Source organism: Ruditapes philippinarum, unplaced genomic scaffold (assembly GCF_026571515.1).
Source record: "Ruditapes philippinarum isolate M1 unplaced genomic scaffold, ASM2657151v2 ctg3259_1_1_1_1, whole genome shotgun sequence".
Taxonomy (NCBI): Eukaryota; Metazoa; Mollusca; class Bivalvia; order Venerida; family Veneridae; genus Ruditapes; species Ruditapes philippinarum.
Window position 1 is genome coordinate 69,168 of NW_026867373.1, and position 72,089 is coordinate 141,256.

A 72,089-nucleotide genomic window follows, 5' to 3' on the forward strand; every position below is an offset into this window, starting at 1 on the left:
TCTCGTAAAACTACCAGACTAACTTCGTATTTCATCATGAAAAAAGACATAAATTTTCAATTGCTTTTCGTGACATGATAAGCGATGATATGATATGAGGAGAAAAGCTACATGTGTTGCAGATATATCAATGTATGTACATTAAAAACTATTTCCCTGTACATATACCAAAACACTTATGATTATATCACACTATTAAGTGGTCAAAGTCCTTGCAAAGAGAGCAAAGACCTTCGACCGAGTTTTTTTCGAGTGTGTCTTGTGGAATAAGGTCAGGTAGTTTAACTACTTATCTTTTTTATCAGGCCTGTTCACTTACGTGGGTCCAAAATATCTATATATAAAACCAACCTATGATAACAATAGAATGTTTTATTGATATCTAGATATTGGATAATGGTTCATGTTAGGTCGGTTTACATGACTTTCTTCCGGTGATGGCGCATTGAAATTAATGTATAGGATGTTCCCGGGTTGTTGAGTTGAAGAATACTAAATGCTGTTATCGGTAGATGCAAAAATAGTGTGCATAAATGTCAATTATCCATTGTACAAACAATATTGCGTTGTACATATATCTAATGAAATTATACGTGTATATTGAGTATACGAGTATGCCGGCCATCCATAAAGTGTAAGACATCTTAAACCACAGCCATGCGCCACTGCAAATGCTTGCAAAGCATAAACTCCCAGCTTAACCATTCGGAAATTTTCCATAACATGTTTTATGTGTAATAGTTTTAATAAATGTCAGTTATGGCATTTTCAATAATAACCTTTTTCATTCAACACAAGTGTTTGCTTATATTTTCCTCATGCCAAACAAGTACGATCTAGACTGCTCTTTCCCTGATCTAGACAATGCATAAATGCTTGGAAAGTAACGGACAATGCCAAATATTCTTGCTAGTAGTAAGAACCGCAGTCATAATTATCTAATTAGCTCATAATTAGACAGTAAATCGTGTAGACAGTAAATACAATTAAATCGATTGCCGGCCAGTAATCTGCTTTTGCCCGCTTGACCAGTTACTTTCGTACGATTGCATTATAATTGGTCGGTGATTTATTTAGACGTTTATGACCTACAAAGATCTCGGGGAAAGAGGTCACGTGCTGGTCAGCTAATATTCGCCCTCTTCACCTACCTATGTCACCTGAGGTGAACTTGAAATATAAATAATGTACGACTAACATTGTGCAGGCGTTGATTTTCGAATAGTGCCAAAAACGAGAGTGCAGTGTGATAAGAAAGGGTCAAGGAAATGATAACCCGCTCGCTGTCGATTTTCAGTTAAATTACCAATACCTTATTTCTTGCTTGTTAATCGTATATTTATTTCATCGCTATCAAAACTTAATGCTTCCTCTTTAATGATTATGCAATACATTTTGACGGGCCAGATATTTTCAATATTTTGAGGTTAAGTATTCTATATTTAAAGATCCTGCAACACAATATTTTTATGGTTTTAAATCATAAATATAATGCTCAAATTAAGATTTATCAATATTATAGGTTCCAAAAAGCAGTATTTATAAAGATATTACCGAATTTAACATAAAGGGAGGTCATTAGAAATTGATTTTCTATAAAGTTTGAGTCAAATTTTCCAATAAGAAATGAATGCATATATTTTAATGATTACATATAATATGCACAAATATTTCCAGTACACATTTTACGTATTCTTTGATGTTTGAAAATTGTTTTATTAGCACACACACACGCTACATCGCACACATGCACCCACCCACACACCCACACACCCACACAATTAATTATATACATATATTTATAATTTCACTGAGTGTGGTTAACTTCTTTAGTCACAACATACAGGATCAAACAAATGAAATAATAAAAAAATAAAAAACAACAAAAACATAATGATGAATTTTAATAAGTCTGTAAAACAGAAAAACATATTACTTTAACAAAACTGAATCTATTTTCAACTTACTACAATAATTGCATTACAAAATAAGATGCATAAGACTAACGGACCATGAATGTGCGTGCGTGCGTGTGTGTGATTACGTCGAAAAACGCTTGTTTTACTTGCAATTGAAACAATAATATATTGTTTTTATTCTACTTTACTTGTTTTTGTTTTTTTTTTCTTAGAAGATTTCTTTACTCTGTTTTTCCAAACCAATATTCAATATAAGTATCTCTGATTTTACCAAAAAATACATCAAAACAGTCATGTATAACGCTTTAAAAAAATCAATTAATTATCTTTATCTGTATTACATTATGTTGTTTTGAAATATCTCTTTTAAGGTAAATATGTACATGTATATGTACATGTATACAGAATCTGGGTTCCCACGTCACTGTCTGTGTCACCTGGGACAGAATATATTATTATTCCGTGCATATTAATCGTAGTACTAAACGCATATTTTAAATTTTAATATTGAATTTAGGAAGATTCTGTGAATATATATAGAATATATTATTTTTTGTCCCAGTCTGAACAATTGTTTTTTTATGTCTTTTTTTAATTTTTGAAAAATTTTCATAAATTTGGCATAATTTGTTTATTTATTTTAATCACGGTCTTTCAAATAGACCAAACACAGGCACGAGTATCCGACCTCGGAAGGAAAAAAATGACCAGATTGATAAAAAAAAACTTTGTATTCATCTTAAATGTGTCAAAACCCAAAAAAATGTGAATTATGAATCCCCTTTAAATATACTATTTAAGTTAACTTATAGCATATGCGTATATTTTTAACATTTTTTTTTTGTCCGTGTGACCAAAGGGAAGTAAACCCCCTAAGAGCCGTAAGAAATTCAAGCGTCTGTTGATCGTGCATGAGAACAAGTGCTTGGTTAATTGTTTGGTTCTCAAATTTATCTGCGTATGGTGATAGTTGCGGGACCAGATTATATAGTTTCACTATCCCCAAAGCGGAAATTCGCGCGAAGGGCAATCAGAAACTGTGCTTCACAACAACATAAACAATATTAAACAAAATGGCCGAAACCGTAAATTTATCTTAAAAACTTTTAAATTATCGGCCAAAACAAGACATTTGTGAACTGTTTTCCGTGGCTTGACCCCAGAAATTTCGAGCAATTTGAGTTTAAAACGGTATGTCTAAGAAATTTTGAAAAATGGTAAATCAAATGATAAAAATACCCGGCGAAAATGCTAAAACTGTGCATGAACATGTCTTCGAGTTTGACAAAATCTATAAATTTTATTATTTCTTCATAATTAGAATCGTGAATATTCACAGTTATAGCGTTGAACTTTAATTATTTAAAAGTTATGAATAACATGTTGTAATCTGTAAACTCAGAATTTCAGATTCAAGAATTGGAGGAAGACGGACACTTGGGGTGTGGACCTCAAAACGCCTTTAAAATCCAAATATAATGTGTATTTGTCAATCCCAGCACATGTACTAATCATATACATAAAAAACTTAACATAAGCCGTTTTGAAAAATTACATATTTCAACGTCTATAATAATACACAAGATAAAAATGTACGCTTGAAAAAAAATCAGCACACCTACCGTCAATTTCACCATGTATTATTCCATATCCAATTTTTTTCACATTATTATCCCTATGTTCATCAACACAGACGATGGTCAATTTTAAACTTTAGCATCAATATCGACAACGCAACAACACAGCACAGGCGAAATTAACATCAAGATTATCGCCGTTTTACTCCATTTACAAAATCTTTTGACAAAATTAATACATGATGGCTCCCCTCCTTTGCCGTATTCAAATGTGCCGCGCTTTGAATATGGGAATTAACATGTTACCGAAAGGCTCAGACTACAGCCTGAAATCTCATAAGAATGTCAATTTACAGAATTACAAGTATTAAATTTCACTATATTGCTTAATACAAATGTATTTCAAAAGTTTATTTATAAAGGCTACTTTAAAATTTTCAACCTGAATGTTGTAAGTGCATATAACTTTTTAGTTATAATATGCATTCTATTTGTTTGTGCTAAGAGCTTTTTTAATAAACCTAAAACTTTTAAAAAGATTATTCTTGACAAAGAAATAAATCAATAATGACATAGATTGTTGTATTATATTTTTCAGATTAAACCAGGATGAGTTATTTGTATGATCTGTGCCTGCCTGTTGAAGTCATTAGAGAGGTGGAAGAGTTCACAATTGATAAAGGATGGATTGCAGGTGCCTTCTTTCTGGGGTTGTTTATCGGTGGAGGCCTTGCAGCTTGTCTCATACCAACATGCCTCAAAGACTGGGAAAAGAAAAAGGTACTGTCTGATAGGCCTAAAATGTAAAGCATTAATTAGCAAATCAAGCAGCTTTCTATTGTTTGTAATGTTGAAATTTGCAATTTACTTGTTTGATTTAAAAAGTGTTGGAATCAGGATCACTCATCATCAGTAAGCTGTTTATTTCAGAAATTCTAAAGTTTTAACTGATGTGAAGGAAACCACAGTGTCATCTCCTTGGTTTCATAATGTAAGGATCTTACACCGGCTGCTGGTACAGACCAGAATATCTAGCTTGAGGGTAACTGTTTAGAGTGGTAACGAGGCTCTGCAGAGTTTCGGCTGAAAATTTACCCGAGAGCTAGATATTTTATTTTTAGTGTTTGTATTGACAACTGGTGTTCGATTCTTTTTCTTGCATATGACATATTAATCTTAATATTTTCATTTAGCACTTTTTTCTTATATTCATTCATAATGACAAAATGACGTCATTATAAGAAGGCAATTCATTCATAAGCACGAGAATGACATCATTTAAAGATGTGACTTGTCTTACATGGGGGTGTAAGACAGGTTTTTCTAGCTCTGGTGGTAACAGTAGATAATGCTGTCTTGTATGCAAGGAAATATCTGATAGACCTAATCTTTGATTTTCCTAAACAGTTTCTACAGAATAGTTCAATTTCCAGCTTTATGGTTAATAACATTGAAAATAACTTTGCTGCAGTGAACTTCTTTGAATTTCAAATGCAGGGAAAGAAATTTGCATGTGAACCCAGTTTCATGAACATTACCCTGTCTGATATCATTTGTATATAATACATTGTTATGTAATTCCTTATTGTTTACAGTATGAATGTTTCAGAAAGGTAGAGTGTTTGTATTTTAGTATCATATTTTACGTATGCAATACTTAAATTCTTATTCAGTGTCTTTCTCTTTCTTTTCACCCATTTTCTAGTATTTAAAGTATTTTAGTTTAAACTTTACTTTGAACATATACATTTTGTTCTCTGTCGTGAATGTTTGATCTTTTAAGGTTAAAGGTGGGATGGTTACTTGTTCGCTACTGTGACTCATAAAAACAGTCCTTTCCCAGAAAATTGGCTGATGAAATGGCTCAGTGTTTAAAATTTAGCTCTATAAAAAAAATTACTTCTTCCTTACATACATGTACATGACAGAAAATGTACAATGTTATATTATATGATACAATTTTAAAGGATTTTTTTATGAAATGTTTATATTTTTCTCTTGTATCATGTGTTATACAGTGTATTTTGAATTTGAAGTCAATTTTATAAATTGTATGTGTTAGACAAAGAATTGCATATTAATAAGTCTTCTATGCCTTAGATTGTCTTAGAAATCAGGTTTCTGAACAATGAATGTCTTGAAGATGATTTGCCCAGACAAATGTTTTAATAAATCATACATTATGTTTAAACATCCATTTTAAAGTCAATTGATATAAAACTTTAAAAAAAAAAGCTGTCTTGAGAGTGAACAATATTTTCTGTCTAAAAAAGATTTTCATGGAAATATATAGAAATTTAAATGGTTTTAAGTTTCAGTTTGTCTTTGCATGATAAATGTATACATTTATTTGCCCTTCTTTTGTCAGAATTGTATCTTATTTTATGTTTAATTTGATTGTTGTTGTATTACTAGCTCTTTAATTGGGGAAATGTGGAAGATTATTGTTCTCAATAGGTTATGATGAAAAGGTACAAAAATAGGTGATAGGGTAAAAATCTACTCAGATTAATAATCTGTCACATTTCCCCTCAATAAATGTATATTGTATTTTGTTTTTATGGTTTACTTAAAGGAACTCCACTGAGGTCCAATAGCTTAAAATGATAAATTTTGAAATTCTTTTTTAAATAAACTGGTACACATAAATTTGAAGCCAAGCAATAGATAATATATAAATATACACGGTATAAAATTGATTGAGTGAAAAGCGTTGCAACGGCTTTCATTTTTTGGGCCAATCTGCACAATTAAATTTATTATTTTTGGGAAACGGAGTGAGAGAATGATATAAAAATTTGTACATGAGTTATTGGTCTAGACATACATCTATTTATACAAAAATCTTGGAAAATATTTTTGGTCCCTTCACCTCAAAAAACCTCAGTGGAGTTTCTTTAAGATACATTTTCTATGTAACTGTTAGCTAAAAATTTTATTATAGCAAGTTGAAATACAGAAATATTATAATCTTATTATTGAACTGCAGATAATTAAACCTTATTTACTGTATTTTTCTGTAAAATTTGCATTTGAACACTTTCTAAAAGCATGTTATGATGAAGAGAATATGGACTGTGTATATGTTGTTTTTAACTCATACCCTCCTAAGCTTGTTAAATGGGCTTGCTCTTCTTTAAATTAGGCAATATGTTGTTTACGCTAGGCAATACAGTGTTAGTTAAATGTAGTCAAATTCTCACTTGTAACCTACACAAAATGAAAAAAAATAGCAATTATTTTTATTTTTTATCAGGTAGTCAGTCAAATTCTCACATTTAACCTGCACTGAATGTATCTTTTTCTACCATTCTAGAGACAAGATGAAGAAGAGCTTATAGAGAATGACACTGCTGATGCAGTATACACTCCTGAAAAGGTATAGATCTGTCATGATAATTTGACATTTCATGAAGTAAATTTGTATAAATATGATTTAAACATCACTAGAAAAGTACAGTGCACTCTCGATCCAACGAGACCATGGGGACTTCTCATGATTCCTTGTTATAACCGGGTCTCGTTGTAACTGGGACAGAATAAATTAAGAAATCTGACACCAACTGATGCAAACGAAGTGCCAATGAAGTGACCTAGCTAAAATTGTGAAAAATACGCATGGAACGGTGAATATATGTACGTTGTTATCGACATCTCCCTAAAACCAATCTCGTTATAAGCAATATAAAATGAAAGGAAAATAGAAGGAAAAAGGCTGGGACACAGTAGAATGTACGTTATAAGCAGTACCTCGTTAAAACCGATCTGGTTACTAGTGGAGTGCACTGTATAGATGTGACATGACAATATGACATTTGCATAATAATCTACACCATACCATTTTATTCACCTTTCCATCTTTTTTCCTTACATTGTAGCAAAAATTGAATGAAGATGAAGAATTTGGTGGACCGAAAAAGTCTAGATTTGCTGCGGCAACGGCTTTCTTCAAGCGCAAAAAGAATACTGGCAACCAGAACACAGAAACTAAGGAAAACAAAGGCTGGGTTCAACCAGAGAGTAAAGATGAGGGTAAAACTCCAAACACTAACTCAGTTGGTATAGTAACTATACTGACAAAACCAAACAGGTAAGAACTGATTTTTTATATATGTTCATGGATTCATTCTTGTTGAATTATAGTATATGTAATTATTAGTCCCCTACCGGTTTACCGGAGGGGACTTTAGGTTTACCCTTCGTCCGTCTGTCCGTCAGTCAGTCCGTCTGTCCGTCCGTCAGTCCGTCCGTCCACAAAACTGGATCCCGCGATAACGCAAAAAGTACTGAAAATATTTTAATGAAACTTGATATATGGATAGATGGCGGTATGGAGATTATGCACGTCTTTTTCTTTTCTTCCTATGTTGAAAATTCTGGTTGCTATGGCAACAAATAGACTGAAAATATGGCAAATTTTACACATAACCTGGATCCCGCGATACCGCAAAAAGTACTGAAAATATTTTTATGAAACTTGATATATGGATAGATGGCGGTATGGAGATTGTGCACGTCTTTTTCTTTACTTCCTATGTTGAAAATTCTGGTTGCTATGGCAACAAATAGACTGAAAATATGGCAAATTTTACACATAACCTGGATCCCACGATAACGCAAAAAGTACTGAAAATATTTTTATGAAACTTGATATATGGATAGATGGCAGTATGGAGATCATGCACGTCTTTTTCTTTACTTCCTATGTTGAAAATTCTGGTTGCTATGGCAACAAATAGACTGAAAATATGGCAAATTTTACACATAACCTGGATCCAGTGATAACACAAAAAGTACTGAAAATATGTTTATGAAACTTGACATATGGGTAGATGGCAGTATGGAAATTATGCACATCCTTTTTTTATCTTCCTATGTTGAAAATTTCTGGTTGCTATGGCAACAAATAGACTGAATTTCAAGATTTCTGATTCTAGTTTTTTCGCTATAAGTTCTTTATTTCTTAAGGTATTTTCTTCAAACTTTAAATATAAGTTGCTTGTCATCAACCACATCATATGTGACAAGGTTTACAACTCTAGCACAAAATTTATCAGAATTACCTCCCTTGAACTTAAAATTTGTGAAAAACCATTGTTTTTTTTTAATAACTTCTTTTTCTGAATGTATCTACTTCAAACTTCATATAAATGTTTCTTATTGTCACTCAACATTTGTGAGTGTTCAATACTCTAGCAAGACTATTTCTAGAATTATGCCCCTTTTGAACTTAGACTTTTTTTTTGAGAAATTGGTAATTTTTACTCCAACTTCTTCAATCATGAAAGGATTTTAAAAATGTTATATTTTGATAACAGGGATGTTTAAAAAATAACATTAGAGTGTCCTTCAGTCCGTCTGTCTGTACATAAAAACTGTTTCCTGTGATCACTTTTAAAGAACTTTTTTAACAAATTTACATAAAATAGGAACCTAGGTGAATGGCCAATGGCCCTTCAGAATGTTGCTTGGGCCCTTACCGGTAGGGGACTTATGGATTGCTTGCAATACTATGATAATTGCTTGTTATTTTAGGGTTGATAAAAAGAATAAGGGAAAGGAAACACACAAAACAAAGCGGGTCAGGTTTCAGTAATTTTATTAAAGACCAACATTTCGGCTTTTCAATAGTCATCATTAAGGGGTGTGAGATATATAGAGGATATTTGTTTGTTTTGCAAGTAAGATTGAAAAATATTTTCACTGAGTTAACACCAGATGCAATATTTTCATGAGTGGCATAGCCAGTAGTGAAAATAAAACAGCTGGTGTTCACGAATGAAATATATTTCAATCTTGTATGTAAAACAAATAAATTTTCTTTTTATTATATGCTTTTTTGAGTGAATTTAAGTATTTTTTACTGATTTTGCCGTGTAACGACACACATTCTCCTTTATGACATCATCACCTCATGATGTCACATCATGATGTCACATCATCAATTTTGAAATATAGTTCTGTTAACATTTCTCTAATTTTGTTACATTTTAAACATGATGTATGATTTCATCGACTTTCTTTTCCTAAAGAAGCAAAATTTACGTATGAAGGCATTTATTTTTGCCTGTAATTCCATTTAGTTATGATATTCTTTTCATTCGCATTCAGATGTAGTCTGGCTACAGTGAAAATTACATTTTATAAATTCACTAGTGGTTTATCAGAATATAATCATCTGTTATGTTAAAGTAAAACAGTGGAATGCATGAAATAAATCGCAATATATTGGATATTGCAGTTTTATATCTGGCAATATTATATTGTAAAATATGTTCAGATATCGCAATGTATTGTATATTGAAGCTATTAACTAAAGACTAAAAAGTCTATTAAAGATAAAAGTGTAGCCATCTTGTATTGGCTTGACATCAAATGGCATTTACATTAAAGTGTTAAGAACTTCATTTACAATGCCATTATTATGAAATCTTTCATTAAAGGGCCTCTAACATACCATTTATTGGGATATAATATTGAATGATAATCAAAGTCAAGGTAATGTAGGATACCCTTGATTATCGAGCATTTTATATAATTCACAGTATATTGCAATATATTGCAATATGTCTGTAAATATGCAATATTTCACAATATGATTTTTCTTTGCAATATCCACCCTTAATTAGTTAATACTATGTTATTACTTAAGATTAAATTTTATAATATCCTGTTGTTTTATGTTATTGTATTTACATATCCTGTTGTTTTATGTTATTGTATTTATATATCCTATTGTTTTATTTTATTGTATTTATATATCCTGTTGTTTTATGTTATTGTATTTATATATCCTGCTGTTTTTATTATTGTATTTATTATATCATGATGTTTTATGTTATTGTATTTATTTATCCTGTTCTTCTATGTTATTGTATTTATTATATCCTGTTGTTTTATGTTATTGTATTTATATATCCTGTTGTTTTATTTTATTGTATTTATATATCCTGTTGTTTTATGTTATTGTATTTATTATATCATGATGTTTTATGTTATTGTATTTATATATCCTGTTGTTTTATGTTATTGTATTTATTATATCATGATGTTTTATGTTATTGTATTTATATATCCTGTTGTTTTATATAATTTCAGTGGTGAAGCAGACGCAGAGTTGACAAAACAGGATATTGATGAAATGGACAGATTGGATAACAACCAGAAAGATGACAAAAATGATGTAAGAACTACTTAAATTTTCTATGGTCCGATAAACATTAGAAATGCTAAAATTGTAATAATGATAAAATGCTTAAAGCAGAAATGGAAAACCATTGTCATTATAATCATAGCATAAAGTTAAGCATGTATGGAAGGCTTTTTTCACAATAATTAGACTAAGCCAAACATTTGAGCAATTTGTAAACAATATGCTCGACTGCGAAATGTTAGTAGAGTTATGATCCAGACATCCCTGAAATAAAAAATGGAAATACTAATTATGAAACAGTACAATACTAATTCTGAAAAAAGAAAGAGTCCATTATATGAAAAAAAGGGATATCCATGTCAATGCTAAGTTTAAAAGAGTGAGTCCATAATATAAAATAGGGATAAAGTATCGCAATTCATTATTCAAAAGGAAGAGTTCATTGCATGAAAAAAGGGCAAATGGGGTGGAATGTTTGTAATCATGACCAAAGACAAAGATGTAAATTATAGTTTTGGTAACGTCTTTTTTAGATGATGCTTAAAATGTTAAAAATGAAGTTACGAAAGATGAAGGGTAAAGGTCAAATCGGTGACCCGTATCTTGCTGACTTCACCCAGAAAATCATCGACACGCGCAAGAGTAATGATGAAATCATCGCCATGGACAGGCAAGAAGGAGAGGATGTAAGTAAACTTAGAAAGTCAATAATATAAAGATTTACTTTACTTAGAATGGTCTGTTTTACTGCTTATCGTTATCATTCTTTGAGTTTCTTTGGATGTTTAAGTTAAGCCTATATCTATATATCTATACAAATCTAATAAATTCACCTCTATGTAAGATGATTTTTTTATGTAAAATTCTAACACGACCCTCATTATAATATATCATAATATATCGAAGTCGGTGATTTTATTGCTTGAAAAAATCACTGTTTGTCGTTCAGATGCGCACTATTATAACATAGGGCCACACCCTCGTAAATAATTCCTCGAATCCGAACTCCAAACAGTCATTTAATTGAGCGATAAAAACAGTTTGGGATATATTATTTCTGAATTGAATAATATTTAACCATTATTTTCATTCAAACTTGGGCTGTGACAAAAAGTGCTTTTGTCACTGGTATAGGCCTATACCAGTGTGCACATTCATGTCTGCTGGCCGACTTCAGTTCTGTTTTTGTATTTATAAATAAAAGAATATTTAGCATGAGATTTATGTTTTTTGTCTAAGGCTGAACATTGTCAATTGTTTACAGGAATTAAGAAAGAAACATGGAAAGAACAAAGCAGCACTAGAAAATGAAATAGACAACTTGAATATTAAACTGGAGGCTAAGAGGGTATGATAAGTTTTTACTCGGGTATAAGACGGATCGGCCATAAGTCGGGAGTCTAAATTTTACACTGATAAGTTGATGTAACTACATGCTATAATGTAACCTTATATTGATTATAATTCTGATTTTTTTTTTCAGTTTCATTTATGTTCATATAAAAAAATTCTTATTTTAAGAATTATTACAAAAACTATTAGAATCAAAAATAACTTCTTGAGGTTTTGTTTATGTATGAAACATTGTCATATTTATCAATTTTAGGGATTGTAAAGGCTTTATAAATGTATATATAATATATAAATAGATGTATTTGACCCTTAATTTGTTGGCTGCAACTACCAATGTGAGACCATTTGTGCAGTTTTAAAAAATGTAAAAACAAATAATGATGGCAGTTTTTGCAGTGCAGTGACAGACTTTAAGTTATTTGTGTATAATGTTGACATTTGTTTTGTTACTATATTTAGAACTTGTTTTGTTACTATATTTAGAACTTGTTTTGTTACTATATTTAGAACCAGCTTCAGAAGGATGAGATGGAGATGATAAGAGGAGAACTGATACGCACTTCTGGACTTTCAGAGGCTGAGGTATGTAGTTTAAGTCTTTAAGGATGGACTTCTCTGCTCTTTATAACCATTGCACAACAATTTTGCAAGGAAAGTATACTGGTTTGGAGATGTCCACATCTCTGGCCATTAGTTGACACAATCCTATGTGTGTTTTCCAAAACCGCTGAAGCAATTTTAATAATATTTGACAAGTGTGTCTACATGAGGACTTCTTACTTAATTTGTATGGAATTTCACCTTGACCTTCAAGTAGGATAAGCTAAAACTGACCTTTATATGACCTTGACCATCATGGTAAAATTTTTGAATTTTGCTAAAGCGGGCATTATTTTTTTCATATTGAATAATTCAAATAAGACCTTCACAAAAATAGTTAAAAGTCAAGCGTGACCAGCTTGTGGTTTTATGTATAAAAAAAGTTGTATGCATCGGGTAGGGGTGTTGAAGATGTACACATGGAACATAATTCAAGTTGTCATAAATTATGGCAATGACCAAGACCCACTACCCGGCATAGATATTTATAAAATGATTTCCCTTTGTGAATGCAGAAAATTCCTTTAAAGCCCTTGCTTTATTGACAAGCATTTAAAATATTTGAGTGTGCACTTTACATGACATCTTACATTATATTGTAGTATGATTTTCTAGACCTGAGTTTGTAGATGTCAAATATTTGCTTGTTTTATTTTATAGGTTGATGACTTGATTGACAAATTGAAACAAGAGCTGGCTGAGTTTGAGAGGCGGCAAGGTTTAGAGCAAGCCAGGCAAGCACAGGTGAGCTTTGGGTGTTTAAGCCACAACAACCCTGTTAAGGTCATATGTTGTTTTTTCCAGCACTCACTGGGGGCAGCTTTCACTGGTGGAGGTAAAGCTTAGGTGCCCCTGTTCATCATTGAAAGAATTTGTGCAGGACCTATTCATGTATAAAGAGCCACTAAGCTTTTGCATGCTAGTTGGATAGTTCTCTTATTTGAAAGATTGAAAGATTTATGAAGGCCTGTAAAGAAAGCAAGCAATTCAGGGTTTGGTAACATGTAGGCCACAGAGGCCCTGGAAGGTATTTATGGGTTAGGTCTTTAAAAATCAGCACTTGAAATATAATGTGAATATATTTTGTATATATTGTGTATATTCTAGTTCTAGGGGCACAACCTTGTCTACTTTATAATATGGGACTGGCTTTTTCGAAGAAATAGACTTAATTGGGACAGATAAAAATTGCAAGAGATTGTTTCTCCATCAAACAAAAATATAAGTAAACAATCAAACAGTTAAAGTCACTAGAAATATTAAAGTCACTATATAATTATACAAACATACAATTGTTTTTATAGCATTTAGCAGAGAGGTTGGAAAGAAGAAGGCAGTTAGTGGAATTCCGTCGTCTTCAGGAGCAGCAAAGTAAGGACAAAGTAACAGCGGAGGTGAAAGCGTTTGAGGAGCCTCTTGATAAACTAGTAGAAGATGGTAAACTAATTGATAGACAGAAGAAAGAAGTACTGGATGAGCATCAAAGAAATCTGCAGAACTTGCAGAAACAGCATGATTTAGGTATGCTAGTAAAAGTGTAATATATAAATTGCATTTTTTAACTAATTTGGTAACTTTGGGACGAAAGTTAAAACTTACTTTATCCAGTTTTGATTTTGCTCCCTTGCTAATGATGGTGTCAAGTGTGAAAACAATGTCATGTCCCCAGTTTGGCTTGGACTGTAGGTTGAGAGGTAGACATCTTGACCCAAAGGCCACCTCATTAATTAGGTAAGTAGGGGTAAATGAAAAAGTAAAAGAGAGGATGGGAAAAAAAAACACCAATTAAAGAAATGAAAATGTTGAGAATTTGGAATGACTGAAGTTATTTTCCCCTCACCACTGTGGGTTTGAATCCCAACAGGGACTTTGGATTCTTTCATGTGAGGAAGCAATCCAGCTAGCTTATGGAACGTTGATGGTTCTACTTAGCTGCCTGTTCGTGCCTGAAATAATGCACTGAGGGGCACCTGAGGTCTTCCTCCACCAGTAAAGCTTGAACATTGCCATATGGCCTATTCTGTGTAGGTGTGACGTAAAATCCAATATAACAAACAAACAAATCATGACATTTTCTAAATGTAAACTTCCTTTCAGTATACATAACCTACACCTGTAGTTATAGTTTGAGCTATATAATAACTATATAATGTTCCCATAAAATATGTACATGGTAAAGGTGCAATTCTTTCATGCAAAATTAAATAACTTCAGAAATATTCATGTGAGTTACTTGCAGAAATTTATATATTATCTGCTAAGTTCAGAAATGTCTGAAAAAAAACTTGCACATAGCTGAAATCTTTTATAATTTTCTCAAAGAATTAAACTATTTCTAATTTTCTGTCATTAATTAACAGATTCCATGCGTCTCCAAGTTGACCTTGCTGAAAAACTGAGAAAGCGACGTGAACAGAGAATGAATAAACTGGCTGATAAACACATGAAAGAGAAGGCCAGCTTTTTACAGAAGTCAGAGAAGAGTACAAATTCTGCGGACTTCAGTGCAGTAAGTTCTGTTCATTTTTTTTAATTCAAAGTTTTTCTTTACTAGAAAATATACATATGTGACATGATTAACCTCTTTAATTCAAAGACAATTTTTTTTTCATTTAGATTTTTCTGTAATTTAGAACTCATGAAAGCAAGTGTCGTATTTGCTGAAATTCTGTAGTTTTGGTTATTAAAATCAACCCTAGCATATTATTCACAAACTCAACTTTAAACGGGCATCAGAAAACCAAAATATTGTTATCAATTCAGAATTTTCAAAGTTTGCTGCAACAACAACAACAGGAAGTGGAGGCCACACAGATGGAAATAGACCAGACAGAAATACAGGAACTAGATAGGCTCACACAGGTATGGTTCCCGGCTTAGATACAATTTACTGTCGCCCATGTTGTATTTTATTAGCGCTCCATTTTCATGATATCCATATAAAAGCTTTCTCAAGAGAGGGTATAGTGGAACTAATATAACCTCTAGCCTGCTGCTGGCGACAGAATTTACCCATTAGACTGACGCAGACAGAAATCATATTGTACTGTCTAATTATCATGGTCAACATTGTTAGCTATTCATTCAGTTTTTCAGTTGCACTTTCGCTATTCTGCTTTTTGAAATTTTCCCTGAAAAGGTTTTGGTGAGATGGAAAGGTCAGCATATCTTTTAAAGATATTGAGGGTAGTAAGGGTAAAATACTACAGAATCTTGCAAAATGTTGATAATGAATCGATAGAGATTGAATTATTACCTTTTATCTGGAGAATAATGTAACAATACAATCAAGTACTGATTACATAAACAGGCTTATCTTAGCATCAAATTGGCAGCCAATCAACAAGGGTAGTGTTTAAATGTTGTAACTGTAAAATTTACGTTTTTAAAGTTTTCATAATATCGTGGTATGACAACTTATTTACAAAAGGAATGTTAAATTCTTATGCCATTTCTCTTATTCATGTTTATTATGAATAAACAGATACCATGTTGCAACAATTATCAAAATAAAATGACAGCGGTTTACCTGAATTGACAAGAAGATACTGCAACCTTAATCTCAAATTGCTTGTTCCATTTTGTTATGTCGTGGCTTTAAGTAAATTTAGGGATTTGCGACTTTTAATGAATTATCTTTTCACCGAAAAACAAAACAAATGAATTTTTTTTAATGTTGCATGATTTATAACAATTTTTATGATCAGATAAAGTTATAACTTGAACTGAAATCTTTTTCAAGTGGAGCCTCAATTTTGAAAAGCCCAAAGAAATATTGTAATAGAAAAAAAATAATTAACTCTTTTTGGTAATTACAGGACCTTGAGGAACAAAAGGAAAAGTCAGTACAAGAGATGTCAGATAAGATGGTTCAGTCTGTATCACAGATGGGTCAACTCCCGGAGAGTGATGTCAAACGTATCATAAAACTTCATAATTTACGCATGGATGCTTTCGATCAGCGTCGCCGTGATGAGCTCGAAAGAACCCGGGCAAGACTTCAGCAGAAAATGCAAGAAAGAATGAAGGTTTGTGCATGTGCTTTTTTGTTTGTGATTGATAATATTAACGGGCAGAAAGGATGTAGATTAATTCAAAAATTATGTGAGAAATTGGTAACACATGCATTACGGAAAATATACACATGAAATTTTCTTAAGAGGGCTGTTTGCAGAGGACAGTCATGGTATCACTGACAGGTTTGACTGTAGACGGTTCATCAAGGGTGCTTTTGGAACATGTTTGACTGTATATTGAAGGGGAATTTCTTCTGTCATATTCTTTAGAGATGTATTGTGGAAGAAAATATTTCACAGGCTCATTCACAGGCTCAAAATTTTAAAGGTATATAACTCTGATAGATTGTTTGTTATTGGTGGGATATTTTTATCTATGTAAATAAACATTGTAGCGAAAACAATGATTTTTGTAACTTTCCTGTGAAGTGGGTGGTACATGCGTTAAAGTTGTCACAAGTCTTTCTTAAGATAGCAGTTTGAATATTTTGTTAGGGAATTTATTTTTAATTTTACTCTCTTTTCTCATATGATTCATGGTTTTTAATTTAGCATATTAATATAAATATTAATATAAATATAGATATTATTAATATAGACACTTTTATGGAAAGATTGCTCCTGGTATGACCATAAGAATATGCAAAAACAACATGATTTTGCAGATTTTGAAATTTTTAACAGTTTTTACGCCAGTTGTTGCCACACAGGTTTTAAATCAAACATTGATCTTGAAAATATTGTAGCTTGTAGCATAATTAAATAAACAATAGATGTATGCACACATCAGTGAAAACATATGTTTCTGCAATAAATCAAAATTCACACTTTTGCAGTTCAACAAACCCAACATTTTCTGTATGTTAAAACAAATTATCTGTTGCAAATTTGTCCTTCATCTATAGCCTGTTAAACAAAACTTTTTAGATCAATACCATTTATTTAAGAGAAAAACAATGTAAGAAATTTATGAAAAAATATAATGAGAGCTTTAAAATGGTGAAACAACTGTTACTTGCTTTGAAAGTAAGATAGATGGTGTTGTTTTTGTTTTGTTTCTTCTAGAATGTCTACATTATTGAGAAAATTCATTTTCATATTAATATGCAGCTTTATTTGAATTAAGAAAGACAAGAAAGATATGCGTACTGGTCTAGGTTTGGAAATGTTTGATTTAACAAGCTCTACTCTCTGAAGAAAAAAATGTGGAGCTATTGTCATAACCGTCTTATTGGCGTTGGTTTATACAGAATTTATTTTAGTTCGATTGTGAAGGAAGCTATAAGCTTATAGACACACTTTGAATCTGTCCCTAGAACCAACCTTTACTGAACAATAAGTGTAAAGTTTCTTGCTCAAGGAAACGACGGGTTTTGAACGCATGGCTAGCAATCCATAGATTACTAGTCTGAAATGTTAACCACTAGAGCATGCAGCCACTTACTGGCATTGGTGTTTGGTTAACATTTATATTAAAGCGGCATGCCTCCATATTCATGCTTATTGTCATAAACATTTTGAGAGTATTGTATGATTAAAAGTAAAATATTGTGAAGTGAACAAAAAAGTGATTTATACATTACAGAATGTGCAAAAAAATCTATGTAAATTAACAAAAAGAGGTCAAAATATGCAAAATAGTCCTAACTGCATTAGAAACATGTGATAAATACTGTAAATCCAGTCATAATTGGGCATAACATGTATATAATTACTTGAATCTTTTTATTTTCTGAAAATCTAAGTGCAGTTTCGCGATTGATTTTCTCTTCTGGTGGCATGCACTATTTATTTCAAACTTGGTAACTTTGTTTTTTTGTCAAAATGTGGTGCCATATCACATAGGCAGATCATTCTAGAATTAATTTTTGATTAAATGTAGTTGCCCGTTGCTTAAGGTCAATTTCTCATTTCAAATCTGCAATCCTAGTTCACTATCAAATTTGGAATGCATTTCCAAAAAGGGTACAACAAAATATTTGCTCAGTAATGCCCTGTTTCTACTGAGAATTTATATATAAATCACAACTATCAAAGGCAGGTAATTCTGTCAACTGCTTTTGCAGACTTATACCCCTTTACTACTTTGCTTATTTTCTTACTCTCCAGCACTGAGAGAAGTAGATTGTGTTGTCTTTGAACATGTCTAGTTAAAATTCTAGCTATTAGTAACAAGTATCCTTGATTACATTTTTACTTTCTAGTTGGAAATTGTCTCTTCAAAAACCTCTTATATGTAACTTGGAAGGATTATTATCCTTCCTGAACGTTTTGTTTGTCGTTCCTGCCACAGATTGTGTTTGCTGTTTAGGTCAGATTACTCCCTCTAGTACTCCCCCATGTACCCACTTAACACCCTAACCCTTTCCCTCATGAGCATAATGTGAAAAATGGCCATTTTCATAGAAAAGCCTCCTGTTACAAGTTAAAACTGATATGAAACTATGAAAAATGCTTCAATTCTTATCAAACTTGGCACAAATGTTGACTGGACCATTGCCTTTGTAACAACATACTCACTCTTAAATTTCCTGTTACCATGGCAACGAGGGGACGTCTCAAAATTGCCAAAAATCACTATTTTGCCTTGATTTTTCCATTAAAAATTTATTTCAAAGTGCTGCAACTTCTTAAGGGATTGAGATTGAGTTGAAGGCTTTTCAGCCTTGGTTACACGTTACCTTAGCATCAACCTGGGGTCATTTTTAGCCTCCCACAAGTCCAAAATTTTCTTGGCTATGAGGGGGACTTATTTAACGCCCCCTTCAAACTCCCCAAACAGAAGGGGCACATCCCCCTTCTGGCAACCCCCTGATGTATCTTTTGGATGGGGGGCGGTGCCCAAAAAGTGCTCACTTTTTTTAGCAACATTTCTCAAAGGAAAATATGTGTTGGGGGCCTAAATAGGACATTTTTTCACTATTTGAGACGAAAAAGAGGGGGGGGGGTCGAAAGTGCGTGGTTTCGCGTACATGTATATATGAGGTAAAGGGTAACGGATGATACAAATGTTAAAATTAGTGCCTGCAAGATTCATGGAGAGATAAATTCAGCCTTTCTTTGCCATTGCCACTGCCAGTTGAACCTGCAGGGTGACAGTATGATTGTATAAGTGACTTTAATCTTCTTTAAACTATAAATAGAATCCTCAACCTAAAAATAGAATCTTACTCCTTAAAATAGAATTTCATTTTAAAAATAGAATTTTTCATTCTAAAAATAGAATTTTTCAATCTAAAAATAGAATTTTTCATTCTAAAAATAGAATTTTTCAATCTCAAAATCTTTAATCTATAACATGAATAATCTAAAGATCTTTGAGATGACTAAAATTCTCATGTCAGTTGTTGTGTAAGCTCTCATACATTTATATACAACCTCTTAAATCATTTGATCATAAGATCACTTGAGAGACATGCAGACTTGTATTTCTACATTAAATTCCCCCTGATTTATAATATGTTCAAGTTTTTATAATAGAAATGAATTTCATGGAAATTTATTAACTTCCTTTAGAAGACTATTAAATGTGCAATTTAAGCTGTCTTTCTAAGATTAAATTAAATCCCCATAGGGCAACACAAGCTCTCAAGTTAAGAAGATTGAACAAATGTATAGGAGATTTTCTTACTATGATATCAATTTAAAATTGGAAATAGATGAATAAATATTTTCCCTTTTGAAGTATCGTTATGAGTCATATGAAATTTTAAGATCATTTTGATAAATGCTCCAATCACAGTTTTTTTTCTTTACAAAAGGTTAAGTGAATTGACCTCTTCTTTATAGTAGAAAATGCATATTTATACAAATGGAGTAAAAAATTTTATTATTACACCCACCTGAAAGTTATATAGATATAGATTTCGGATTGTGCATCTCACTTTTCTTGCGTCATACTTTGAATGCAACATTAAAGTATAACTACCGGTATATGATATTAGTTTAACAGATCAACCTGTTAACATAAAAAGTGCTGAACTTTAGCCAGATTGGCCCTTGCCATAACTCAGAAAGTAATATCAACTTGAAACTTCACATATCTCATTGAGGAAAAGTGAATTGCCCGAGAACTATAACTTTCTTTTTGCATGATATAGGAGTTATTGCCCTAAAATTGTTCATACCTCGATTTAGTCTGGAGAAAAACCCGAAAAGTAATGGATTTTACATTGCCCATGAATGAATGAATCAACCACTCAATCCATCACACTTAACGGTTGAATTATAACTTGAGTGTTGAATCTTTTTACTTTTGTTAAAATCTTAGTACATTTTTCTCAAGTTATAAATTTTTGCTTATCTAGAGGCATGCGGCTTTAAGATTGAATGTTCCAGCCAACATATAGAAGACAAGTGGTCAACAATTTATCTGCTGAATTTGTATTAATTTCAATTACCATTTTTGAGGTTATCAAGATGGAGGTTTAAAGTTAGTTGGTCAACAGTGTTGTAGAGCCCTGTCAGACTGCACGGACCAGCTGGCTGGCTGGTCCGACTCTACACAAGTGGTGAAGACTTTTGACTCTAGGTTTCAGTAGGGTTATGGTTATATCAGATACTTGTTTAAGTTCTTAAACAATAAAATTAGCGGGGCATCTTAGTTTTCCGTCCATGAGTAAGGTGTGAAAGTTGAGATATATCTGTTTTAAATACCATTTAAAGGGACTCCACTGAGGTTTATTTACAATGATAAGACTAGAAATAATTTTTCAAGATTTATTTTCCATTTGATGTAGTTCTTGACCAATAGCTTGAATGCACTCCATTTTTCCAGAATAATTATTGTAATTGTGAAAAATGACCCAAAATGGAAAAGGGCTTTTCACTCAAATTGGGCTAAGTTTATTTTTTAGTGTATACTTTACTAAATTTTATTACATTATCTATTAGTTTAAGTGCCCCAACTGATCTATGTAAGAAATTTAGTTTTAACTTTTTTATGCTTTTAGACCTCAGTTGAGCACCTTTAAAACAAAACTCAAATAGTTATACATTGCGTAATGACAAGTGAGCTGTTGGTTATTAATATCCACCCACTCCCTAAGAATCATAAAATATATTTTAATCATTAATTTAAAAAACTTCCTTGTATAATTGTAATACTCTGATACTGAATTAAACAGACTATCAAATTACATGTGCAACTCAATGGTTTAATGCAACACTGGTCTAACTTGATTTTTATATGCCGGAAAGAAATTTGGGCAAATTATGTTATACCCCCTGGTGTCCCTCTGTCCGTCCGTCTGTCCGTCCATTAGCAATTTGGTTTCGGGAGCATAACTTTAGTTCCATTTGACCCACAATATTCAAACTTCATGGGATGATTATCCATATTGGGTAGAAGACCCCTATTGATTTTGGGGTCACAAGGTCAAAGGTCAAGGTCAATATTACCTTCAAACTGAAAACAGTTTCCAGAACATAGCTTAACTTCCATTTAGCCCACAGTTTTTGAACTTCATAGGATGATTGTCCATGTTGGGTAGAATACCCCAATTGATTTTGGGGTCACAAGGTCAAAGGTCAAGGTCATTATTACTTTAAAACTGAAAACAGTTTCCACACCCTAACTTAAATTCCATTTGGCCCACAGTGTCCAAACTTCATAGGATGATTGTCTATATTGGGTAGAACACCCCTATTGATTTTGGGGTCACAAGATCAAAGTTCAAGGTCATTATTACCTTAAAACTGAAAACATTTTCCGGAGCATAGCTTAAGTTCCTTTTGGCCTACAGTATTCACACTTCATAAGAGGATTGCTATTTGAAAGAGGTAATACTTTATCAAATCCCATGTCTTACAAATGCTTCATCCTTACTAAAAATCAAAACACTTTTGGGCATATAATGCTCCGCCTAGCCGTGCTCTTTTTGTTTTTTGTTTTTTAATTTTTCAATTTTTGTTTTCATTTTTTTTATCAATTTTTTGGCCTAATTGCATGAAATACACCAGTACATAAAACATTAGAAGTAATTGTGAACTTTTTTGGGTTTTGTTTGCCATTTGAAATTTTGCAAACTATCTCAAATATGTGTATAACTATAATGCAACAGAGAGTTAACTTGAGTTAGAACTGTGTTGTGTTAACCAATATTAACTTATCGGATGACAACACTGTACTATATCCAGTTGGAACAGTGTTGCTGTTAAATTGCAATATAATAACATTCAGTATTGTTATATTTGCTGATATTAAGTTTCACATTTTGTTAGGTCTGGCATATTCATGAATACTTTATTCCTCATTTAAACCATTTTTTTTTTCAAGGAATTTTCAGCTTTTATGCATATACATGTATAATGAGTTCTATTTTATCTGCTCTTACCTGGAAACTCCCACTCAGTCTGACCGAGATTTCTATTATATTTCCTTGTTAGGGGTATGTGAAACTTTTTTTTTTTCATTTCACCTTGTCACCTCCATGCATGGGCGTACTGTATATATATATACTTAGTCATAAGTCAGCAAACCAAAGTGTGTTAGTGTGTCCTTTATAACTTAGTAATAATTTAATTGACAAGTTTTAGCAACTGAACATCTAGTGGCACACATTGTTTTCTTTCTGATTTTATTTCCAAATTAGTAAAAATTGAAAATAAATTTATGATTATCAACATAGCATTATAGCCCATTTTATTTGCCAAATGAATATAGATGGCATAATAAGATCTAATGCAGGATAAGATTTATGGTGGCATCATACTTATGGCCGCATTATAGTTATTGCCAAGTTATTGCCAAGGACATACCGCCTCTGTGGTCGAGGGGTTAGAGTTGATGACTTCTAATCCAGTTACTTCTCTGGCGTGGGTTCGATCCCTGCTTTGGTAGTTTAGCACGGAGAAGGTAGTCTAGTACTGGTGTAACTCTCCAGAAACGATGGCTAGGAAAGTACCCGCCTATATGACTAAAATACTATTGGGAAAAGGCGTCAAATGAAACAAACAAACAAAATCCAAGGACATAAGTTTGATTGTATTACCTAACATATGTTTCTAGAATATTGGGAAAAAACATTATGCACACCCTGTATAGAAGGAGACAATATTATGTAGGGAATGAACTTTGATAAATAGACAAGTAATAACAAGGCAATAAATTTTATAATTGTATTGAATATCATTGATATCCACTATTTATTTCATGCTTTTCAGTGTTTTTCTGTAATATATCAGATGATTATATTCTGATAAACCACTTTTAAAATCAAAAATATTATTTTCACTGTAGCCGGACTATATCTGAATGCGGATGAAAAGAAAATCATAACTATATGGAATAACAGGCAGAAATAAATGCCAACATACGTAAATTTTGCTTCTTTAGAAAAAGAAAGTCGATGTCATCGTACATCATGTTAAAAATGTAACAAAATTAGAGAAATTTAACACAACTATATTTCAAACATGATGATGTGACGTCATGATGTGATGACGTCACAAAGGAGAATGTGCGGTGTTACGCAGCAAAATCAGTAAAAAATACTTAAAAGCACTTAAAAAGCATGAAATAAAAAGAAAGTTTATTTGTTTTACATATAAGATTGAAATATATTTAATTCGTGAACACTAGCTATTCTATTTTCACTTGTGGCTACGCCACTTGTGAAAATATTGAATCTGGTGTTCACTCAGTGAAATATATTTCAATCTTACATGCAAAACAAACAAATATCCTCTATATATTACAGAGTTATGAAGAGTAAAAATTTGTCATACATTTAATATTTTCAGACTTTGTGATCAGAGTGGTTTAACGAAATCACTGCACCAAGTTTTGCAAGCATATACATTTTCAATCTACCATATCTTGCGGTTACAAGTACCTGCTACTTCTGGTCACTTTACCTTTCGTTGGAGCCTGTATTATATTTTGACCTTTCATTTGAGTAGAAAAAAAAATTAAATTTATTAAATTATGACGCAGTTTTGTAGGTGGAAATAAATAAATGTATATCCCAAGAATATGCAAATGTAATTATTCACACTGTAATTATGATTTATGATGGAGTACCTTGTATTTGATGTTGTTTTTTATGCTCCCTGAAGGATGAGCATAAAGTCTCTGCTTTGTCTGTCCGTCTGTCTGTCTGCTTTTCTTGTCTGGTATATAACTCTGTAACAACAAGAGATATCAACATGAAACTTTGTAGGTAGATAGATGTCATTGGAGAAGAAGTGCAGTGCAAAAGAACCGTAACTTTGTATTGCCTAATTTTGGAGTTATTGCCCTACATATTTACTTTTTGAACTTTGTCTGGAACATTACTGTGACACTATAAGAGATATGAACAAGAAACTTTGTAGGTAGATAGATATTATTGGGTAGATGAGCAGTGCAAAGAATAGTAACTCTGTCTTGCCTAAGTTTGGAATTATTACACTTTGACTGGGACATAACTCTGAAACTACAAGAGGTATTCTTTTCTGTGTTCAAAACCTTTTTGGGGAGCATTACCCAGTTCAACTGGTTCTTGTTTTTTCTTGCAGAAAGTGGAAGAAGACAGGAAACAAGATGATGCCCAGCGTGAAGCCATCTTGGATCAACAAGACAAGACTGTGAAACGTGTTCTCAACAGCAATATTGACCTTTCAGAAGAGTAAGTTTAAGTCACAGTCTGGGGTCAAAGGTCATGAATTGATTTAAAATTCAAATTCAAAAAAAATCTTTACACAAACATACTATTTTCATTTGCCAGTGAAAAAGAGATTTGTATAGAAAGGACCAGTCAGACCTTTGAGAATCAAGGTTGAAAAAAAAGGTTACCAGTTTGATTTTGAATTGCAGATTTGATGCATGAGTGATGTTTATATGAAAGGCAATTCTAGAAAACATGGCATGAAAAACTTTTTGAAAAATTGATGAACAGAGAAGAGAACATATTCCTTTAACCATATTTAATTTTGTTCCATGTAGTATTGAAAATAGCTGTTGCTATAGATGGTAATATTTATCATTTTTTTTTAACTTCAAAAGCTAGGTGGTTTTAAACACCTTAGGGCTCAGGTGATGTTCTGTGTAGTAATATATGTTCAGAAAAAGGGAATATGAGATTTGCAACATGAACATTGTAAACTGGCTTGATGGGGGTTTCCTCACCTCAACATCCCTACTGGGATTTGAACTTGCAGCGATGACGGACATGTAATTCAAATTAAGAGATTTTAACCACTCAGTATTTCTGGCTAGCCTATCGATATATATAAAATGCTTTGTTTTTTCAGAGCTAAAGAGAAGATATTGAAAGAGCATGAGAGAAACATGGTGGCATTAAATAACCAGCTGTCTAGGAGTAAGGCCAAACAACAAATGAGGTTTGTTTATTGGCATAGTATTGAATTTTTATGATACATAAACCACTGTGCTGCAGTGTAAAAAGAAACTCATTTAATAAAAATGATGTTCACTCATGAAACTATTATATAAGAATTGTTCAATCATGAAAATATCTTATGTTCATTCATGAAACTATTAAATAAGATGTTCACTTATTAAAGTATTATATCAGATGTTCACTCATTAAAATATTACATTAGATATTCACTCATGAAAATATTACATTAGATGTTCACTCATGAAAATATTACATTAGATGTTCACTCATGAAAATATAAAACCATATGTTCACTCATGAAAATATAACACCATATGTTCACTCATGAAAATATAACACCATATGTTCACTCCTGAAAATATATCAGTATTACATTAGATGATTCATAAAATTATAACATGGTATGTTAACTCCAGAAAATATTACATCAGATATTTACTCATGAATATATCACATCTTGATTATCACTCAATGAGATATATTTTGATCTTTTCACTGAAATAAAATGAAATTCTACTCTATATTATTCATAACCAATATTGAATCAGATATTTTCTTTATTTTATAGCTTGGAACATAAGCTTAGTCAGAGAAAGGCTCGTCTTGCGGAAATACAAGCTCAACAAGCCGCGATCCTCGCAGACAGGAAAAATGCATCGGAGAAGGAAATACAAAAACTGCAAGATGCTTTGGTATACTAGATTAGCTTCCTTAAGTATTTAATAACAGAGATATATTACTGTAGACAGGATATTAATCTATTGTTTTACTAGTCTTTCATTTTCCTTATCAGTTATATATTTTGATATCCGCCTCTGGTATAATTGGAAAGGAGATATATTGAAATGTTGTCTATTTGTACAAACAAATGTACTTGGGTGTTTGCAACAATAGGTAACAATATATCTTCTCTGTTGCTGTTCATTTTATTGTTCTAATGTGGCATTAAAATTCTCTTACATGGCTGAATTTAGATAGGGGATAGAAATTGACTGATGAAAGTAAATATGATTGACATTAGTAGAATATGAATGACATAAGTAAAGAATTACTTGCATACAGATAAAATATGACTGACATAAGTAAATATATATGACATTTGAAAATATGACTGACATTATAAATTTGATTGACATTAGTAAAATATGACTGGCGTTAGTAAAATATGACTGACATTAGTAAAATATGACTTACATTAGTAAAATACGATTGACATTAGTAAAACATGACTGACATTAGTAAAATATGACTGACATTAGTAAAATATGACTGACATTAGTAGAATATGACTGACATTAGTAGGATATGACTGATATAAGAAAGATATGACTGACATTAGTAAAATATGACTGACATTAGTAAAATATGACTTTCATAAAGAGAATATGACAGAAAAGTTGAATACGACCAACATTTAATTATATGACTTACATTAATTATATTGATTTTAAAAATACATGTATAGTAAAATCCGAGTTGTAAAACAAAGGCCAGAAAACTTGTTTTTTTTATAAAGTCACGAAAGTGGTTATTTAAAAGTCTACAACTTATGCTGCAATATTGAATAAACGCAACTTGAATTCATAAGCATATGCTATCTGCTTTCAATCACATTTGTCGCTTTAATTGTCGCAATGAATTAACAGTGTAACATATGTGGATGTCATTAAATTGTGGTGTGTCTCCAAAGCTTTTTGATATGCGCAGCATGCAGCCTTCTTTTGGAGGGAAATTCAATATTATGATGGATGCCTTACTTGAGAGCAATTTGTCATATCCGACTGATATTTAATATGGAATAATGAACTTTTTATCGGTGCAAATAGTTGACATGAGAAATAAAAATGTAGGTCAACAGTTTATCTGGAGCATTTCTTCTGCAGTTTAACCCATTGCTTCATGAGCATTTTGTGAAAAATGGCTGTTTTCATTGAAAAGTCTCCCGTTACAAGTTCAAATTGCTATAATACTATAAAAACTGCTTCAACACTAATCAAACTTGGCACAAATGTTGACTGGACCATTGTCCTTGCAACAACATGCTCAGACTTAAATTTTCTGTTACCATGGCAACGAGGGGACATCTCAAAATTGCCAAAAATCACTATTTTGCGTTGATTTTTTCCATCAAAATTAATTTCAAAGTGCTGCAACTTATCAATGGATTGAGATAGAGTCAAATGCTTTTCAGCGTTGGTTACACGTTACCTTATGATTAATCTGGGGTCATTTACAGCCTCTCACAAGTCCAAAATTTTCTTGGCGATGAGGGGGACTCCGCCCCCCTTCAAACCACCCAAAACAGAAGGGGGCACATCCCCCTTCTGGCAACCCCCTGATGTATCTTTTGGTTGGGGGGCCGCGCCGAAAAAGAGGTCAATTTTTTTAACAACATTTCTCAAACAAAAACAAGTGTTTGGGGCCTAAATAAGGCATTTTTTCATCATTTGAGACAACAAAAAGGGGGGGGGGGGTGAAAAAGGCGTTAAAAGGCGTGTATATGAAGTAATGGGTTAAAAACAACAACAACAAAAAAACCCCTAAAGATTCAGTATCTGTGTAGAGTTTCATTTTTTGGATAACTTGAGTAATAATGCAACAATTAATTTGCCACTTGATTGGTGTTGAATTGCAAAATATATTAAATCACACAAAAATTTTGGATAAAAAGACATAACCTCTTACCCAAATGCTGTTGTAAGATAATCTCTAAACCATTCATAAAATATAATGCCAAATCATTAATCTCTAAACCATTCATAAAATATAATGCCAAATCATTAATCTCTAAACCATTCATAAAATATAATGCCAAATCATTAATCTCTAAACCATTAATAAAATATAATGCCAAATCATTAATCTCTAAACCAGTAATAAAATATAATGCCAAATCATTAATCTCTAAACCAGTTATAAAATATAATGCCAAATCATTAATCTCTAAACCAGTAATAAAATATAACGCCAAATCATTAATCTCTTAACCAGTAATAAAATATAATGCATGATGTAGAAGTTTTAATTCTGACCTTGTTTCTGAGTTATAATCTCTAAGCCACTTTTTCAACCTATATTCTCTAATTCTTGTTCTGTAGGACCAGGAAATGGCACTTTTTGAAAAGGAAAGGCGGGAAGCTGAAGCAAATCTAAGAAAACGATTGGCTGCTGAAACAGAGGCTGCTCTCACTCAGCAGGAAAAGGAACTGGCTGTGTTAATGGGAAGATTAGAGGTACAGTTAACATAACTGATTATATAATTGAGCCACGTCACAACAAAACCAACATAGTGCGTTTGTGACCAGCATGGATCCAGACCAGCCTGCACATTCGTGCAGTCTGATCAGGATCCATGCTGTTCGCTCATAAAACCCTATAACAAGTAGAGAAACTGATAGCGAACAGCAAGAATCCTGATCAGACTGCGCGAATGCGCAGGCTGGTCTAGATCTTTGCTGTTCGCAAACCCACTATGTTGGTTTTGTCATGGCGCGGCTAAATTTATTTTAACATGATATTTAGAATGAATTACCTATATGTATAACATGTTTGCTCTTAATTTATTCAATGAGAATTGTTTAAATGTTGACCAGCCCATTTTAATTAGAGTCTGCTATTACTCTGACATGTCTGTTAAAAAAATGTGCCCCTTGTGGCTGAGGGGTTGCCTTTACAGGTTGAGGCATCATAATTGCAGCCACTGTTTAACCCTGCGTGATTGTAAGAGGCAACTAAATGGTTCCAAATTACTGGACTCTGTGCATCTCTTAGCTCTAGCAGTTGAGGTGGTTTTGACCTCTGGCATTGCTTTGAAGATTGTTAATGCCAAATTCATCTTTCCTGTTTCAGTGCCATATGACGTTGCACTGTAAAACCAAACAAACCAAAAAATGTTTTATTTGTAAACAAGTCTGTCTAAATTTTATACTGCACAATTGGTCACTGTTTAATTCAAATTTTATTTTGTGGTGACTGGTCATAGAACTTATTTTAGCTTTATAACCATTGACTTTTCATAGGAATGGAAGCAATTTTGACAATTTTTAGCTCGACTTTTCTATGAAAAGGGGAGCTATCCTACTCGCCCCGGCGTCGGCGTCGGCGTCGGCGTTGGCGTCACACCTTGGTTAAGTTTTTCGTACCACCCCACTTTATTTCAGAAGTATTACAAGTATGGCTTTGAAACTTACCATACTTGTTCACCATCATAACCTCCATCTACAGACAAGAGTACATAACTCTGTCAAGGTTTTTGACAGAATTATGGCCCTTTTTTGACTTAGAAAGTGTATTGAGCTTGGTTAAGTTTTTTGTACCACCTCACTTTATTTCAAAACCATTGGAGGTATTGCTTTGAAACTGACCATACTTGTTTACCATCACGACCTTCATCAACAGACAAGAGGACATAACTCTGTCAAGGTTTTTGACAGAATTATGCCCCTTTTTGACTTAGAAAATACATTGAATATGGGTAAAATCCACTTATTGCCTTAACCCTTTGAGATATTGCTTTGAAACTTTTAATGCTATTTCACATCATTACCCCCATCTGTACGCAAGAGAAGGTAACTCTGTCAAGGATTTGTTTTTAAAAATTAAGGCCTTTTATCGACTTAGAATCTTGGTTAAGTTTTTAGTACCAGTCCACTTTTTGACTGAACTGTTTGAGATATTAATTTGAAAGTTGGAATACTTGTTTACAATCATGATTCCCAAACATGTCCAGGAGAAGGTAATTCTGTCAAAGATTTTATTTGAATTATGGCCCTTAACTGTCAATGTTTTGTATTATAGGCAAGCACTAAAAAACTTAAAAAATCTAAAAAAATTCATTCCTATCCACTTGTTCACTTTACCATAAATTATGTCATATAAACATTGCTGTAATATTCAAGGGTATCAAACAACTAGTTCACTTTAAAAATACAGAGATTCTTGTATTGCCTTTTACTGCAAAAACTTTTTTTATTGGCAAGCAATAAAAAAGTCGAGCGCGCTGTCTTACGGACAGCTCTTGTTGGTAATGTTTTAGGTTGGTACAGCCAGACGACAAGCAGTTCTTCAGAAACAGGACCAGACTTTGAAAGAATTACAGGTAAAAATAATTTTCTGGATTTTAAAAGTGGCATATTGAATAAAATTTCAATAATGTTAATATGACAGTTAAAATTCAAAATGTTTTCATCTCTTACTGAACTATTTACAAACCTCATTATGTGTGTTGGAATATTTAAAGCTATTTTAAACAGAGAAGGCAGTGTAGTTATTGGGTTACTGCCATATTCTGCTGATTTTATGTATAAAATTGACACCCCGACTTATAAAGCAGTCAGTCATATAGCTGAGTTAATGATGGTAATAAATCACATTTGCATATCGGTCAATGCTGTAGCTTTAAGTATGTTAGAAAATGCAAATGACCAAAAAACAAACAAATTCTTACAATGCATATGATCATAAATTGTTAAGCTTAAATCAATTCAGTTCACGAAAACCAGGTGAGGATTTCCAGTGTGTTTGTGCCTTTTTATCCATTGTTTCTCATAAGTGTTAAATGACTTTTACACAAACATGTGGCTGGATCTTCATCAAACTTAATTTTTTTACCAGTATAATTTAATCCTATCTCAAATTTTGCCTTTGTAACTAGCAATATTTCAAGTTCACCATTGTTATTATTTTTTCATGAGTAACCTAGGCAACAAACTGCTTTTTTTCTTTTTCCACAAAAGAGTTTGTTGATTAACCTAGGATTTGAATATACCGGGTATATGACTATAAAGACTCAATAAGAATAATTATCTACTTCACAAAGTCTTAACCTCCAAAAAAGAAAGAAGAGCTAAACTTTTGTAAACCTTTAGTAAGCAGTTACTCTTCTCATCTCACTGGATTTGTGAAGTAGATAATTATTATTTAAATGTTTCCACAATGATTTAAAGTCAATAAGAACAGTTTGTTAGGTTTTATAATTTTAATGTTATAGGCAGCAAAAGAGAAACAGGTATGTTATACTTGGGTGTTATGACTTTGTCAAGGTGATGAGAGTGTGATTCAAACTTTTTGCATGTATATAAAGCTTGGATTTCTTGCTTTTTATGCCCCCCAAGGGAGGTATAATATAGTCGCACCGTCTGTCTGTCCGTTCGTCTGTCTGTCCCACTTCATTTGTGTCTGGACTGTAACTTTGTCATACATTATAACAGGATTTTAGAATAACTTTGGATAAATGTCTACAACATCAAGACAATTAGTCGCATCCAATAATCACGTCCCTACCTCAAAGGTCAAGGTCACACTACCATTTGGAACTTCACTTTATCACAATTAGTGTTTATAGGTACATACATTCGTGTCCGGGCTGTAACTTTGTCAAACATTGGAGGATTTTAAACTAACTAGGCATAAATGTCTACCACATCAAGATGAAATGTCACAACAAAGACCCATGTCCCCACCTTCAAGGTCACACTTATAGCTTGAAGATACACATTCATGTCCGGGCTTTAACTTTGTCATGCATGGAAGGATTTTAAAATAACTTGGCATAAATGTCTACCACATCAAGACAATGTGTTGCGGCTAAGGCTCATGTCTATCTGTCTGTGTGTCCCCACTTACACAACAATCATGTCCAGACTGTAACTTTGTCATGCATTGAGGGATTTTGAAATAATTTGGCACAAATGTCTATCTCATAACAACCTTTTGTCGCAACCAGGAACCACATCCCTTCTTCAAAGGTCAAGGTCACACTTATATTTTGAAGGTTCATGCTATCACAATTAGAGATTACAGGTACAATATTACAAAGAACAATATTCAGCAATTAGTTACTTTCATTCTCTTTTCTTTTCATAATACCTGCATGCTTAAGAAACCTTTTTCGGGGGCATTTGTCACTTGGGTGACAGCTCTTGTTTGAACTCTGCTAGAAAATTATTTGCTACAGAACTTTGCTACAAAATTTTATTCAACTGTATAGAAGCATAAAGATTTGATGAATGACAGCTGACCCTCCTAATCTGCATTAATATTTCAATGCAGACCATGACCAGAATATAAAACATACTAAATAATTTGATTTAGTAAATCATATCATTGGATTTTATAAATCATTTCATTGGATTTCGTAAATCATTCCCTTGGATTTTGTAAATCATTGCTAGACACACTTTGTTTTGCTTGAAATTTGTTTTTGTTTTATGTGCTTTTTATTTGTGTCTTTTTATCATGTATTCTTTTGGTTTTATCATTTATATATTAGCCGCGTCACGACAAAACCAACATCTGCGCAGTCTGATCAGGATCCATGCTGTTCGCTATCAATTTCTCTACTTGTAATATGGTCTGTAAGCGAACAGCATGGATCCTGATCAGACTGCACGAATAGGCAGGCTGGTCTGGATCTATGCTGGTCGCAAACCCACAACGTTGGTTTTGTCTTGACGCGGCTCATATTGATATTTTATCTTCTGAATTTTACCAATGGATTTTTCACATTCACCATGACTGTTTTCTATATTTGAGACTCTTTCATATATGTATACATATATCATGTACATGTATATTTTGTTTCTTATTCACAATATATGTATTTTCTATATACATTTATTTAAATCTTATCACATTTTTCTTTGAATTTTTTTAAATGTTTTATAAATTCTACATATATATAAAGTTTCTTTTCACTGTGTATCTCTTTTACATAATATTATACATATATAGGATTTTATATGAGTAGTAATTTCATGTAGAATTTTATCCTATACTTTTTTCAATGAGATATTGAAATTAGGCATGCATATCAGTAACATAAAAGTTATTTCACAGTTCAAAAATCAGCAAACTATAATATTTGTTTTAAATATTTTAGTTAATGGCCTTTACCTAGAAAAATATTGTATATTGTAACAAAGTAGAAGACACAACAAATCAATATTTTTATGACTTCATGGAAATCTCAAATTAACCAATGTCATTTTGTACATTTTTGGGTATACTGTAAAATCAACCCTACCTATATTTCTTAAAATTTTAACACATTTTTCAATTTTTTTTAAATTTTTTTTTGTGTAAATTTTGTTTGCATATCTGAAAATGTACAGTTTTAATATATACAATATGTACAATGTAAAATTTTATTTCTATCAGTGTATTATACAAGTATGTTGAAAAATGAAATTTCATGATTATAAGAAATTACAGTATTTAAAACCTGTCCTAAAAAAATTTGCTGAACTTACTGTATTTACTGTATGGATAGGGAAAGTATGTTAATTTGATTCACCGTACAGATTTTTTTTTTCAAAAGAAAAAAAAGGACATGTATATTTTAAATGAGGAAAATTGTAGTTTCAAGGTTGAATCTGTAATTTTATGTGTATTTTTGAACGAATGATTTTTGGTGTTTTTCAAGGAATTCAACCTAGACGTGATTTGTAGCTTGATAATAAAATTTTGCCTCCATTTTGTTTACTATCTTTTGCTGTTTTTTTTTAAGGGGAAAAAAAAAAATTAAGGAAAAAAAATTTAAGTTTTAAGTTTTTTTTTTCTTTTTGTTTTTTGGTTTTGTTTTTCCTTCATTTACATTCACTTATGTTTGGTCAAGTTTTGCAAAGCTTTTGGTACATTTGACCTAGTTTAATGTAATTCTGTTACTAGTTTTTACAAACCACTCATGACCTTCCACTTCGTTTATTGTAATTCTGATATCTTTAAAATGCCTTTGTTTTATGACCTTTGACCTAGTTTAATGTCATTCTGATATATTTTAAATATCCTTGTTTCATGACCTTTGACCTAGTTTAATGCCACTCTGATATCTTTAAAGTGTTCCCATTTCATGACCTTTGACCTAGTTTAATGTAATTCTGATATCTTTAAAATGGCTTTGTTTCATGACCTTTGACCTAGTTTAATGCCACTCTGATATCTTTAAAGTGTTCCCATTTCATGACCTTTGACCTAGTTTAATGTAATTCTGATATCTTTAAAATGTCCATGTTTCATAACCTTTGGCCTACTTTAATGTTATTCTGGCATCTTCAAAATTCCCTTGTTTCATGACTTTTGACCAAGTTTAATGTCATTCTGGTATCTTTAAAATGCCCTTGTTTCATGACCTTTGACCTAGTTTAATGTCATTCACATCACTTCTAAGTTTGATTGTATGTTTGTAGATTTATTGTTCAGTAAAAAAACAATTAGCCCAATTTTGAACAATTGGATAAAATGTAATTGTCCTGAGTGTAAATGTAAAGGCAGTCTTTGACCTAAAGAAATGTCATTATACCCCTGCACAACAAAGTTGTAAGGGGGGTATACTGGAATCAGCTTGTCCGTCCGTCCGGCCGTACGGCTGTCCGTCGGTTTTTTCTTGTCCGCCCGATAATTTAAGATTCCTTTGACCCTTTGTCTTCATATTTGGCATGGAGCTTAGTCATGATTAGTAGATGACCCCTATTGATTTTGAGGTCACTAGGTCAAAGGTCAAGGTCACAGGGGCCTTGACTTCAAAAAGCTTGTCCGCCCAATAACTTAAGATTCCTTTGACCTACAGTCGTCATATTTGGCATGGAGGTTAGTCATGATTAGTAGATGACCCCTATAGATTTTGAGGTCACCAGGTCAAAGGTCAAGGTCACAGGAGCCTTGTCTTTAAAAAGCTTGTCCGCCCAATAACTTAAGATTCCTTTGACCCACAGTCTTCATATTTGGCATGGAGGTAAGTCATGATTAGTAGATGACCCCTATTGATTTTGAGGTCAAAGGTCAAGGTCACAGGGGCCTTGACTTCAAAAAGCTTGTCCGCCCAATAACTTAAGATTCCTTTGACCCATAGTCTTCATATTTGGCATTGAGGTTAGTCATGATTAGTAGATGACCCCTATTGATTTTGAGGTTGCCAGGTCAAAGGTCAAGGTCACAGGGGCCTTGACTTCAAAAAGCTTGTCCGCCCAATAACTTAAGATTCCTTTGACCAACAGTCTTCATATTTGGCATGGAGGCTAGTCATGATAAGTAGATGACCCCTATTGACTTTGAGGTCAAAGGTCAAGGTCACAGGGGCCTTGACTTCAAAAAGCTTGTCCGCCCAATAACTTAAGATTCCTTTGACCTACAGTCGTCATATTTGGCATGGAGGTTAGTCATGATTAGTAGATGACCCCTATAGATTTTGAGGTCACCAGGTCAAAGGTCAAGGTCACAGGAGCCTTGTCTTTAAAAAGCTTGTCCGCCCAATAACTTAAGATTCCTTTGACCCACAGTCTTCATATTTGGCATGGAGGTAAGTCATGATTAGTAGATGACCCCTATTGATTTTGAGGTCAAAGGTCAAGGTCACAGGGGCCTTGACTTCAAAAAGCTTGTCCGCCCAATAACTTAAGATTCCTTTGACCCATAGTCTTCATATTTGGCATTGAGGTTAGTCATGATTAGTAGATGACCCCTATTGATTTTGAGGTTGCCAGGTCAAAGGTCAAGGTCACAGGGGCCTTGACTTCAAAAAGCTTGTCCGCCCAATAACTTAAGATTCCTTTGACCTACAGTCGTCATATTTGGCATGGAGGTTAGTCATGATTAGTAGATGCCCCCTATTGACTTTGAGGTCAAAGGTCAAGGTCACAGGGGCCTTGACTTCAAAAAGCTTGTCCGCCCAATAATTTAAGATTCCTTTGACCCACAGTCTTCATATTTGGAATGGAGGTTAGTCATGATTAGTAGATGACCCCTATAGATTTTGAGGTTGCCAGGTCAAAGGTCAAGGTCACAGGGGCCTTGACTTCAAAAAGCTTGTCCGCCCAATAACAAGATTCCTTTGACCCACAGTCTTCATATTTGGCATTGAGGTTAGTCATGATTAGTAGATGACCCCTATTGACTTTGAGGTCACCAGGTCAAAGGTCAAGGTCACAGGGGCCTTGACTTCAAAAAGCTTGTCCGCCCAATAACTTAAGATTCCTTTGACCCATAGTCTTCATATTTGGCATTGAGGTTAGTCATGATTAGTAGATGACCCCTATTGATTTTGAGGTCACTAGGTCAAAGGTAAAGGTCACAGGGGCCTTGACTTCAAAAAGCTTGTCCGCCCAATAACTTAAGATTCCTTTGACCTACAGTCGTCATATTAGGCATGGAGGTTAGTCATGATTAGTAGATGACCCCTATTGATTTTGAGGTTGCCAGGTCAAAGGTCAAGGTCACAGGGGCCTTGACTTCAAAAAGCTTGTCCGCCCAATAACAAGATTCCTTTGACCCACAGTCTTCATATTTGGCATTGAGGTTAGTCATGATTAGTAGATGACCCCTATTGACTTTGAGGTCACCAGGTCAAAGGTCAAGGTCACAGGGGACTTGACTTCAAAAAGCTTGTCCGCCAAATATTTTAATATTCCTTTGACCCACAGTCTTCATATTTGGCATGGAGGTTAGTCATGATTAGTAGATGACCCCTATTGACTTTGAGGTCAAAGGTCAAGGTCACAGGGGCCTTGACTTCAAAAAGCTTGTCCTCCCAATAACTTAAGATTCCTTTGACCCACAGTCTTCATATTTGGCATGGAGGTTAGTCATGATTAGTAGATGCCCCCTATTGACTTTGAGGTCAAAGGTCAAGGTCACAGGGGCCTTGACTTCAAAAAGCTTGTCCGCCCAATAATTTAAGATTCCTTTGACCCACAGTCTTCATATTTGGAATGGAGGTTAGTCATGATTAGTAGATGACCCCTATAGATTTTGAGGTCAAAGGTCAAGGTCACAGGGACTTTGACTTCAAAAAGTTTGTCTGCCCAATAACTTTAGATTCCTTTGACCCACAGTCTTCATATTTGGCATGGATGTTGATCATGATTAGTAGATGACCCCTTTTGATTTTGAGGTCACTGGATCAAAGGTCAAGGTCATAGGGACTTTGACTTCAAAAAGTTTGTCCACCCATTAACTTAAGATTCCTTTGACCCACAGTCTTCATATTTGGCATGGATATTGATCATGACTATAAGGTGACCCCTATTGATTTTGAGGTCACTGGGTCAAAGGTCAAGGTCACAGGGACCTTGACAAAAAAAAAGCTTTTCTTCTCAATTGCTAAAGAATGTCCTGTCCGCAATGTATTGATTTTGACATTTTCACATTTGAAGCATGTAGAATACATAACTTAGCAATGCACTGGCTTAGTAACCTCAGATTTGGCAGGGAGGTTGTCCTTGAGCTCTAAATGGCCACTGTTGATTCTGACAAAGTGGTATGCGGGGGTATTCACGCCATGATAGTGGCAGTTCTAGTTTCTGTTTGCTAAATTTTCAAAACCTTTTGTATGTGACCTCTGACCTAGATTTAATGTCAATTTAAGCCTCTTTGATCAAGAAAACCTTAGTAACTTTTGTGATAAGGTGAAAAAACGTGTAGCCTGATCCTCAGAATAATGAGTGTGACTTGGCTACCTGGCCACATATAGAATGATGGCATGTGACCTAGATTTACAGTCTTATAGTTTTGACGTTGTATCAAGAAATGCTGTATTAAGCTTGTTGTAACTAGTTTCCAAAGCTGAACATTTTATTGTGGAGCTTTCAATGTTTAGTACATGTACAATATTAAATTTGAAGAAAAAAGTCAAAGGGTTTTCATTTTTATCTCAGGCAACAGATGTGCCGACGAAAACAACCAATTTGGCGAAGGGTCAAGGGAATATTTAAATCTACAGGCTAAAAACACAAATGATTTTAATAGCATTTCAACCAAGGATATGGATCGCCAATCTGTTAATAATGAAAACCCTGAGATCAAAATTCAGACAAACAGTCTTAGGTGCTTTTACGACATTTTGTACGGTATTTATTTTTAGGCTCAACTCGAGAGTAAGATAGAGGATGGAAGATTGTCGGCCAACAAAGCGGACCAGATTATACAGCAACACTACAACCAGGTGGAACATGTTAATGATAAAATACAGATGAACAGGGAGAGGCAAGAACAGATGATTAATGAGAAGATACAAGCCAAAAAATTTGCCAAACAAAGGTATGTATTTAAAGCAGCATGCATCCAGATTCATGCTAATTTCATGAAAATTTTGAAAATGTATTCAAAAGGTAAAATACTTTAAAGTGAACAAGGAAAGTAATTTACACATTGCAAACGGCACTTACAATCCATGTAAATTACCAAAAGGGGGTCAAACTAAACATAAATACCTCTTACTGCATTAGGAATGCAGTCAAGAAAGATAGTGATTGATATTGAAAAATCAGTCATTAATGGCACATAACATGTAAATAATTAATTAAATATTGAATATTTTTACTTTTCTTATGATCTTAATAGATTTTTCTAGAGATTTAATTTCTTGAAATATTTTTACTCAAATGGAGGCATGCAGCCTTAAAGTGACATTATGCCCATTAAAAGGGTATATAGTGAGTGAATAGATTAAAGTCAACATAAGTTTACATTTTGCCGTAACTCCATTAATTTTTATAATAAACTTTGCATGAACAATGAATGACTCATATGGGCCAAGGAAATTTCTATAAATATCCATTGGAATTTACCTGAACATTAAATTTATAAAAAGAGTGGAAATGAGCAAATTGTCAACTTACCATCTGTCCCCACCATTCTGGGTTAAATTGTGTTGGTTTTATTATTGGCATCTTAATACATAGCAGGAAATATTTACAACTGTACAGTCAAACCACTTGCCCCTCACCACTGTGGGTTCGAATCCCGAAAGGGACTTTGGATTCTTTCAATATTTATTTTGTGAGGAAGCTATCCAGCTAGCTTATGGAACGTCGGTGGTTCTACTCAGGTGCCCGTTCGTGCCTGAAATAATGCACAGAAGGGCACCTAAGGTCTTCCTCCACCAATAAAGCTGGAATGTCGCGATATGACCTATACTAGCTGTGTCAATGTGACATAAAACCCAAAACAAATAACTGTGCAGTGTGAGGACATTTAGTGAGGATTTGTACAATGACCCTGCTGTACCTAGGGGGTTTGGGGCCACAGTTTAGAATTGAAAAAAAAATACATGTCGTGCATGAATGGAAAGGAAGTGCCAAAGTAATTTAGTGGGCAGGTTTTGAGATTATATGTCTAATGACTATAAAAAAAAAAAACATGTATAAAATGTAAATGTTGCCAATGGTTTTTCAAAATAATTTAGTCATTTTTTTGAAGAAGGGAAGGGTAATTCATAAACCAAACAAAACAAATTAATGAATTACTTAAAAAAATGCATTTGAAGTTAGCTTTAATTTACTTATTTACCTCTGTTTCCTGTTTTCATGAAAAATAGATTAGTAGTGGGCGTTTGTTTTAAGGGCATAATTTTATGAATTTAGTTAATAAATGATGATTACAGTATAAATAATTAAGTTTCTGTGGTAATAATGTAATGGTAACTTGAATGCACCTTGGTGAATATTTTGGACGAATTGACGAAATAGAAATAGTTCATTGGCAGGTTTAAGATTGGGCTGAAGTATCCTATAGAATGAAATGTTTAAATCTGTCTCAATATAATAAGCTTCATTTATATTGTGATGCCTAATAAATATTGTATATGTACATTATGATTGTGTGTTTGATTAAGTTGGTGTTAATGGTTTCCCCAAATCCTCTTCCTACATCCGTCCTTAACACCTCACTCTACCAACCCGCTCTTACCACCTCCCTCCTTCAGACCTCATACTACACTACCCACCCACCCTTTCCACCTCTGTCCTTTACACCTCATTCTATCCACCCACTCTTTCCAACTCAGATCCATTGATCAGCGCCTAAAGCTTATTCATAGAAACAATAAAATTAAGTAATTAATTGAAGTCTGTGTGAGTGGAGACAGTGAGATGAAATAGCTGTTATGAATCAGTCAAGGTCACATGACCCAGTCTTCGTCATTAATGTGGGTGGTACAACAGCAGTGTTTATGAGGGATGTAGATTAATATCATTAATTAACTACTAATTAGCTAATAAAATTTGATAACTACAAAAGTTATAATGTTATAAATTTAGATAATGTAGCACTTGCAGGAAAGCTTCACTCTTATATGGTGTAGCTTTACTATTACGTTTGATGTAAACATTCTAAGAAATTAAAGCTACATTCTCATAGGGTGTCTTTTTGCTGTTACACATATTATAAATGAAAATATATGTGTTATTCTAACAAATTAAAGCTACATTTTGAGCAACATTATATTTGTTGTTTTTTAATAGTGCTTCAAGCTAGTGTTGATCCGATTGATTGTTTTGGTATTTGCTCAGATATTTAAAATTCATGAAGTCATAATTTTTATTCCTTGAATATACATATATATAGTTATAGAGTTTGAGCAAAGGAAGGTTACTATTCGAGAGATACGAGTTCGAGCGATCGAAGTTTAACTGTCATATGTAAGAAAAGGATTGTTTTTAAAATGTAAAAAAAAATAATATTTTGTTTCCAGGGAGATTGAAGATGAGCTGAATAGGGAGAAACAAGAGATGATGATGACAAGGAAACAAGCTGGAGCTGGGTAAGTTAGACATGACCCTGCTTGAACCAAAACCAATTTGCCTTTGCCACCAGTATAGAGCCAGGCCAGCCTGCACATCCGTGCAGTCTGACCAGGCTCTATACTGTTGGCTGACCAATTTTAAGTTTCCATGTTGATATAACCCAAAAATTGATAATAGACAGTTTCATAAATAGAATCTGGACAAGCCCATTTAAGAAGTTAAGTAAGGAATGGGGTTAAGGGTTTTAAGCTATGCTGGGTAAAATATTTGTTTGCTTCTCTGTAATTATATATACTCTATCTGAATTGAAAGACTGATGCTTATAAATTTCCATTTAGTTGGGTTGTTCATGTAGGAAATTATCCCTGATTCTACAGAGAAATTATCCCTGAATTATCCCCAATCTACATTTGAATATTTTGCTAGGAAATGTGAAATGCTGTTTTTATATATATATTTAAAATGCTCATATTTCAAACTTGTGATTGTACTAATTCTACATTGATAACTTGTATTTGCCTAGATTTAGCTTGATGTATCATTTAAGTCATAGTTAATGTATTCATTGAACTTTCGGTATTTAGATCTTCTAAAGGAGGAATCAGGTATATCTGAAAATAGATACAGGTATTCTAAAAATAGATTCAAGTATCAGGTAATTCAGATACATCTAAAAATAGATATGTTATTAGTTACATGAAGTAACAACATTTTCTCACCTGATTAAAAATTATAGCAATAGATTAGAACCTTTTCTAATAGATTCATCCACAAAGTAATAATAATACATTTCTTAGATAATTTTTAAAAATGATTCAGTATACTGGCCAGGGACCATCAACCGGACACTTTTTGAACATTTTTCCGTACAGATTTCATAATTTTTAACCTTGAGACCTTAAAATTTGACACAGTTCAGCTAGGTTCTTCTCCTAACTAGCAAACTTAGTTTGTTTATTGGCGACGCCGGTGAGCGGCGTCGTCTTATATGGAATGCTTTTATTTTTGCCTATGGAAGGAGCTGTTATTAATAGCAGTTATTTTCATGTTGAGTTAATTAGATTTATTTTGATTCGTAAAAATCAAGTAAACAAATATGTTGTTATATTTGTATTTAATAACTTTATATAAAAAGCATGTGCATTGTGATATTATTTTCACGAAATTGCAGGCTGAGTTTAACAGCTTGTCCCTTAGTTTTATTGACAATACTAAAACCCGGATTTCGATTATCGTTGTGGTCTACATTGATGCCGTATCCATTTCGTTCATTCATTTATATATTTTCAAAATTTTCTTACAAGAAGAAAGTTCACCTGCAAATGAGTATAAGGATAGGTAATGAACTGTTGTTAACGATTATCCTTTTGATTTTATCCATATTACGTTGATCTGTTGCACAGAATGGTTGTTTTTACAAAGTGTACCAGTATCCGGATGTTGAAAGCTATCCGATTTTCTGCAATAACTGCTGTCACATGGTCATCTATTTTTTATGAATACTTTACCATTAATTTGCATGGCTTAACAAAACTGACTGAGCCTGCAACATTTCGTAATTTTAATGTTTAGGGTGTTCTTTTGGGTTTCAGGTTTTCTCTCTTTTAAGGGGAAGTAACTCATGTTTACTAAATTATTTGTTCTTTTCTGTCTACTCTGTCTACTCTATCTTTAGTATTACTTACTATTTTATGTTTTTTTATAAAATTTACCAGTTGTAAGGTCATCAAAAGCAGAGAGGCCCTGATGAATGAATATTGATATATATTTTTACTGGCTTGATATACAGTACCCTAGACCAGATTTTTCTAGTTTGTTCAGTTGGTACATACCTATAGGTATTCTGCTAGAGGCATCTTCTAATTAGTCGCCGGTAGAAACCGGCGACTATATTTGTAACAGTTTAATATTATATCTATGGTAGGAGAAGGCCTTAAAATCTGAATATAAAAGCAAATCAATTACTGAACATTTAAGGACCACAATTATTTTTCATAATCTTAAAAATTCAATAATAAAGTAACGTTGCTAAATGAAATGAAATATACAAATATTGACATCTTAAAAAGCAACATTACAATTTTTCATAAAATGAATTAATAACGTATCCCTATGGACCAGTCATTGAATTTAGGGATACTTTTACCTTTTTCCTAAGTGTCAAGCGTTGCTATTTTATGATTGATAAATCATGAATGATATTTGAAATGACACATTTAAATTATAAGTTTTGTTTATATCTTATGAGACCTATTATATTGCAATATTTTATCTAATTATAAACAGATTCTCCCTGTTCTATTGTAAGAATCACGTGACTACACGTTGTATGTTAGTGTTATAGAATCTATTTATAGTAACAGATTGCTGATAAGACATAATAGTTGGAAAACGGTATGGTGGCTAATTAGATGCAAATGTATGAATAATTACAAAGTTATCTTTCATTAATCAGTTTCATATTTTATATCATTAGAAAGGTCTGTATACTCATAATTAGCACATTAAAGAATTAAATAAATTTTCAAAACCTTTTCATTTTTTTTGGTAAAGGGTTAAACTTGGCCCTTTCTGTCAACGTTCAATAGTTTAGTTAAGGTTGAACATCACAAAATAGATTTATGCTAAAGAGGCACATTAATTGAAATAAATAGTGGTAATCGTCGTATTCGTTATATTCCGTCGATTTCCGTCGCGCAGCTTACCAAAACGGTATGACGGATCGTATTAGATACATAATAAAGAAAACTAATAAAATATCTTTTTGTTAATATTTTATCGAAATGAAAGGCAATTAAACGTTTACTTTATGGTATGTAACGACAGGACTATTGATTTCAACTAAGTAATTTATTTTTTCGATAGCGCTAAAAAAAATGTATGCAGATACCAATTTTACGGTAGAATTGCATTGTTTCATGCAATAATTAAAACATATATATTTTCAAATATTCGATGACCTTTGATTATTTGGCGGTAATTATCGGATATACAAAACGGATTTCGATGTCTGGTATAACGGTATATGTATAAGATAGAATTACAAGTAGATGATGCCGATGATTTTAACAACAAATATTTTGTGTGAGACATAAAATAAAAAACAAAAGTATTTTATTGTCTATACGTAAACAATGTATGTTAAATCACGGACCTCAATTGTCAATTCAGTTTAAATAAACATGCAAGCATGCATGTACGTATACATTATTTTTATCAATTGATAAAATAAATACTAGAATCGGCATTTTTATTAGGTAAAATAGGAAAAAATGCAGAGTTTTGCTTATTCTAAAATTATTAAAAAATTAAGATATTAATCATTAATTTAATACTCGTAGCACTTAGGTGGATAGATTCATGACTTCTCCAATCTGAGTAGTTTACATAGAAACAAAATTTTGTACGGTATATCTGGGACAGAAAGATACTCTTTCATTTTTAGTCCCAATTTCATAAAATCATACAATATCATATCACCATTTCTAATTTTGATAAACAGTAAAACAAAAACATATTGCCAAGCGCCGGCATTTTTCTCAAATTGACATGCAGGGCCGAAAGTTATTTCTTTTTCACGTATCATCTTTATTTCCCTGATGGTTTTAAACCATCTCAATCATGCTTTACGCAAGTTTAACTCCAGGAACATCATTTTCATTGAGAGAAATGTGAATAAAAGTATTCTTAACCATTATCTTGTATAATCTACAAGTAGATTAATCCAGACTCTTTGTCCGTATGTGGCTATTTTTAGAACAGGTCTCTTATCAGTGACGTATACGATGCTTATCTCAGATCGTTCCCTGTTACAAGAATATCAGTCGCCTTACAAAATTAATCAAAATTATGAAATAAAAAATGCTAGAAATGAAACACGATTTATCAACTTATGTTTCATATAGTTAAAAGAAATAATAAAAAAAAATAGTTTTATGAAAACAGCAAAAGGGATTTTCAAAGATTTGAATTTGGCCTTCTAGGTCACAACTTGACGTCCTACTTACCACCTGTAGGTCATCGAGCAATATTATTTGATTTGATATCGAGATCTATACTATCAATAAAATCTTTAGCATAAATCACAATACGTTACGTAAACTAACGAAATACTTGCTTATTTAATAATCATAGCAGTTCCTAACAATATTGCTAAGCAAGTTTGCTTCATATATGATGTTTTATTGTGAATAACCAGTTACTCAACATATTCTTCCTCTTTTCTTTATACCTGAACCATTAATTAAACTGATATTTTTTTGTATTTATGATTATACAGTATTTTCTATCCGGCGACTTGATGCTTTAGCATCAAAATCTCTACTTGTCACTATGTGAAATTATTATTTTCTATGTGTTTGTATATGAATTGTTACTAAAATAACCTTTGGTAAAAATGAAAGGTAGAATATTTAAGCTACACATATAGGTGCTCATTTTAAACACTTGATTACATGTACATTATAAGCAATTAGTTATACATTGTATAGTAAAGTCTAATAGACAACTTAATCTGTATCACATGATACAGACTATTTGAGATTTTTTTTTAATTTATACTATACAATATCATGTGTACACGTTATAGTTTTCTTCCTACAAGATTATGAATTCCTGTCAATAGGATGTTATATTCATTTTTAATGGAACCTGAGAATTATTAATGTAATGTGCATACAAGTGTATCATAGTATATGGATATAATGTGTATTTCTGTATTTAAAGACTTACAGTTATGATGGATGAGACTTACATTTAAATTTATAAATGATAATACATGATCAGTCTACAGGTTAAAGATGTTTATACCCAGTGTTAGCTGGCTAATAATAGTATCTATAACAGAGTTTATATATTCTACTAGATTTTGAATTCCATCCATTAGTACCAATGTTAATGTTAGGATTTCATATTTATTTAATAGAAACTGGGAATTATTAATGTTATGTGCATACATGTATATCTTAGTATGTTGATATGATGAGACTTATAATATTTCTGAATTTAAAGAGTTACAGTTTCATTATTATTAAAGGGATGAGACTTTCATTTAAAGTTATAAATGATAAAACATGTATTGATTGAAAATGTCCTGAAACTTGGATCAAGCAATATAATTGATAAAGTCTCAAAAAATCATTTTTTGAATGGTTATTCTAATTTTTTTCTAACATGTGCATAGATTGAAAAGGACAGCTTCTGTCTTATCTATTTGTAATGGAGGGACACCGGTCTCAATTTCCAAGCTTAGGTCTCCTGAGTCAACCCGACAACAGACTTTTCATAGAGTAGATTATTACTTGCCCTTGAATAAATTTGTACACAAAATTTTATAGCAGGTGATTTTTGCCACATGAAAACCAACAAAGTACAAAAAAGTAACCGGGCGCCAGACACAAAGTGGTGTGTTTGTTGCATTTTCATGTTTTCGCCCAGTGCCCTTGATGCAAAATACAAATCAGCCTTCATAAAAATTTCTTACCATAGAAAAAGGGTTAGTTTTTTATCCGTACAAAAAATAGATATTGTACATGTATTAGCACAGTTATGTTCACTTTCAAATTGACCTGTTATAAATAATGGCACAACCAATAGTTTATTGTCTAAGCCCTTTTTAGTAAAAATAATTATACATAATATATAAATTGTTATTTTAATTAAGACTATGAGTATGTAAGGTTTTTATTTCTTATTTATTAATTAAGAATTAATTATCTGTTAATTTAAAAATCTAAATATCTGTCACGGTTTAGAACTGTTCACTATTTAGGCCAGAAAATGTGTAAGCGGCTAGATAGTTTAATCGCTTATAGCCGCGGTACATTATGCTGTGGGTCACAGGTTTGAGTTCTGGTCAAGCTGAAAGATTTCTCATCCAGTGACTGCATATAACCATGAGTTTAATTCACTATGCTCTGTAAACATCAGAAAATCAAGGACATAAACCAATAGAGTGGGGAAATATGTTGTGATTTAGAACTATTTCATTATTAAAGAGAAAATGTGTAGCCGGCCGGACAGCTCAGTTGGTCTTCTGAATATCATGGGTTCGAGTCATGGTCAGGCAGTTCAAGTCAGGGTTTAGAAGTGGTTTTTTCAACTGACACATGTTTGACTCATTTAATAGATTGTATTTTATTTGAAATGGACAAAGGCAGTATTGCATGATACTTTTAGATCTACAAAAAGCATTTGATACAGTCGATCACACTATACTGCATATGAAGAAGTTATTTTTCTTCTTCTTCATGGAACTTGAAGTTTCTGCCATATGTAATGACATTCTTACATGCTTCAAGTCTTATCTCTGATAGCAGCTGGTTGATGTGGCTGGTACTCCTTCTACTACTGCTCTGAGTACCTATGGTGTCCCCTTGATGTTCATTTTAGGTCCTCTTTTATGTCTAATATATGTCAATGACATGTCTGCAACCTAAGCAATAAGCTTTTATTATATGCACAGGCACAAGTATCAGACCTGGGAAGAAAAAATATGACCAGATTGATAAAAAAAACTTGTGTTCATCTTAAAATTGTCACAAACCAAAAAAATGTAAATAATGACCCCCTTTAAAAATATACTTTAACTTAATAGTATATTTTTAAAGGGGGTCATTATTTACATTTTTTTTTGGTTTTTGACACTTTTAAGATGAACAAAGTTTTTTTATCAATCTGGTCATACTTTTTCTTCCCAGGTCCGATACTCGTGCCTGTGATTATATGATGATGACTCAGGTATCCTTGTATTTGGAAAAATAAATAGTAAGATTAGTTAATTGACTATAAATTGTCTTTGCATCTTGGCAAGACAGAGTCTTTTCTTTTTGGTTTAAGTTTCAACTTAAACTGGGCATATCCTCCAGGTCACATGAAATGGTACTGCTATAAAGTACACATCTTTTGTTAAGTATTTAGGTGCAAACCTGGATCAAATTCTTTTGGCGTCGCCCTTTGATGCTTTGCATCAATGCTTTTCTTGTTTCCAATTGTATTAATTCTCATATCTGAGGCTCAACAAGGAGGGTATCAAAATTACCTAAAATGTCTTCACTACAGTACCATGTGTCCGGACAGATATGTACATGACATGATTTAATTCAGATAAAAGCTGGGTTAACATGATATACAATATTTCAGCAACAAATGCTTAAGTTTTTGATATTCTATTATTCACTCTGCAAATGATTATAGCTGGTATTTGAGGTCAGGCATTGTTTTCTTTACCCCCAAATTTCAACGTCAACATTCTTGAAATAGACATTAAAATATTACTTTTTAAGGAGGTTGAAATAAATTAATTTACTTAATTTTGAAATAAACATGCACTCAATGTTGATAAAAAAGTGACTGACAACCACTGAACAAAGAAAATACTAAATTAAGCATTTTCGGGGCCGTCCAGGTTTGGTGGTTGTCCGGTTTTGGTGGTCCCCAACCAGTATACAGTGAACTGATTCTGATTATGAAATTTTTCAACTTTTTATGTAACCACTGCATTACATTCTTGCATAGCAGACTGGCGTTTTCATGAGTTTTACTCATGCCAGAAATTTCATTTGGCATGGGGAGTGCCAGATGAGTCGCGTGCAATACAACAACGTCATTTAAGCGCAATCTATGAAGCAACCACATTTAAATGACGTCATTTCGGCGCATTTTAGAAGGGAACAATGTGCTGAAGATGACATCATTTTGCCGTTGTTATTAAAGTTGTAAATTCATACGCTATTGTAAGAAAATAGTTATGGATGAAAATTTAATTTAAATTTAATTTTCATGAACAAATATCATATTGTGGTAATCCATTTTAAATATGAAATAATATGGCAGAATATGTAAGAAAAAATATCTGAGATATGTTTGCAGTTCGGATCGGAATGTCAATGTGCGGTAACAAGGTTTGTAGGGTTCCCTTGGGACTGATATTCAGAGTTGAACTGCAACATATGACAGATATTATTAGTAAGGCATGTCTTGAGGATAATAATTGTTGCTCATTGTACAAGACCAATAACTAGCATTGGCATTTACTGAATAAATGCTCCTTTATGGACATATAAGAAATACTGATTGTCTTTTGGTACATGGTCATTTGCTGTCAGTATTCAACCAAGTTCCTCTGGTTACAGCTTTTGTTAGAGTCCTTCCTATATTGTAAATTAAACTTCATCGATCATTAACATGTATATTTCTTGTCTTTTGAAGTGAAAGTTAGTCAATTAGAATGGCCTATTTAAAAGCTATAATTTAAAGCTAAATTTAAATTGCATGCATTGAATTTTTTTTTGTCCATTTATTTTATTATAATTAGTTATTTATTTATTTTTAATAGTTTCAGTGGCATTTTGAAAAGATTTGAGCCACGTCATGACAAAACCAACATAATGGTTTTGCTGCCAGGATGGATCCAGACCAGCCTGCGCATCCGCTGAGTCTGACCAGGATTCATGCTGTTCGCTTACAGACCCTATAACAAGTAAAGAAACTGATAGCAAACAGAATGGATCCTGATCAGACTGCGCGGATGCGCAGGCTGGTCTGGATCCATGCTGGTCGCAAACCCATTATGATGGTTTTGTCATGACGCGGCTCATTTATTGGATATTGTCTGTGAATAAATTATGTATCTTCATTCTCATTTATCACCACTGTTAGTCTTTACTATGATATTTACAATGTAGTCCTAATTATAAAATAGTTCTAATTTTAGTATAGTCCTAATTGAAACTATAATACAGTCCTAAATATGCGGAAGATAACTTCAAAACTTGATAAAAAAATAATTCATGTATCATGTAGATATTCTTAAAAAATATTTCACGAAAAATTAATGTTGATAAAGTTCTTATTGATTTAGTTTGAACAATGATATGGTGAAAATTAATATTTTGTTCTAGAACAATCTATTATCTGCTGTTAACAGATATATTATATCAGACCATGTATCTCACGTATACAAAAAACATCCATAAATAATTCTGTCATGGTTTACTGTAACATATGATACTAAATACTATCTGTATCAACATACTAATTTATGGTATTTCAAGTATTCAATTATGCACCTATTCACTTTAAATTGATCAGTTGAAGAAAAATTATATATTTTTTTTTTAGGTTCATCAATCATTTCTTTCAAATACAAATTTTTTGTTTTTACTTTATAATAGCTTTGCTTGTAAATACCTTTGAAAATCATTCTAAGTAAAATTGTTTCATGGCCGAGTGGTTAGCACATCAGACTAGTGATCTAAGGATTGCTGACGGTGTGGGTTCAAACCCCGTCAGGGGCAAGCAGAAGAAACATTCATTGCTTAGTTAGTAGCTGAGTTACTGGTTGGTTCCAGGAACAAATTTGAGACTGTTTCAGTAAGCTTATAGCTTCCGACGAGAACTTTAATAAATTTGTATATAAACTAAAAAAAAAAATTCAATGTTGCTAATATTTTTCATCAAGTTTGTTGCTCAAAATATACATTAAATCCTCACTTAATATTTAAAATTTACCTTTAATCATTCAATCTGGACAAAAACCATTCATCTTTTCTAAAGTATATTTCACAATAAGTAGGGATTGACTAGCAAACTGTACTGATCAGATGGCGTGCATGTGCAGGATTTTTTTTTTGGCTTATTTTATAGCCAATATTCTGTCATATTCCCAATTGAAAAAAGTTTATTATTTTCCCAATCCACAGGAAAAAATATTCCCAATTGAAAAGTTTCAAAATGAAGATATTGAATACCAAATTAAAAAACTTTAAATTAAGAGCTTCTTCACTGTTACGGTGTTTAAATGTTTGCAGATGCCATCCTAGACAGTTATTCTTTGTATTCATTTTATCACTGTAAAATTTAAGTCATGCAATTTTTCCCAATTTTTAACAAAACATCGCTGAAATTCCCAATTCCATGGGTATGGTTCGTGTTCCCAAAATCCTTGAAAAAAACTTTGAATTGTGCATTGAGAGATTTGGCTGCCACCTGGAGGTTAAAGGTTAATTTTTATTCAGCACAAGGCCTAAGATAAAAGGTCATATAAGTATTTTAATGTATGTATCATCTTTCCTTCATTTTTTCCAGCATGGCAAGTGCTATCCTGAACAAAGCATTGATGGATCAGCGGCACAGGAAAGCCATGGAAGAGCTGGAGAAAGAGATGCAAGTGGAATTGGAGAAGAATCGTGAACAGCTCAATGCCGAACTGCAGAAATCTCTCGAGAAAGAACTTGAGGCTCATAAGGGAGAATTCCTGAACCAGCTTGCAGCAGCCAGTAAAATTGCTCCATCCGATTTGAACGAGATAAGCGGTTAGTATACGTGTACTTTGCGGAGATGGAAAATTCCCCTTGTCTGCTCATAATTACGAGTAGAATTTTAAGAGAACTTGATGCAGGATGACTAGAATAATGTTGCCGGTTCATTAGATTTAGAAGCTACTTGTCCTGCAGGACGAATGACTCTGAAAATATTTTTCAATTCCTGCTTTATATGAGTATTAGTTTGCAAATTTGCTCACAAAAGAAATAGATGCCATTCAGATTAATAAAGCTTTATAATAAGTGTAGAAAACTTAATCAAAGTTAACCAATGCACAAACAATAGGTAAAAACAGTTTCAAATGTAGGTAGATTTACTTAACAGTGGTTGAGATATAGTGCTTAGTTCAAGGTACCTGAAATCTATTTGTATTCACATGCATTGACCAGAAATATGTCCTATGTGCATACTTGGTATCTTCAGTATTGCTTTCTTGCAAGCTTGGTATTTGAAATATTATGCATGTTTATTGTACTGAAATAGATTCAACTTGAAATTTTTGCTTCATATAACTATAAGGCATTTGTCTAAAAAAATCTTTTTCAGTGCACTGTTTTTCAAAATACTCTTGTGTATATAATTGTTAGGTTCTACTTTATGATAATTGTGAATTTATGATTTTAAACTTAATAATTTTGTCAATATGCACTGTACTGTATGACACAGGAGGTGGCAGACGGTCATCAGGCAGTCGTTTTACAAGAGATTCCACTCCCGAGTACGGTAAAACCAAGTCAACATTGGGTGCAATGGAGGAAGATTCTGATGGTACTCTATGTGCTCTATATTGTCTAAATATACAGTGGAACCTGTTTAAACTGATAGTCTTTAAGACATGAGAAAATTTTCTAGGTTTACATTTACCCCTGTATTAAAGATCATAATTTATCATAGTTGATGATACTGTATTCTTTTAAAGGTTTAACCTCTCTGACTGACCATGTTTGTTCAAAATCACAATTTTTTTCTTTCATTGTCCCCTGCCTTTTCGAAGATAAAAGGGGGATATAGAAATGTGCTCTGTCCATCAGTCCGTACAAAAGTCCATCTGTCGCACTTTTGTAACCTGTCCATAACTAAGCAATTAATCAAATGAATTTGAAATAACTTGGCATAAATGTTTGTTATAATAAGATTATGCGCAACACCCAGACCATACCTTCAAGGTCAAGGTCACACTTGGCGATTAAAAGTCAACATTTTTGGAGGGTATTTGTCGTGTCCGGTCCATAACTTTCTCATCCATCACTGGATTTTGAAAATACACTGATGTACTTGGCAGAAATGTTCACAATAATGGGACAATATGTCATGCACATCACCTAAACACCCACCTCTAAGGTCAAGGTCACACTCGGAAGTCAAATCTGAACATGGTCTGTTATAGGGTATATTTTATGTTTTGTCCATAGCCTTTTCATAGATAAAGGGGTTTTAAAATTACTGGGCACAAATGTTCACAATAATAAGCAATGTATCATGCCCAACACTTGGACCCCTACCTCCAAGGTCAAGGTCACACTTGGAGGTCAAAACTTAATATGTTATAGGATATATATTTTGTGTCAAGTCCCTAAGTTTTTCATAGAAATTATTTGGCACAAATATTCACAATATTTGCTCAAAACTGGACCCCTACCCTAAAGGTCTAGGTCGCACTTGAAGATCAAATCCTAACATGGTCTGTTACAGGGTATGATGCCATGTCAGGCCGGAGCAAGTAAAATGTCATTGGTGAATTGCCCGCATACCTTAATCAATGAAAAGGCGAGGAACATTTGTTACTCAGTTACAAATTCTTGTTTAAAGCAGCATGTTAGTTAAGCAGTAAAAATATGGTGATAAAAACTGCAAAATTAGTCATTAATGGCACATAACATGCAAAATGTTACTTGTGTCTTGAAATGTTTTATTTAATCAGTTTAAGACAGGTTCACTGTATACACTTTGCTGACTATATAGACTGTATCAATCTAGCTATAAATTGAGTTACTTAGCTTATTTAATAGAATTTGTGTATGTCTTTTTTGGTGCAGGAAGCTGCATTTTATTCCCAGAAATGAATTGAACATGTTTAGTTAGCTCAATTAATTACGGGCCCTGACCCATCATTAGTTGCAGTGGTCATTTTTGAAGTCTCAAAATTTCTGAGAATTCTGTGTATGCTCCCATTAGCCAATGGCATGTTAATTAACACTTTTGCTTAAATATTAATTTTTGCTTTAATAATGATTTTATCTGTTGCTAGGCTAGAACTGAAAAGTAGGTAAATTTTTTATTTATGGTTTTTGTCACCTTTTGTTGTCTATGCATTGGACACTTTCTCTTAACATGAATTTTCTAAATGGAGAATCAGTCTATAAATACTGGCACTGGCATTTGATTGGTTAATTTGAAATTCAAATTTTGAATTAACCAATTAGGAAATTTTATCAACAGACTGGTTCTAAAACTCCTCTTAAATTATTTTTTCTTATTTGACATTGTTTTTACACTGTTTTTAGCTCACCTGTCACAAAGAGACATTGTGAGCTTTTGTGATCGTTTTTCGTCTGGCGTCCTTAAACTTTTACTTTAAACAACATCTCCTTAAAATAGCTTCTTTTAGAAAACCGAAAGAGCTAGAGCTTAAATATTTGGCATGAAACATCATCTAGACAGTGTCTACCAAGTTTGTTCAAATAAATTTTACTTATTTGTATATAATAAAAACAAAATCTTCTTTAAAAAAAAAACCCAAATAGCTAGAGCTTAGATATTAAGCATGAAACATCTTGTAGTGGGGGTCTACCAAGTTTGTTCAAATAAAAGCCCTGGGGTCAAAATTAGCTCCACCTGGAGGGGAGAGGGTTCATTGTGTTTCCCTATATGTGTATAGTAAAACAAATATTCTTACAGCTAGAGCTTAGATATTTATCATGAAACATCTTCAAATGGGTGTCTACCAAGTTTGTTCAAATAAAAGCCCCTGGGGGTTAAAATTGACCCCGCTCCGGGGGCCTATATACAGGTGAGCGATTTCAGGGCCATCATGGCACTCTTGTTTAAATTTTGATAACTAAAAACAACTAATTGAATGCTAATTTTCTGTCTCTGTATCTGTTATGTAATTGTTATGGTAATTTTGTGTCTGTTTTCAAGTTAGATGTTGAAAAGTTTCTGGTTAAGATATTGTAATTTTTGGTGGCTGTGCATGCATCATTTATATTGTTTATTGTCACTTAACTAACATCTTACTGAGGTTGGCATGGTATATTTAAATAAAAAATATTCAGTTATTTCTTTTAGAAATGTAACACAATTTTTATTGTCAAACACTTACTCCTTGGCATAGTATTGCAGAAAGTATTAATCATTTTTTTCGGTCTTTATATTGTATTAAGTTTATTTTGATACATATTTCTTTGATTCTATAATGGAACCAATTTTTTCACAGAAAATAACTTAAAAAACCTTTATTGCTTATTTCTCATGAACTTAAAATCTTTTACATTGAAATGGTTTTGTCTTAAATTGATATTTGAAATTCACTAATTTTAATTTGATTTAATTTTTGTTTCGTTTTTCGTACAGAAGACACAAGACAATCATATAACCGACCTCATTCAGCCATGACATCATCATCGAAGCCTCATCATGTTGGCGGAGGAAAGAAGAAAAAGAAACATATCTTCGGCCCTCAACCTCCACGCCCCGCCTTTAGTACCTCCACTGGTGAACAAATTCACAGTGCATGGGACTTGGACGATGAATTATTGTAGCATAGATTTTTAATTTAAAAAATTTGTTTTTATTAATATTTAGAATAAAACTTTTCGGAAAATGGAGTAAATGTAAGCATCTTGTGACAAAGATTAACAGACAACAGTTTTATATAGCAACAATAAGCATTTGTATGACCAGGATCAACAAGCAACAGCTTTAAAGTATAAAAATAAGCATCTTTGTGACCAAGATCAACAAAGAACTGTTTCAAACGGCAAAAGCAAGCATCAATTTGAGCGGGGGCAACAAACAGCAGACGTTTACAGCAAATACAAGCATTAATGTGACCTTGATCAATAAATAGCAGCTTTCAAGAGCATAATGACCCAGATCAACAAATTCAAAAGTGCAATAAATTTAAAAGAAAGAAGTGATCATTAATTTGATGACCAAGATCAACAAAACAACGATTTTAAGGAGCAAAAATATTTTTAAGCATCAATTAGTGAACTAGGATTGACAATTTTCTTCCCAATTAGTGAACAGGTGTTTATTGTGACACTATGATACAATAATGTTTTGAATACTTAAAAAGTGCTCAGTATAATTGTTTCAATCATTTTGCCTTTTGAAGAGTTAGATACATGTTTTTATCACATACCTGTGCCGGTTTTTGCAGCTTGTAAAAAGAGTATTGCATGACAGTGCATATATTTTGACGTGACGTCATTTGCGTAATATAAACATAGCATAAGGATGCGCTGAATGCTAGCGTTTCACTATAGGCGTCAGTGAAAAATGATTCTTTTTTACCATAAACAGTTCTCATTTTGGATATTTGATAAATGGAATATTATATTCGTATAGCTCCATTACTAAATTTATTGAACTGGTTGAATAAAATATTATTTTTCTCTCCAGAGGCTTGCATAATATTATATGTTATTTTGGTTTTAGAGTGATATATGTGGATATATTACCTGTCAAGATTTATTACGGCTCGGGTGATATTTTATCTTGGCAGGTAATATATCCACATATATCACTCCAAAACCAAAATAATAATTTTATTACCCTTCCCGTGCCAAGTTAAGACGATTTTAAAATTAATCATTGCTATTTCAAATGAAACGTCGAAATAAGATTCCCTTTAGGATACCCCTTCACCATAACATGACGTCACATAAATACATGACGTATTTTCTTTCGAACATAACGGATGTAAACAAGAGAAAAGGAGTAGTCTGTTGAACGCACTTTTTTGGAATTAATATCAAGCTTTCACAAGGTCATATTTGTTTCCTATACTGACGAGAATATGTATCATTACTCTATTTTGGTAAATATTATCATTTGACAGTTTTAAAAGTGCTTGTAAATCGGTATTTATATCGCGTAAAAAATCAAACCGTACGCGCATCGCACGGCGCTGTTGTTTACAACGTGGGGTACCAATCGGGGAATTTAATGTGTATATTACCCGTCTGGCGGGTAATATCAATTTCTTTCGGATGATCAATATCCAATCAAAAAAGCGGTAAAAATCTGGAAGGGTAATAAAAATTTTTATTAAACTTGTTCAATAAATTCAGTATTGAACCTGCACTTATTCAATATCATAGTTATATGAATTTGTTATTGAGTGGTGTCATAAATGCTTTTAAAGGTAAAGGATGTGGAATAGTATAGGAATTATGAAAGAAGAAATTGTAGTTGAAACTCTTTTACTTGCAGGAATATCTTGTCTACATCCATTTGTACATGTTTTTTAAGGGTAACTGTTTTTTAAGGTGACTGCAACACTTATCATTAAAATTTGGCACACATCATAGTTCACACTTATTCTTTCCCTTATAAAAAAATGAAACTTAGTGCCAATGTTTTACAAGGAACTATAAAAACTTGTCAATTTTTTCTCTGCGCTGTGAAAACTCGGTGAATGTTAAGTAAACAGAAAGAGATAGAAGTTGAACTTTTTTTTATATGAGTAAACAAAAACCTTAAATAGAAGGAGGAAAATCTTCTTGCTTAAGAATCTGTATATTGAATGTTTGATTAATAATTTATGTACATGTGGTGCTGTCTTGTTTATGTGTTGTTTTTTAAGATTTAAGATTTTTACGCACCGTTCTTCACACACATGTTTTATCTTAGTATTTTATCAAGTATTTAATATGTTTCACATAATTAGGCTACTTTTTATTACAAATGTTGCCATGTTAAAACTGGTTGTTTTATTTGTATGTTTTTTTCCAATGTTAAAATAGTTCAAAATAGTTTACCTATGCCTGAGATAAATTCAGACTTTACATACTTTTTATAAGCAAAACCTTTTGTATATTAATTATATCTAAGTTACTGAATCAGAAAAAAATAATTATTTTGTTAATATTGCAAAAAATCAAGTTTTATAGGAGATAGTTTATAGGGTCACACACAAACATACTAAATAATTTTCACAAGACAAGTAATTACTTCGTTTTTTTTTGTTTTGTTTTTTATTTCCTTTTACAACCTATACAATGTATTGTATTTCACCAATTTTATTTCCTCATACCTAGAAAAAAATTGATCCATTTTTCTACAATGAAGTGTCAGCCTTAATTTCATTTACATTGCAACCTTTGCAGAGAGGCCCTCTGTTGAACATTAACCTCTTTATAGTGACCAAAATCTTTGTCTATTCAAAGGTTGTTGATCTATAATGGTTTCATTTAGTTTTCATGCTTCAAAGGTCGTGCCTTGCTATGCTTATATAATTTCCTTTTTTGTTCACATTTTTTAATTATACATGTACATAATTACATTCTTCTTAGGGATATTAATTTATGTCAATTAAATGTTATTTTTGTTCATCTAGTTTTCATGCTACAAAGGACTGGTATGCCTTTCTATGCTTATATAATTCCCTTCTTATTTTCATTATTAAAATTATATATGTATATAATAACATTCTTCTTAAGGATATTAATTTTATATAATTTTTGTTGATTCAATGTTTTTGAAATTTTGTCCGCTGCCATATAAATGGCCCAAATCTATCCTAAAAATTGCATGCATATAAATTGTCCAAGTCCAGTCCCAGAAATTTGCATGCAAGATATTATTTTTTTTTCTCATTTTTGCTTAGTTAAGATAATCATCGATTATTTTATAGTAATGCTGCTGTGAAAGGCCTCTATTTATTTAGACCTTTTATTATTGTTTTTTTTTTTTTTTTTTTTTTAAATTTTTTTTTTTAAATTTTTTTTTTTTTTTTTTTTTTTTTGAGGAAATTAATAAATGTGAAAAAAAAGATAAGGAGGAACACAATTTGTTATTTTCACCATGTTATGCAATATTTTGACCGTTACTGGTATAATGACTGCACCCTCTTGAAAACTGTTGAATTTTACACTTTATAGAACTGTTTTAGGCATATGATATTTATAGCCATTATGCTTATTATCTTTACTTTTTTACATTTTTTAGAGATTTGTTTTTTATAATGATATTTATCAATGTAAAGTTTACGATGGTCCGTTAATTTCCCTAATACTTTACTTATTTTATTTTATACCCTATAATACCCATTATACAATTTTTATATTATCCAGAAGTTTTAAAAAACTTAACAGACCAATCAAATTAAGGCAGCAAACTTTAAAGCATCTCTGTGATACAAAATTTTTTCATGTTCTATTTAAGACCTTAAATATTTGCACATGTATTTTTAATTGTATTGTGAACCACAACATGTTTCCATGTTAAATTTGTTTTGCCGGCTCGCCACGGCGAGCCGGTATTACGTTAGGATTTTAACTGAGAAACAACCTAAAAACTCCGAATCCATCCAAAAATTTAATCGAAGCTTGGCTTCCAGCTTTCTACAAAATTTATCTATCAGGGCTAGGATCCAAAATTATTTAGCCAATCAAATTTAATCTTACATAGCGTCAAAAAACCTTCAATTTTCACGCCATTTTTAAAAAAGCAGCAAGTATTATTTTTGAGCGCAAAGATAATAATGATGATTAAAATGTTTGTTTTCATGAATTCTTTTCAATAAATCATATTTACACTGACTTTTGATTTCGTGATTTCACCTGTTCCTCTGTAGTAAGTTTTCGTTTGGTTAATAAAACATAAGGGTACATCTGGTTCTGTGCATTTTTTTTTTTTTCTTTTTCCTTTTTTCCGGTCATTTAATCCTTTCCGGTATTAAGTGTATATATTTACTGGCCGGGATCCGGGACGCCCCGGATTGGCCGGGATCCGGGATCGAATATAGAGGAAAAACTAATAAACTATATTTGTGTTGATTATTGTCGTAATGAAAGGCCATTAAACGTTAAGTTTTTTTTAGCTCGACTTTTCTATGAAAAGGGGAGCTATCCTACTCGCCCGGCGTCGGCGTTAGCGTTGGCGTCACACCTTGGTTAAGTTTTTCGTACCACCCCACTTTATTTCAGAAGTATTACAAGTAGGCTTTGAAACTTACCATACTTGTTCACCATCATAACCTCCATCTACAGACAGGAGTACATAACTCTGTCAAGGTTTTTGACAGAATTATGGCCCTTTTTTGACTTAGAAAGTGTATTGAGCTTGGTTAAGTTTTTTGTACCACCTCACTTTATTTCAAAACCATTGGAGGTATTGCTTTTGAAACTGACCATACTTGTTTACCATCACGACCTTCATCAACAGACAAGAGGACATAACTCTGTCAAGGTTTTTGACAGAATTATGCCCCTTTTTGACTTAGAAAATACATTGAATATGGGTAAAATCCACTTATTGCCTTAACCCTTTGAGATATTGCTTTGAAACTTTTAATGCTATTTCACATCATTACCCCCATCTGTACGCAAGAGAAAGGTAACTCTGTCAGGATTTGTTTTAAAAATTAAGGCCTTTTATCGACTTAGAATCTTGGTTAACTTTTTTGTACCAGTCAACTTTTTGACTGAACTGGTTGAGATATTAAATTGAAAGTTGGAATACTTGTTTACCATCATGGTCCCAAAACAATGGGCAGGAGAAGGTAATTCTGTTAAGGATTTTATTTGAATTATGGCCCTTTTTTTGACTTAGAAACTCAGTTAAAATTTTCATTCTTGTCCACTTGTTGACTTAACCATTTGAGATATTACTTTGGAAGTTGGAGTTCTTATGTGCCATCATGAGAACCCTATCTGTAAGCAAGAGAAGATAACTCTGTGAAAATGTTTTCTTGATTTGTACTTAGAAATTCCTAGTTAAAAGTCTTGTGTGCCCTTAACTGTCAAAGTTTTTGTTTTATAGGCAAGCACTAAAAAAGTCGAGCGCGCTGTCCTTCTGACAGCTCTTGTTTATTGTATGTAATGAACGTTAAATTAATTAAATTAGGATATAAATATATTTAGAGCTATTTATTAACAAACTTAAAATGCGGAAATCACAATACTTTAATTATATGCCTAATTAATTGGGAAAAATCAAAGACTACATTCTTGAATTGGTCAAATCCCGGGACCCCTTTATGTTTTAATGCGATCCCAGCTTTTCTGAAAACTTTATTCTTGAACTGGCCAATTCCTGGGATCTTTTTTATATTTTAATACGATCCCGGCTTTTCTGAAAACTAAATTCTTGAACTGGTCAAATTCCCGGGATCCCTATATGTTTTAATAGGATCCCGGCTTATCTGAAAAACATCTTAGACTGGTCAATTTCCGGGGTCCCTATATTTTTAATAGGATCCCGGCTTTTCTGGCTGAATTGATAGACAACTTGTGTTTACTTTAGGACTTGTGTCTGTCACTCATTCCAATACTAAATAACATATTACGACTTAACTTCGTATAAAGAGACAGCTTTATGAATTCTACCTATCTAACATTTAATTTGGTCAAGGTCAACAGGCCATACAGTAAATGTGCATAGACATAGAGAGGACTTCATTCTATCTGTTTACATGCATCTTCATATATACTCATATTCCTCTTCTTAAACTGAGAGAACTGGCTTCCATAACTTTATGTCACTTTTATTTTGATGTTCGCTGAAGTCTCTTCAGCTAACAGAACTGTCATTTTTACATTTAAACGCACCCCTGGAAAAAAATTACGAAGCGAGTCGCTACTAGCTTTTTTAAAAGCTAACCTTGTATACAGTATATGCTAAAATGTTAAATGTTATTTCCAAATCGCTTTAGTATGTTCCGAGTCCAATGTGAAAATTTCAAAATCGAGCTTATAATCTTTGCTTATGGATCAAAGGTCTTTCTACAAAATCTAGCTACATTTGCTTGTAGTTCAAAGGTCTACATTTTATTTTATATATAATTATAATACTGCATGTTTTTAACGTCAATTTTCATTAATAATATAATAATCGTGACGTTTATATAGTTTTATATACAAGGCTGCTGTCAATTTATAAAAAAAATCTCACTTTTTTCTCTAAAAAAGAAGTTTGCAGTATTATAAATATGTAACAAATATTCCTGAAAGGTTATATGGCCTAGCGGCTCAGGTTATATTTCCAAACAACCGTTTATATAGGGCTTTAAAACCTGTCAAGAATCTTTATAACTAATAATATATATATCTTTTTCTTTTCTTCTGTAATACACATGGGGATATATATGGAAAGGATTCATACTTTAACAAAACTAATGTGACAAGACAGACCTATTATATTTATAAAAAGGAAACGTTAAGATTTGTTCAAACATTTCTTTGTTTGCTTTTAGAAAAAGTAAAAAGTAGAGCATTGCACCCGCCCGGCGGTGGCTCTTGTTTCTAGGATATACTGACTTTGACATTGCTCATATATTATGAAGTTGCTCACAATGTTTGTTTTTCCAAATTTTAAGCACATCCATGTTGAATTTTTTTTGTTTTTGTTATAATAAATATTATATATAGGGCATTTTAGTGCAAGGTATATGGCCTGTTACTGATCAAAGAAAAGTATTGTATTGATATGGGCGGATATTTTTTAAACCTCTTGCCACAACTATTTATCTTGAATGGACTTGTCTCGTTTTTCAATCTGGGACAAGGGACCCATTCATCACTTTTTTAGGGAAAAAAAATTCTAAAATAATAACTGACTGAAAAGCAAACAGTGCAGACCTTGATCAGACAGCATGGACAGCTAATCTTGGTCTGCACTGATCAAATGGTTTGATTCAGGTACTGACAGTTAGCTAAGAGTCAAGTAAATTCAAGATTTTCTATGCTGTTCCCACAGTCCCAACTTGTGTTTTTGAATTGATGGCTCCGGTATGGTACCAGTGATTGTATTTTCAACATTATCTGAAAATAACTTTTATTTACCAAACCCACATTTTCTACAGCAAAAAAAAACAAAACAAAAAACAAACAAAATTGGTCATTCACAACTGACATTATCTGTTACATTAAATGTTTTTTCTTGGAATGGAGACTTATAAAACCTTCTAAGAAAAGGCTGTTATACCAGATTATGTGTAATCAAACTGTATGTATTATTCTGTATCAAGACTTCACACCATCTGTGCATCTCCGTTCACCACATTAAATCACTGATTTAGTGCAGTTTTTTTCTCTCTCAATGTTTATAACGTCTGCTTAGAGAATTTACAATAAAGACGGCTTAAAAGTTTTTTAGATATAATTAAACATACTTTATTACTGTGTTTAACATGCTTTATTAGGTAAGATTTACGTAATTGCGGCCATTTTGCACTGTAGATTTTGTATTTTACTGCACAATGTTTCATGATTGTTTTGTTTCAGTAATGGTGTAGAAACTATTCATTTTCCTATAATGAGAGTAGTCTCAATGAGATGAAATGCATTTTGTAAAACCATTGCAAAAAACAATACCGTAAAGTTCCTAATTCAATACCCTGTCATCATTTAAATTCATGATTTCTCGCCTCTGATGTTATTGTTAAAAAAATGACAAGATTGGAAAGCCATCTTCTCAGCCCTGTTTTCAATTAATGCTTAATAATCAGTGGATGCAGATTTTGGGGGAAAAAACAATCCGTAAATTTACCATAATTCATTGCCCTGTCCTTCAGTTTAAAAAACCCTATGTTTTTAATCAATGGAAAAAAGATACAGTTTTTCCTGTTGAATCCCACATCTTCATTTTAATTTTGCATGAATAAATACTCTGTGATGTTTAAATTTCAGGTAAACAATACCATAATGTCCCAATTAAAATATGCTGTCTTCAATAATACTGTATGACTTTATACTGGGCATTTTAAAAAAGTGTAAAATAGGATACCGTAAACTGGTCAAATAAACAACCGCCGCTGGCAAACAAATTTTTTTTTATGGAATATTAATATATCATCAAGTAAAAATGTTTTTTTTTTATTAGATAAACAGATATTTAACTTTGCTAAGGAAATAACTGAAATATCACAAACATTATTGATTTTGTTGATATTTCTTCAGAGTATTTTGTATTTTTGATAAAAACTTATAAAATTTTATCTGCATAATTGTGACCATAGTTTGACAGATACTTTTTGTTATATGATAGTGATTATTGAATATTCATGTATAGTTTGGGACATGATAAACCCAAAATTACGGGAATATTTATGCTACTTAAGTCCTTACATTAGAGGTGATATGGTAATGTTTCATGAGATTATGTTCCATGCCAACAATCACTTCTTTTAGGGGATATACCGGTAATGATTAGTGATTTAATGTAATTTCTACTGAATTATTATCTAATATTATGTGTATATACATGTATTTTTAGTAAATCAAATTATTATATTTACATCTAAATAAATTTTGTTTATACTATTTTATATCTGTAAGTTTTGGACATATCTGAAAGTGTATATGAGAATTATTTTTTGTAAATTTTTTTTATATTGTAGGTTTTTATGAAGTCTGTGATATGTACTTTATTATGTTTATACAATGTTTTCTTTTATATGGTATTTTTTGTATTTTTTATAACAATTTTTCATTGTTTTTTTAATTTTTTTCAATTCTCTTTTTTTTCTTGCTATTTTGATATATCATCGAATAAGTTAGCACAAAAATATTGTCATTGATATGTCACAGTTGTTTTTATCTTATTTTATTTAACATGTACACTCATAGTTAAACTTAAAAAATGTTATCGGAGTATTGGTCCATATTTTATTAACATTTTTCTTTGCCTCATTTGTGTAAAAGACAGGTGTTTAGGTTTTATACTGTCTACACTTGTTTTAGAATTTTGACCCTTATATCTTTCTATATAATGAGCCGCATCACAACAAAACCAACATTTGTGCATTTGCAACCAGCATGGATCCAGACCAGTCTGCGCATCCGCTCAGTCTGATCAGGATCCATGCTGTTCGCTATCAGTTTCTCTACTTGTAATAGAGTTGGTAAGTGAACAGAAAATGGATCCTGATCAGACTGTGCGGATGCGCAGGCTGGTCTGGATCCATGCTGGGTTGCAAATGCACTATGTTGGTTTTTGTCGTGACGCGGCTCAATTATCTTTAAATGGACTTGGCCAGCTACTATTTTTGAAACTGTCCATTATCACATTTTGGGGATATCATGATTAAAATACTAAGTTAATAATTTGACAGTATATAGAGCCTGGTCAGACTGCATATTTTAGTGTAATATACTGGTGGTTATGGCTAAAATACTCTTGGTTCCTATAGGGTAATGGTTGCTATGGAACTATTAAAAATTGAGAATGCCAACACAACTATTCCATAATGCATTTATATTTAAAAGGTCTGACATTTGCTTATGTTGAATTTTTTGGCAATTCTAAAACCACAGATTGTTTGTAAACTTAGGTATGTTTGATAAATTGTTTAAAAAACAAGCATATTTGTTTACATAGCTATGTTCAGTATGGCATAATTATAATGCATGTCACAGTCTACCACTGTGTCATTCAAATTGTTTGTGATTTTCATGGGCAATTTTAGATCTGTAGCTTTGGTCTTCTACCTTTGTATATTATGTTTTATTTATTTATTTCATTTGTTTATCTTACTTCAAAAGAATATAGTCTTGTTTTAATTTTGATATATACTGTACTTTCCTTGAATATAATTATTTTTCTACATGATTTTTTATATATTACACCTTCATTAAATATAGAAGGTTGAGATTAAAATTTAGTTATCATCAGTGTGGAGTTTGTTCTTTCTTTTATACTTGGTTTTTGGCCTGTTTTCTATAAGTGGTTTCCAATAGATATCTGTGCTCAAGCAGACTATATACAATAAATCCCAAATGAAGCATGGCTGTCACAGACGTCCTTTTATTTAAAGGCACTTTATGCCTCGGAAAACAATTTTTTTTATTATTCTTAAAAGTAATGTCAAACATGTGTTTTAATAGTGTTTGAAAAATGGATTGAGAGCATGTTATATGTTTCAACCACTGAAGAAAGTATCGCTGAACGTGCCAGTTATGTGTCGTAAAGGAGCAAAATGTAAGCAAAATAGTATTTTGACTTCCAAACAAAATACTAATGCATTATAATAATACTGAATGCCAACAGAGCTATATACATGGTAGTTGTAAAGATAGGCCATGTATATGGCAAATGAGTATTATTTTCCTGAAAACTGTAACAAGATATATTTATCAAAAAAAAAAAAGTTTTTTGAGAAATTAAATTCGGTTAGCATTTCTGAGGCATAATGGGTTTTTAAGTTAATAGACGAAGCAGCAATCCATTTATGCAGTCAATTTTGCACTGGTAGATTAAAGCTTCTGGCTAATTGTATTTCAAGGTTAGTGTATTATGGGGAATACATTCTTGCATAAAGTTTCTGTTGAAACGTTAACATAACATTAAGTTATATACAGTCCACAGACAATAAATAAATAAATGTTAGTACCAATAATAGTCAGAGGGCGTTCCTAATTTATTGCACAGAAACTGTTTCAATGTCAAGGTCGATTTGACCTCTTCGGGCAGTAATCTGCAGGCAGTTTTCATGTGTAAAAAAGGACCTAACCCTAGGTCATGTTCAGAAGTATGCAATCTATTGACCCCAAGACTTCTCTGAGAACAGTCATTCAGCATATGAAATGTGGCTATACATTTTTTGTTTTAAAAGGAACAGTTTTGTTGAATTTTTCTGTGATTGGAACTTCGATTGTTATATTAAACGCTCTACATACGTCTTTTTACCATAATCTTGTGGGATTTTTGCGTAATACAATGCCACAATACTGGAGTGTTAAGCACTATGAACTTGCCCTTTGATCATGTGGAAGAGGGTAAACCCAAATAACCCCTTCCTCAAGGTCCTTAAAAGATTCGAAATGCCTTTAAACTTTGACACTTTAAGCTTTATAGACCATTTGGCCCAAAGTCCTAACGCACCAATCCACGCGTATACGAAATATTCTTCCGAGGCTTGCAATCTGTCATAGTCCAAAGGAAACCATTTCAATCTGTAAAGCTGTATGGACTAGCTATCGCAAGTTCAACATGCTACATGCCGGTGATCGGCGCTCTCACAGACTTCATCCATTTTAAAGTTCGTTTGACACAAATATACTCATCATGTCTGGACAAATGTGGCAGAAAGTTTTACTTGTCCTCAGCTTTATTTTACTTGCTAATGTAAAGGTACATGTCATATCTTTTCATGTTCTAATGAAAGTTAATGAGAGGTAACAGTGTCCTTTCATAGTAAGGCGTGAACAAATTTCCCTACGTAAAGGCCACATATCATTTCTGCAGTTTTAGGAAACAATAAGGCAATAGCCAATGAATTCATGTTTCAACTAGGGCCTATCATCATTTTGGGTGCTGTAGATTTAAGTTTTTATATGATCTGTACAATTGAGGTGGACGTTTTTTTTTCTGTTTTTGATTTTTTGGTTATCACATGTCATAGCGTAGAAAAGCCAGATCTAATAAAATTAATGTGCGCAATTGCAAGAATTTGGTTCAAAACAACTTTACAATTGTAATTAAATGCGCATGTTGAAATATTTTTTTACGAAGTAGTTGCTGAGTCGGACGAGTCGGGCACCCCATTTAACTATGTTGATTTTTCAGTGATTTGTCAAGAAACAGTCATTCAAGCAAAATATTATACTGGCCTTGTTTAATTTTTATTTTCATTTTGTTGTTTGCAATCAGCACCAAAGCATGATCTTTAAGGGTTTTTTTTGTTTGTGTTGTTTTTTTTTACGAAGAAGAAGTTAAATAGTAAATAAGTAAAATCAAATGTTGAAAAATATTCAGACGACCAAAACTCAAATATCATCATTGCTGAATAGTAAGTATAATACGTACAATGTATGTTTTAAATATGTTTGAGCTTCAATAATAAGAAGAAGAAGATAAAATACATGTGTTGAAAAAAAAATTAAGTTATGAATCTGATAAAATTAACTTACCAATGCCAAAAACTATGACATTCACTCTTTCCGCTTTTATAAAAAATGTATATCTTTAGTTACTAAAAAATGGGTAATAAAAGCAGAAGTTTCTACGGCAAGTTTAATTCAAATGCAATAAATCTGAGTACAAACGCAAAAAGGGAAAATTGCAGAAAGGGGTGGGGTGCAAAAAACCAAAACAAATAAAAAAACAAGTGGTTTTAAATACTATCGATTGGCGAAACCGTTGATATGCTCATGCAATGTTTATGGAACAAAACAGAAAGTCTCCTATTTCAATGTTAAACCTCGAACATAGTATGAATAATATTCGTGTGTCCCTGGTTATAGCGAGAAGACATTGAAAATAAAAAAAAATAATTGTCATGCCAAAGACAAAACAGTGCGACAGTTTGAAAACGCTTACATGTATCTAGCTCTAGAACCTTGTTTAAAAATTAAATGATGCAATTTTTAAACAATTGCTAAAACAATTGAAAATTTTACGTGGCAACATGTTTAATAGAAAAAAATCCGTAAATAGATCTTAATTAAATTACTTTTGTGTCTTTGTGAAAAATCAAATATATAAAATACATTTATAATTTATTTTTAAATCTATCTTTGCTTCGATCTTAATCTTTCAAAAAAGGCACATGAAAAAAAAAAAGAAAAAAAGACAGGAGTAGGACCTTAACAGGCAGATCTACAGAATTAAAAATAAAAAAAATAAGATCTATTTACAGTATATTGCAACCATCAAATTAAAAAAAATTAACAGTTAGAGCAAAAATAAAATTTTAAAACTTTACAAATTAATTAATAAATTAATCCCCCGGTTCGAAAAGTTCACTACAGTATCCCGTGACGGGATGTTTTTTAAAAAAGCTTTTTATTTTTTTGTTTTTTTTTTTCCCTTATTTTAGTGAATTCGTCATTTCCCAAAACTTTGGGAAAGGGTAAGAAAAAATTTAATCCAAAATCTGTATCAAATTTCGAGAATTGTTTTTTTTAAATTTCTTTGAAAAATGAAGAAACAATTTTCTTTTTTAAAACAAAGTGACATAATTTAAATTTTTGGGGGAACCGAAATTAAAAAGATAAAAAATTAACCCGGGGTTTTAAACTATTTTGAATTTAAATTTCCCGTACTAAAAACCCTTTCCTACCTGTCAATTTCCGCCCATTATAAAATAAACGTTTTTAGAATATTTTTCCCACTACGGTTTTGTCACAAATTTTTCCCCAAAATTTAATTAAAATTTTTTTTTTAAAAATTTTTTAAAATTTTTTTGGGTTTTTAAAAAAGTTTAATTTAAAGCTATAAAAACTTTTTAATACTTTAAAGCATTTTTCAATAATTGGAAAAATTTGCTCAGTAAAGGATATTGAAATTTAAAAATTTGGAAAAAATGCCACAAAATTTTTCCGTTATTTTTTTTTCAATTGTAAAAAACCCTTCTCTAATATTTAGTACATATTTTGATTTTAAACATTCCCTTGTAAAAGTTTTCAATTCCCACAAAAACCCTATGTGGGCCTTGTTTGTTGGACAAAAATTTGCTGAACCATTTTGGACCAGAAACCCCCCACTTTAAACCCCTTTAAAAATTCATTTAAGGGAAACTTTTTTTTTAAACCTTTTACCCCTTTGACCCATATTTTTTGAAAAAAGGTTTTTTTTTAAACTGAAAAAAAACCTCCCTGTTACAAGCTGCTTGAACTACTGAAAAATGCTTCCCAAAACTGATGAAACTTGGCACAAATGTTGGCTGGACCATAGCCTCTGTAACAGCACTGAGCTCAATCGTAAATTTTCCTGTTACCATGTCAACAGGGGACGTCTCAAAATTTTGTGAAAAATCACTATTTTTGGGCATTGTTTTTTTTTCCCCATCAAACTGATTTCAAAGTGCCTGCAATTCTCAATTTGAATTTAAGATGAGTAAAGGGCTTTTGAGCTCCGGTTTACTAGTTACACCTAAGCATCGACCTGACGGCCATTTTTAGGCTGTCACCCTCTTTCCAACTCTTTTCTTGAACGCCTTTTCGTAAGAGGGGACTACCTCTTCAAACTCCCCAAAAAAATAAGGGGGCACATTCGCCCCTTCCCTGGCAACCCTCTGATGTACCATTTTGACCGGAGGCGCTAAAACCCACATTGTGGTAATCAAGAAACCGTTTTCATAAATTGTTTGAGAACATCAATTTTTTTGGGTGGTTACATATTTTGGGGTAACCATTGAGAATGTTTTACAGGATGAGTAACTGTTAAAAGAACCTGGGAGACTGCTCTAGATTGAGAATTAACCCCGAACATCACATGTATATGTAAAAAGGTTAGATAAAATTAATTTATTAAACAATGTAGATTATGGAATTTTGAATATTGTTTTTGCTGGTTTTTGAGAAAATTTTAGACTCGCACGAAGTAAAAACAAAAAAAAAAAAAAACAAAAAAAAAAAAAATTTTAATTTAAAAAAAAAAAACAAAGAAAAAAAAAAAAAAAAAATTAAAGAAAAAAAAAAGAAAATGAAAAAAAAAAAAAAAAAAAAAAAACATCAAAATTAAGAGTACAGCCCCATTAACAATTTATTAATTTTTCCATTGGCAAAGGAATATTCACATAGCATTGACACGAAAATGGAACCACTGTAATACTTCATAATTCCAAAGTAATGAATCAGGCAAGTTAAACTGTAGCTTGTTGTGATGATGTCACGATTCATAACTGTTTCACTATTTAGGGAAGAGCAAATGTGTAAATCTGCCCAGATAGCTCAGTTTATGGTAGAGCAGTATTCAGAGGGTCTCAGGTTCGAGGTCCCAGTGAGGCAGCACTTTTTTTTCACCAAGCTGACAATTACATTGTGAGCGTAATAGCAGTGAATTCTTTCAGAGAGCAACATGGTTTTACTAGTACAACAGCTATATTTGGCTGAAGAGCCGGAAACTTTAAAGCACTTCTTGTGTACCTATGTCTGTAACGCGTATTTCTCCTTACGGTTTTTATGTCAGTAATACAGTTCATTGACAGTACTTGATAATATTTATAGTCACAAAGGTAATATAGGAAAATTGGGACTGTTACAGTAAACTTGACATTTACCATTTCACCATGCAAAATATTCCATTATGGATCTTTTGTTAAAAAAAAAAACACGGCAAAAAATTCCTCATGATTGTGTGTTGTCGATGTGGAAAGTAACATTAACTTAAGGTTTATGAACCTAATGCATGGCATATGTTTTTCTGTAAGAAATTTGATGTAGGGACCTAATTATTAAATCTAAAAGGGATTGAAACCTTAATAAGGGGAATTTTTGTGTCATTTTGAAGGGAAAAAGGGAAATTTTGACTGTCATTCAAAAAATACTCATAAATGTTAAGTACTACATATTCTATTTTGCAAGAAAATAGTTCAATATTATATTGCTATGAGTTTCTTCTATTTTAGGCAACTTTAAAAAAAAATACAATTTTTATATTATTAAAAAATTAGGGTAAAATATATATATATTTTGACTATGATGGGGAATGGGGTTGAATATCGCCATAAAAACCCCATCTCCCCAATTGTTTCAAATGCAAAAAAAAAGATGAGTTTTGACACGGTAAGACGAGGACTTTGTGTTTGGTACCGCGTGGTGTTTTCGACAATAATATGGACTTAATATCTGGCTATATATTTGCCTCTTCTGTACTAACCAAATCGATTCCTCTCTTTTTATTGTTGTCATATACTAGTTTAATGATCGTGGGGTCTTTTTCCCTCGCAGTTATTGAAAGAATTTCGCCCAGTGTTATTTTTTTTAAACAAGTTTGTGTCTCGGTAACAAATTGATTTAAATTGGGTTTTGAAAGGAGCATTATGAATTTGGTTTTTTAGCTCGTCGGTTGTCCCCTGCGTAGAAACCGTCCGTATTCTTATGGATTAGACCTTCCATCTTACAAAAGGTTTTTTATTTCGGAAAAGAAGGCCTGTTGAAAATTTGTGGTTTTGAATTTTACCTTTGACGTAAATTCGCCTAAAAAATTGATTTAGTTCAGAATGTTTTCTTTCGATTAATTTGCAAATGTCGAATTAGTAAAAATGAATGAATAGGAATTCTCAAATTGTTTTTTGTTTAAATTAAACATTTGCTGTATTATTTAATAGAGTTTGTTTATTCAAGATTTGAAATGAATCTTTTTATTTTTCTAAATTTATTTGGAATTGAAAATATT

General features: G+C 32.3%; 1 protein-coding gene across 2 annotated transcripts; it reads left to right on the forward strand.

Moving 5' to 3' along the window:
- Positions 1–2,683: 2,683 nt before the first annotated feature.
- LOC132735850 (trichohyalin-like) lies at positions 2,684–56,446 on the forward strand. 2 transcript variants are annotated; one of them, XM_060722865.1, is made up of 24 exons: positions 2,684–3,110; positions 4,095–4,276; positions 6,813–6,875; positions 7,375–7,586; positions 10,595–10,679; positions 11,183–11,335; positions 11,914–11,997; positions 12,510–12,584; positions 13,263–13,346; positions 13,907–14,123; positions 14,963–15,111; positions 15,366–15,464; positions 16,421–16,630; positions 25,118–25,227; positions 25,853–25,942; positions 26,531–26,654; positions 29,061–29,195; positions 30,998–31,060; positions 31,952–31,969; positions 38,816–38,991; positions 41,426–41,494; positions 51,564–51,790; positions 52,467–52,568; positions 55,374–56,446. In XM_060722865.1, exons 2-24 carry the CDS (start codon positions 4,106–4,108, stop codon positions 55,559–55,561), a joined length of 2,904 nt encoding a protein of 967 aa, XP_060578848.1. In that variant the 5' UTR covers positions 2,684–3,110; positions 4,095–4,105; the 3' UTR covers positions 55,562–56,446. The 2 variants fall into 2 exon arrangements, with proteins under 2 accessions (XP_060578848.1, XP_060578849.1); XM_060722866.1 differs by lacking the exon at positions 31,952–31,969 and having other exon boundaries at positions 2,688–3,110.
- The last annotated feature ends 15,643 nt before the right edge of the window (positions 56,447–72,089 follow it).

What these genes read in the sequence shown, in the direction of transcription:
- LOC132735850 (XM_060722865.1), top strand. Translation starts at nt 4,106, where the DNA reads ATGAGTTATTTGTATGATCTGTGCCTGCCTGTTGAAGTCATTAGAGAG. An exon ending in GCAGAAACAGCATGATTTAG is followed by an intron (nt 14,124 to 14,962) that starts GTATGCTAGTAA and finishes ATTAATTAACAG; the next exon opens with ATTCCATGCGTCTCCAAGTT. An exon ending in ATTCTGCGGACTTCAGTGCA is followed by an intron (nt 15,112 to 15,365) that starts GTAAGTTCTGTT and finishes TTATCAATTCAG; the next exon opens with AATTTTCAAAGTTTGCTGCA.